At 34.7% G+C, this 72089-nt stretch overlaps 4 protein-coding genes, 1 non-coding gene and 1 pseudogene across 5 annotated transcripts in view; 5 read left to right on the top strand and 1 right to left on the bottom strand.

Moving 5' to 3' along the window:
- LOC110662341 (uncharacterized) overlaps nucleotides 1-2861 on the top strand; it is a 5161-nt gene extending 2300 nt beyond the window's left edge. Inside the window, exons 2-5 of the mRNA XM_021821289.2 lie at nucleotides 1606-1902; nucleotides 1986-2204; nucleotides 2300-2428; nucleotides 2512-2861. Coding sequence (XP_021676981.2) covers nucleotides 1606-1902; nucleotides 1986-2204; nucleotides 2300-2428; nucleotides 2512-2718 — 852 coding nt within the window. The 3' untranslated portion in view covers nucleotides 2719-2861. The remainder of the gene's footprint in view (nucleotides 1-1605; nucleotides 1903-1985; nucleotides 2205-2299; nucleotides 2429-2511) is intronic.
- Nucleotides 2862-6125: 3264 nt separating this feature from the next.
- Nucleotides 6126-6603, top strand: LOC110638976 (auxin-induced protein 15A-like; annotated as a pseudogene).
- Nucleotides 6604-25521: 18918 nt separating this feature from the next.
- Nucleotides 25522-26577, top strand: LOC110638969 (auxin-induced protein 15A-like). Its single transcript, XM_021789716.2, has one exon. The coding sequence runs from the start codon at nucleotides 26115-26117 to the stop codon at nucleotides 26397-26399; it is 285 nt and encodes a 94-aa protein (XP_021645408.2). The 5' UTR covers nucleotides 25522-26114; the 3' UTR covers nucleotides 26400-26577.
- Nucleotides 26578-27903: 1326 nt separating this feature from the next.
- Nucleotides 27904-28788, top strand: LOC110638995 (auxin-induced protein 15A-like). Its single transcript, XM_021789742.2, has one exon. The coding sequence runs from the start codon at nucleotides 28141-28143 to the stop codon at nucleotides 28438-28440; it is 300 nt and encodes a 99-aa protein (XP_021645434.2). The 5' UTR covers nucleotides 27904-28140; the 3' UTR covers nucleotides 28441-28788.
- A 1011-nt stretch (nucleotides 28789-29799) lies between these two features.
- On the top strand, nucleotides 29800-34516 carry LOC110638994 (auxin-responsive protein SAUR21-like). The gene is made up of 2 exons (XM_058146804.1): nucleotides 29800-30359; nucleotides 34342-34516. Exons 1-2 carry the CDS (start codon nucleotides 30074-30076, stop codon nucleotides 34434-34436), a joined length of 381 nt encoding a protein of 126 aa, XP_058002787.1. The 5' UTR covers nucleotides 29800-30073; the 3' UTR covers nucleotides 34437-34516.
- Nucleotides 34517-53761: 19245 nt separating this feature from the next.
- Nucleotides 53762-53868, bottom strand: LOC131169701 (small nucleolar RNA R71). Its single transcript, XR_009140599.1, has one exon. It is a non-coding gene; the product is annotated as a small nucleolar RNA R71 (small nucleolar RNA).
- Nucleotides 53869-72089: the final 18221 nt, after the last annotated feature.

Raw genomic sequence — 72089 nt, 5'->3', positions numbered from 1 at the left:
CTAAACGTTAGAAGTGATAACTTTTCATAAACTATTCTTTCAACTTCTAAATACTAATGTAAACAGTATATCACTAAATAATATAAATAAGAGAAATAGCATTTTAACTAATATTAAAATACTAAACACAACATTAAAATCTGTTGTCAAACAGGACCTCTATCTTAATAGCTAAATCAGTAATAATAAATGAAATTAAAATGTTTGAATTCTTTTTTTTAAGCATATTTAACTACATAACATTAATTTATTAAAAATAATTATTTGAAAACGGTCTAAATTCATATATATTTTTTTAATTTTTTGTATAATATAAACCCAATAATTTTTCCCCGATTTCATGAGAATATGACACATAACATTTTATCTAATAAATGAGCTTGCTTTATCAATAATGGTAAGTTAATTTGAGAATTATTAATAGTTGGAAATAAATGGTGATGGGCTCATTTGTGCGGATCCATGTTTTTATTTCTTGAAAAAGCGCTGCTACTTGCTTGATTGATAGTATGATTTGTTATTTTTGTCAATTTAATTTTTTTATTGAAATTTTCAATAAAAAATTTTTAAAAATTGTATTATTTTAAGTACGGCTAAAAAAGTCATTTTAGAAAATATGTTTTATTTTGAATTTTTTATAATTAAAAAATATCAAAATTAATTTTATATTATTACAATATTTAAAAATGTGATTTTTTTTATAATAGCCCTAATAATAATACAAAATAATTATTTTTTTTCTTGCATGATATATTTTTCCTAATTAATTAAAATTCATTGATAAATAGAGATTATTATGAATAGAATGATGTGACATAGTGTGTTTATATATATCTCACATTTAGGCTCTATTTGGAAAATATTTTTTTATATTTTTAGTATTTGAGACATTAAAAAAAATAGATTAATGAAAAATTCGGATAAAATGAGAGTTTAAATTATTTTATAAATTTTGATAATCTTATTAAAATATGAAAATACTCATACGTGTGTGATATAAACACATATAATTAATTTAATATTATAACGAAATAATGAAAAATATATTTATAAAAAATATTTTTTAAAAATATATTTTTCTTATAAAATATTTTTTAGATGCAAATTATTTTCTCCGAGATAAACGAAGCTTTAAGCTCTAAAATAGGGCTAATTATTAGGTGGTGCAGCGGGACGAATGTGGGAGCAGTAAAACCATCTCATACCTAAAACTAAAGGGTATAACATAGAACCAAGGCCTGGCCCTAGGTTCTGCATGTTTCTCTTGCTTTCTAAGCGAACAAAACAGCTAAGTTAGGAATTAATTTCTTGATGTAAGATTCTAAGTTATAGTGAATTGGTCAAACTAATGATATGAGAAGATGCATTGATTATAGGAGATATATCATCATAAACCCAGATTCCAGACGCATGTCCTAGCTCCTTAAAGCATGCTAATGTAAGCTACCATATGGATATTTCAGACGTTTGTTTATATTCTGAAATGAAACATTTAATCAAGTTGTTTCCATCTTTTTTCTGTCTTCTTCTTTACAGTTCCTGTCATATATTGTTATATCTTTGAGATATACAAGGAGCTGAACCCTACAAGCTTATATGTAATAGGTTCTTAATGAATTCCCTCATGGCAAGCAAGAGAAAGTGAGCAAGCCTGAATTTAAAGAGGTTCTGTCAGATATTTTACTAGGCATGGCTGCTGGCTTGAAGCGAGACCCTATAATCATACTCCGCATGGATGGTGAAGACCTCTCAGAGTTCATTAATGGACCAAGTTATGAAGCAGAAATGATCTCCATATTTTCACAGCTAGAATCACCTGATGGATCACTCCATGATTTCATTGTTAAAGCCTTGGAAAAGCTTACAGTTGATCAAGGAATGCCCCCTTCTTCAGATTCCTGGGTACTATTTTTGCTCCTTGGAAAAGCTCAAGTTTTTGCAAAAGAAGAGAGAATTTTTCTTGATGTGGCTTGTTTTTGGTGCAGGTGATGAGCAACATTGTGGAACCAGCCCTGGAATCTTGCACTGGACAAGACCATGATAAGCCCATCTCTCAAGAAACATTCTTGGTGGAATTCAAGAAAATAGCAGAACGTGTAGCTCAGCGTCTAAAAGAACAGCCTGTTATTGTTGCTCACTGTGAAAATACCTTTGATGGGAGTAGCATTAAGAGACTACTAACCAACAAGTTTGAATTAGACAAGGTTAATTATTATTTTTTTCATTCATGCATGTTTGATTGAATTTTACCTTGTATGAACTGCTTGCTTCTTAAAATATTTTCTGCAAAATATTGCAGACTTTGAACACAGCATTAGAAGATGTGCCGAAAGATCGAAACGGGAAAATGGCTAAGGAGTATTTACGGGTGGCACTGGATTCAGTGGCTCCATCAGCTGGTCTACCTCCAATTGGTGTTGTTGATGAGGTACTAAAACGACAATTACAATTTAATTAATTACGTAGACATGCACGTTAATTGCTTAATTTGAGCTTAATTAATTGTTGCAGATAGACAAGGTTGTAGATGAAGGGCTTAAGATGATGGATGCAGAAGATGGGAAGCTGGTTAAAGAAGACGAGTTCAAGATGTTATTGACTGAAATCCTAGGAAGTATTATGTTGCAAATAGAGGGCAACCCCATCTCAGTTTCTTCAAATTCTGTTGTGCACGAGCCTCTTGCTTCCTCTTCTACGCTTCTGCAGCCATATTACTAGCATATATATATATATATATATATAGTGATCATAATATGAAAGAGGAATGATTATTTGTTAGCATATAAAGAAGGTGGAAAGCTACGCATGGTCGTGATTATGTGCAATTAACTTGATTGTGCGAATATAGAATAACTTGGTTATATATGGTGAGTCGAGTTGACCTTTTCTTCGTGCTGTATTTTCTTTTGTCTAGATGTACTAATTGCCCATGCTAATCAGTTAATCATTATTGATCAGATTTTTTAATTTATTTAAGGGTTAATAGTAAAAAAAAAAAACTCTTTGACAACTTTTGAAATTGAATTTTAAAATTTATATAATTATCAATTAAATTCTTATGTTTAATTGATGTCTTAAATTGACTCGATCATAAAAAAAATCATTAGTGTACTTAATGAGAGTTTCAGGTTAATTGTCATATAATCACTGTATAAGCCACATCAGAAACCTCAAATTAGGGTTCATTACAAAAAAATTATGAAATTTATTAATTTTTGTAATTAAACTCTAAAGTTTACATAATTATCAATTAAACTCTCACGTTTGATTGATGTTTCAAATTAATCCGTTAATAAATCATTAGTATACTTCAACAAACAAGAAATTAAAAGTCAAATTTTGTTCAACTTTTTGTCTTTGTCAACGTTTCAATTTTGTTCTTTATCATTTTAATCATACTATTTATTGAGCTGTATTTATTTCTCAGCGATTTTATTGTTAATTTCCTCTAACTCTGTAACTTTCTCCTTGAGAGCATTTTAATTTTTTGCTGAAGTAAATGTGTTAGTAGCTCCTTCTCCAGGTCATTGCGATGTGAATCAAACCACTTGAAGAAAAAATAGTAATTTCCCTGAATCAATTGTCCATTAATATCAACTATCAACAAATTTATAAAATACAACTTCCAACTAAAATAGTTAAAATAAAAGCTATTATAATTACCTTCTAAGTATCACATACTAACGGTTTATTAACAGCCTGATCAATTTGAGACATCAATTAAACGTAAGAGTTTAATTGACAATTATGTAAATTTTATATTTAATTGTAAAAATTGATAAATTTCATGATTTTGTTGGTAATTAATTCTAATTTGGGATTTCTGATGTAGTTTCTTTAGTGATGATATGGCAGTTGACATGGAATTCTCGTTAAGTATATTAACAGTTTATTTACGATCAAGTCAATTTGAAATATCAATCAAATGTAAAGGTTTAATTGACAATTATACAAATTACAGAATTTAATTACAAAAATTATTGAATTTCAGGATTTTTTTATAATTAACCCTTTATTTAAATGTTGGGATACCGATAACAATACTGCCATTTCAAGCCTATTTAATTCCAAAGAATTTTTTTTAAGTATTACATTTTTTTAGAAAATAAAAAATAGAACTTTCACATTCAAAATTTCATACAATTATAATTTTGCATAAGAAAATTTAAGATTTATCATTTATATAAAATATACTAACAATTATCTTAATTTGAAGAATCTAATCATATTGACAGAGCATTTAGTTAGCTATTCGACGGAAAGCACGCTCCTTTTGGTACTAATCTATCATTTTTTTACTCCACAGTTATTTTACAAGTCTCATCTAAAAATTATCAAAATTTGATATCTTTATAAAGAAAAATTCTATACTTACTATTATTGTATTCCTACACATGTAACAAAATAAAATGCCTAATAACTCCATAATAAAAAAGAGAAAAAAAAACAGATTTTCGCAAAATATGAAATAGCAAATTCTTGCAATATAGGAAATTTCAAATCCTCACAATATAGCAAAATCCTCCCAAAGAATAGACAAAATTTAGATGAATTGAAGATAAATATATATATCTATTTTAAAATGATACAAACTTGAGATTATTGAAAAAATATAAATTAAATACAAAAAATAAAAAGAAAGGGATAAGTACTGATAAAAATACTCACCGGTAATTATCTAAAAAGCTCACAAAATAAAGAAGAGAGGAGAGAGAGAATTCAAAGCGGCAGCTTTTTTCAAAATATTTCATTTAAGTACAAATAAATTACAAATTACATCTCACACTTTCAAATATTTTTTTTCAAATAAATTCTTGGGGAAAAAAAAATTCATAAATCGCGAAAAATATTAAAATTATGAAAATTCATATAAAAATCTGAATTTTTTAAAATACCAAAAAATATAAAATAAAAAAATTAAGGTTTTGCACATATTTATTCCCTTAAAAAACTGCCCTCTAATTTAAAATATAAAGAGGAAATGGAAATAAAAATACGAAAAAAAAGAGTTACATCACATGTGAAACAAGTAGGGTTAAGTATTCCACAAACATTAGATTTCAACTTCTCTTTTAGAAGGGCTATCTATATTTTCTCTTTGTAATGGAATCACTAAGTATAATAGAATTGCAACGTTCCACGTTTGCTTGCGGTATATCAGAACTTACAAAACCATAGTATTACAAGAACAAAACCAACAAAATTCACATACCTATCTAACAAATCCATCCAATAAATCACAAATAGCGGATAGATTAAAGTTGATCATAAAAAAAGTCAAGAAATTCAATTGAAATTGAATTCTCTGCAATCAAAAGCCAAAATTCAATTTGAAAAACAAGAAAAAAACTAAGAAAGTCAGTAGAATTGAACCCGTGCTCTGTTTTCTTCCTTTAATCGTATTAGGTTGTGTTCCTCTGATTTGCTTTAAATAACAATGAAGACGAGTTGGCTAAGTAATATATTAGTGACAGTGTGGAGCTCACAGCCAAACTGGTGCAAGGACATAAGGTGTTAAATTTTGGAAAAGGTCAGATATCAAATATGTCTTTGTATTAGTCTTTCTAGCTGTGTGACACAAGTAGCTACTACTTTGATATCAGAAAAATTGGCATCCCTTTGAACAGATTGAGACACTAATAGTACCTGATGACTCATACGGTCACTAGCAACTAATATATCATCATATGACTAATGAATTGTTTATCTTTTTTGTGTCTGTTAGTGAAGGGGTTCAACAGACATGCTGTTGGGGCTGAATGCTGAAGGGCAGTGAATTCATTTGGTCATGAACTTCCACTAACATGTATCATGGTGATGTTTGCTGAATTTGATCCACATATTATTTCTTTATTATTTGATCTTTAATTTGAATGGACTGCCAGGCATATGTCTTGATACAATGCTTTCAATTGGTAAGTGGTAGGCCAAGATGAATTGCAGCTTATAAAAAAAAAAGGTATTGAATCTATCTTAATCTTCAAATTAGTTGGGAAGCAAACCATGTGATTGCTTATGAAATGTGTTTTTCTGGGGACCACATTGCAATTTCCACCCAGCTCAATTGAATGTATGGTGAAAGTTTTAGACTTGTATATATATGTGACTGTACGTGACTAGCAAGAATAGCAATCCAGTGCCAAATTTTTTTTTGATTTCCAAATTTCCAAATTCAAATAATCTAATCTTGATCAAGAGTTCCATAATGGGTATTCGATTGCCAAGGATTGTGAATGCTAAGAAAATTGTAAGGCGGATTCTCCTTTCACAGCAGTAAAGCTCTGCTGATGTTCCTAAAGGTCACTTTGCTGTCTATGTTGGAGAAACTCAAAAGAAGAGATTCACTGTTCCAATATCGTACTTGAAAAATCCTTCCTTTCAGAACTTGCTGAGTCAAGCTGAAGAAGAGTTTGGATTCAATCATCCTATGGGTGGTCTCACAATCCCATGCAGCGAACAAGTCTTCATTGATCTCATTTTCAGTTTGTAGACATCTTCAGAGATGATGAATTCTATAGGGCTAGTTTCCTCTAACTTACTGACCTATGTACCAATTTTGGATTGAGAAATGAAAGTAAATATATTCCGTTCTTTTATTGCTAACATCATGTCTATATCATAGTTATGCAAAGTCAATTTGAAGCCAAAATATCTTCAGCTTGTTTCAATTTCTCACCTCATTTGTCTTGAGTTCTGCTTCCATGTTGGTCTTGTACATGTTATCGCCAGGATGTTCTGTAGATAATCTACAGATGGAAAAAATATATATATCGCAGTTACTTAAATCTGTTACTGAATTTGCTCATCTGTTACTGCTAAAGCTCAAAATGTTTTATCTTCTGTTATTCCACTCAGCTCAGCAAAACCCAAATGTTCCATTACTTGTTTAATTTGCGTTAAAGTTGAAACATTCAAAAAAGAATCCCTTCATGGAAAATCCCTTCATGGAATAATCTAATCTCTTGATGTCTGACATATATGCTACGTAGAACACTTCCAAGTCATGGCACCCAAAAAAAAATGGTTAATCATGATTCAAATTACAATTCTTCAAGAAGTCGTAGCATTTCAAATGATCCCGGCGATGCTGGCAGTTCTAACAGGCTAGGCTGGTGATGGGCACCAGTAGTTGGCAACCTTCATTACTCATGATTCTTGTTTTTCTTACTTGACATATCTAAATGACGATACAATGGAAATATTGCTGTCACATATATTTTTTCTCTTTCTAACTATAAGAGGTTGTAATGTCTGTTTTCTATCAAAAGGTCGAAGAAAAAGAAAACAACAACAAAGATAGGCTGTAATATTTGCTTTTGCATTTAGTTTTATCAATAATTTTATGTGCAATGATTGAATTCATAAAAGATATCTATAGCATATCCAGGGGATATATCTCTTGTACTATACGGAAATGCAGGATGTGATTTGTTTTGATCAATCATACAAAATATTATTTTGTAGTCCCTCTTTCAAATAAAAGTAACATGGTTTGGCAAAATTGGTTGGTTGATGATGATGGGGACCTGAAGGTAGGGAAAGGCTTATGTGAACTTCAGGGTGTCTTGTCAGAAAAAATGATGCATAAAGTTAAAAAAGATGGGATTTCTGACTCATTCATGAGTGCAATTTCATTGAATATCTATAGGTTTGCTTTTGAAGAAGATTTTTAGAACCTTATCATAAAAAATATTTGAATTGCTTCAGAAAAGGAAGATCTTACGATACATCCCACCATTTTGTAGCTTTTTAGTTCATCAAGTGGCTAAACAAGCTGCAGTGAAGTTCACATGAGGAATTCCCTACCTTCCTCAGAGTCCCATCACAACTGGATGCTTAGTGCATGTCCCTCCAGTAAAGGAAAAAGATAGAAAAAGACAGAACTTTGCTTAAATAATTAGTATGAAGCTGTCAAACTCTTTTCAATTTCAAATGGATCTTTTAGTCCTCCTTGGAAGTGGTAGGTCATGATGTTTCTGAGAAATAAAAACTTGTGAATCAATCCTTTATTATTGATGGTCAGTTTGAAGACAAAACCATGTGATCCTTCATGAGCATCACCAGACCTGGTCCAAACCATTCACTAGCTTACATGAGAGGATTTCCACTATGCCTTTCAATGTTTGTGTATATATACTATTGTGCACCGAGGAAATGTGTAAACTGCAAAGAAATAAATCAAACACACAAAATACCAATATTTACGTGGTTCACCCTCTCAACATAGGGCTACATCTACGGGCATGCCATTTTCCACTATCAACAATAATAATTATCATTTAAAACTCAAAGTTATACTATCTATAAACCCAATTACACCCAAGAAAACCCATACAACATTAAACTACTCATAGTAAATATATTAGTTAGTCTCTCTCAGTTTCCTCTAGACATAACCCAATATATTTACTATTTTAATTACTACACCACAAAGGGTGTCTTCAACTATATGGGCAAGAGCTCTCTCATCAATGGACAAGAATCCATTCTTTTTGAATTCTATGTCCTTACTTTACCTTAGTACGAAGTATCTCTCTATTGCAATGGGCAAGTGCCCCACATCAATGGGCAGAGCCAAATCCTTAGTAATTGGTAAGACCCTCTCTACAATGGGTAACAGCCTCACTGCATGAGCAGAAAGCCAAATAACCTTTTTCACTATTCTTCTATTTATAGTGTTAATTTCTTTAATCATAATCTGATTAGGAGTCCCACTCAATTTAGAAATAACACTAAAATAAGAGTTCTACTTTATATAAGAAATATTCCTCTATCCAACCTTTTCTTAATTTGAGTGGGATATATATTCCTTAATAGGATTTTGGGTCATAAATCTAACAATCTCCACCTTGACTCAAAATTCATCAACCATTGCATACTTCAAATTCTTGGGTGTCATCAAATCATCAAATCTCCATGTTTGAGCTTAAATTCTTTAAATCTCTATTATTTAATTTTCATCTTTGGTGTAACTTGCTTTTCTTTTCAAAAATTTTTTACGTCATCATCCATCTTGATTTTGCATCAAGAGCTTCACCTTAAATTCAACTCTCCACCTTCACCATTGTTGCATGTGCGATTTTCTGCATGTCGCAGCAGCTCCACCTTCAAACAAACTCATCAAGATCATCCCTATGCTCTGATACCAATTTGTTGTGCATCACGGAAGCGTGTAAACTATAAAGAAATAAAACAAATACACAAGACACCAATATTTACGTGGTTCACCCTCTCAACATAGGGCTACATCCACAGGCATGCCATCTTCCACTATCAACAATAATAATTATCATTACAATCTTAAAGTTATACTACCCAAAAACCCAATTATACCCAAGAGAACCCATACAATATCAAACTGCTCATAGTAAATATATTAGCTAGTCCCTCTCATTTTCCTCTAGACATAACCCAATATATTTACTATTTTAACTACTACAGCACAAAGGGTGTCTTCAACTATATAGGCAAGAGCCCTCTTACCAATGGACAAGAATCTCTTCCTCTTAAATTCTATGTCCTTACTCCACTTTAGGTGAAAGCATCTCTCCACTGCAATGGGCAAGTGCCCTTCATCAATGGACAGAGCCAAATCCTCAGCAATTGGTAAGGTCGCTTTCTACAGTGGGCAACAGCCTCACTCCATGAGCTGAAAGCCAAATAACTTTTTTCACCATTCTCCTATTTATAGTATTAATTCCTTCAATCATAATCTGATTAGGAGTCCCACTAAATTTAGAAATAACACTAAAATAAGAATTCTACTTTATATAAGAAATATTCCTCTATCCTATTAAAGAATATTTCTCCCACTCAAATTTGGAAAAGGTCTTCCAAATCAACTAGTATTTTGAGTTATAAATCTAACATATACACATAAACATTTAAATTGAAAAGCAACACAAGTCCTTGCATTCTCAAGCATCAAGAGCTCCTTTCTTTTGAAAGTCCATATTGATCTTTCTCTTCTTCATCCATACCAAAATATGGGTTTCCGTCTACCTGCTATTCTACCTGCTAAGCAAATTCTTCAGAGGTCTCCTTCTGCAAACCAAACAGCTTCAGTAGCCATGGATGTGCCAAAGGGCTACCTTGCTGTCTATGTTGGAGAAAAGCAAATGAAGCGATTTGTGATTCTGATATCATACTTGAGCAAACCTTCATTTCAAGCGTAACACCCCTATGTTCGGTAGTGCGTTCTGCTGTACCGGTGACCAGTGCTGTCCGGACAGCTAGGATGCCTAGAACCACAGTTTAATATGAGTGAGGAGACATAAAATAATGAAATACAAGAAAAGAAAATACAAGAAAAATAAAGGAAAAAATCATAGCAAAGAAATGTAACCAAGTTAAGCGAGCTGGAAACCCTAGCGATGGGTGACCGCACCGGGAAGTCACGGCGTGGACTGTTGACTAGCCCTGGAATGCGGGGAACCCTGGAAAATATTTTTAGGACTTAAATAGACCCTTATTGAAGTATAAATATCATTAGAAAAATCAAAGAAAAATTAAATAATTAGTACAAAGAAAAGTGAGAAATCAAAAAACGGACAAAACCCGGTATTACCGAAAAATCGGGAATGCAACCCAAACAGGGGCATTATGGTCATTTGACATCCCGAAGTGTCTTTTGACCTAAATGTCCATTAAAAATAAATAATATTACACTTAGAAAATAAAATGAAAAATTAATTTAGTGGTACCTAAAGTAAATAGTGAGAATTAAGGGTTTAATGTGGGATTAAGTGAAAGTTAACATATTATATGATTAAGTGAGTAAGTGGATCACTAAGGGAATAAAATAAACACATAATGGGGCAGGTGTAAGTCCATAATGCAGCTGAAATGTTCATCTTCCTCACTTGGTCCTCCCATGTCGAATTGAAGAAGAAAAATCCTCCATGGCCATTTTTCAATCAAGCTCTCTTAACTCCTCCATTTCAACTCCAATCTCTTAGGTTCCTTCATGAAAGTTTGTCTACACATCATAAGGAAGAGTTTGATACCAATTTTAAGAAGTTTAATCAAGGTTTGACAAGTTTCAACCATAAGGTAAGTTAGTATTTTTGAAGATAGCTTTGTTAAGTTTTGTGTGCATGTTATGGGTGTTGGATTTGTGAAGAAAATTTTTGAGTTTGAAGAGTTATTGTTGTGTTCATTTTGGACAGCCATGGAGTCATGTATTTGATGAAATAATTGTGCATATATTTGATGAGAAATGATGTTGATCATGATGATTTAATAACCTAGTGAATTACTTCACATGTATAAGGTGATTTTTGCACTTGGAATGGGATTTAATGAATTGTAGGACACTTGGTGTTGAAGGACAATTTTCGGCAGCTTGGGGACACTTGAATAAATGTATGTATTCATGGAAGTGTTGGCAGAATATTGACATAGAAGGATTGATGGATATGTATATGAACTTGTTGTGTAAAGAGTATGTAAAAACTAGTAATGTTATGTGTATGTGTAATTGTGTTTGGACTTTGGGAATTAGAGTTATATTTGGTGTATTGAAGATAATTGTAATCTGCCCAAAGAGATGTTAATGTGAAGTGGGATGTGGTTTTGGTAATGAACCAAAACAGAAATGGTAGGAAAGTAAACATATTGCAAGGTAAATGTGTCATGGATGTGTGTTTAAGCAAGGTAACCAAGGGCAGTGTACATTTTAGCCAATAAGTTTAAATGTGTAACCTCAATTGGTATGAGACCAATTGGAGGTGAAACTAGGCACAAAATGTGCCAACTTTCATTGAGAAAACATACCAAAATTCTGCTTGCAAGGTGACCTAAGAAAATGACCAATTCGGATTAGGTGCAATTAGGACCTGAAAAATGACCAATTGGGCAGCAGTGAGTGTTTAGGCCATAACTCACTCAAAACAGGTCCAATTGACCTGAAATTTTAACCATGAATAGATAAGACCCATACCTACAAGTCTTATGAAGACACCAAAGCCCAGAAATGACCATAAGCAAGTCAAAAAGCTTGCACAAGTTCGGGTCCAAAAACTGGCCGAACCAAAGTTGACCAAATTGACCTAAAAATGACCTAATTTGATGCCATTTGACCAGCAATACTATAATGACCATAACTTGGTCTACTTAACTTGGAACGACCTAAAATTTTTCACCGCGGTCCATAAGACATAGATCTACAAGTTTGTAGTTTTGACCGAAACCCGAAAACCGAGGGAACTAGGCCGTCCGGCTAGGTCAAACTAGTATTCCGGAATCCAGCAAGTTGCATTAAAATGCACTAAACAAGGAAACGAGTTTGGTAAAACGTACCAACCCTAAAATACTATCGAATATGACATATTGATAACGTTAAGACCTAATTTACCTAGAACACATTGAGGGTCGATATATGGGTTGATTAAGAAAACAAAGGTATTCAGTGAATTGTTTATCGAACATTATTGTTAGAGGCAAATTAAATTAGCACTGAGACACTTCAAATTGTGTTTCTCAGTTACTAAAGACTCAGGGAAAGGGAAGGAAACAGAGTCGGACTGTGAAGACGATCATCGAGAGGTTTGTACACAACAACTATTTCTCTTGAATTTTTCAATTGAAATAAATATTGAATATTTGTATATTATTATTTTAAATTGTGGAAATGTGTTTGATGGACACTTATTGATTGAAAAACATTGTGAATGGTTTGAAACTGTGAAAAATTGTTTGAATGATATTGATGGATACTTATTGATTGAAAAGCACTGTAAATGGTTTTTGTGGAAATTGAAGTGAATTACGAATTGTGTTGCCATTTTGTGAATGAAATTATAACTTTGGAAATTTATTGGATTCTTACGGATCATTCGAATAAAATGTTTGGAATTGTTTTGACTCACAATTGGCATGACACTGATACTATGTTCCTCCTCCATTAATGGGGTGAGTGTGATTATTCCTCCCTCTTTGACTTATCAGTCTGGGGTGAGTATGATTATGTTCCTCCCTCTTTGACTTATCAGTCTGAGGTGAGTGTGGATGAGTACTCATTATTCAGCTAGCTTCCTCCCTCATTGATTTCGATTATTGGGGTGAGTATGTCTTGTCGTGGTGTACAACACGGCATGTACGAAAAAAATTGTGTCATGGCTTAAATTGTGATATTGATTGGCAACCTTTGTATTCTGCGATTATTTGATCGAATTGTGATATTGATTGGCAACACGGTATTCTTCAGTTATTTGATCGAATTGTGTTATTGATTTGCAAAACGATATTATTCAGTTATTTGATCGAATTGTGTTATTGATTTGCAAAACGATATTATTCAGTTATTTGATCGAATTGTGTTATTGATTTGCAAAACAATATTATTCAGTTATTTGATCAAATTGTGATATTGATTGGCAACACTGTGTTACTCAGTAATTTGATCAAATTGTGTATGAATTGGCAATACGGTATTCTTAAACTATTTGACTAAATTGTGTTATTATGAATTTTGATAATTTGTGAATTGGAGTTTAAATTCCTTATGACATTCATTGTCTTGAATTTAACTATGGTTTTACGTATCCACTATTTATATGGTTTATGAATTGTGATTTAAAGTTGTATTTGGTTAATGTTGTGCACCACTGAGATATTGTCTCAGCGATAGCTTTTATTCTTTGTCGCAGTAGGCAGAACAGAACTAAATTTGCAATGAGAGATTTTTGGGTATAGTGAGTATATCACAGTTGGCATTTTGTACTGTAATGTATATTCACTGTATGCATATTTTGTTTTTGGTTTTGGGCAGTTGTAAATTCAAATTGTACCTTGAAGGTGTAAATTAATTATGAGTTATTTGACTTGTAAAAATTGTATTATATTTCCTTATCTTAGGCTTTGAAAAATTTCTATGGAATTGAGTTGATAAATTGTTGTGTTGAGAAATGTATTAGAATTGAGATTTGGAAAATTATTGAAGTGCTTTCTGAGGTTTTCAAGAAGCTTTTGTCCAAAATATAGATGGCACTCTGCCAAAATTTTTATAGAAATTCCAAATAAACCAAATGAGTTAGTTGTTTCACTTCAGTTCACCAAAGTCTTTAACACCTGTAAATAGTGCTCACCACTGTAAAAGAAGTAAGAAAAGTTTTAAAATCCCTTGTAGTGTATTTAATGGGTTATCGATGAAGCGGAGTTGGTAATTCATTAGGTATACTACGGGATCATGTTATGCCTTCTGGAGGGTAGGGTGTGACATGTTTTAGTGGTATCGAGCAAAGTTTTTAAATTCTGTTTTCACTGTTAATTGAATATTCTTTCTTCACGATTACAATGCTCCAATATCATTGTTTGATACGCATCGTACATTACATTATAAATATGCACTAACGGGAGGAAATCTCCTTGTATTATTGTTCGGAGATCTAAAATCCTCGCATTGACTATGGAAGAGGGTGATCGTTGATCGATCAATCTATTGAGGTGAGGTGCAAGGGGATGCCCTGGCCTACATAATGTTAGTGGTTGTGAGAACCAGCCCATGATACCACGATTCTACGCTCGATTCGCTCGTGAGACGCAATGTTCCAACAAATGGTGGTAATGTGCCTACTCAAGTCCGTCTGAGACACGTGGTATAACCACGATCTTACGCTAGATAATATGACAAATTGATGAAATATGGGGCTCTGAGTTCAAGGGGACGATAGATCCTCTAGAGGCGTAACGATGGTTAGAAAGGATGGATAGGGTATTCAAGAAACCGCCTTTGCAGAGGAACTTAGATTTGAATACTCGGTATCTTTGCTACGAGGATGCTTATGACGGTGGAAAATCATTCCCCGATGCAGTAGAACTGCGGTGCTAACATGGAATGACTTCCTCGAGAATTCAGGCAAAAATATGTCCACGATGCTTATGTAGACCGGAAGCTGCAAGAGTTCCTAAGTGCAAAACAGGGAGCGGTCGGTGGTGAATATGAAAGGGAATTTTTCTGCTGAGCCATTATGCGATAAGTCTACTTTCTACCAGGTAGGGAGAGATGTAAGAGGTTTGAAACCGGCTTGAAGCCTAGTATCGATTACAAGTGGTGATTCAAACATAACAACTTCTCGAACTTATTTCTCAAGCACTAGAATTAGAAAGAATTGAATCAAGCGGCTCTTGAGAAAAAGAAATCGGAGAAGACAGAAAAGAGGAAAGTCGTGACAGAGTTCTAGTGGTCCTACTGGAAAGAGGAAAAACTTTGGGGGATACGACAGAGATAGTAAGAAGTCTGGTAGAGATAGATCTTTTGGACAGAAACCACCTCGATCGGATCAGCAAACTTAACAGAAACCCAAGAATGCGCTGTCAGATCGACTTTGTGAAACTTGTGGTAAACCACATAGTGGGGTATGTTATAGAGCCGTAGGAGCATGTTTTAACTGTGGAGAGACTGGCCATTTTGCTAGGGATTGTGTAAATCCAGGTCGTTCTGGATCATTTACTACACCAAAGGGATCAACCCATGTCACGACCCAGGGATGGGGTTGGGACGTGCTTGTTCAACCAGCTACGCACTGGGGTGGAAACTTCGTGTCCCACATCGGAAACGGGAAGAAAAGATTTGGGCCATATATGTGGGAGCCTTCCTCACCTGGTCAGCGCGCTTTTGGGAATGAAACCTCCCAAGGGACAAATCCGTGAGGCCCATGGGCCAAAGCGGACAATACTAACTGGAGAAGGATCGGGTTGTTACCTTTGGTATCAGAGCTGGACTCCCTCTAGTACGTTGTGTGGTGCGAGGACTCACCAGGCGGAAGCTGGTGGGCTTGTCATGACCCAGGGATGGGGTTGGGACGTGCTTGTTCAACCAGCTACGCACTGGGGTGGAAACTTCGTGTCCCACATCGGAAATGGGAAGAAAAGATTTGGGCCATATATGTGGAGCCTTCCTCACCTGGTCAGTGCGCTTTTGGGAATGAAACCTCCCAAGGGACAAATCCGTGAGGCCCATGGGCCAAAGCGGACAATATTAACTGGAGAAGGATCGGGCTGTTACAACTCAAGTTTCTACCCCAAATAGTTCACCATCAGTTAGTAGAGGCAGAGGTAGAGGTAGGGGCAGTATACCTAGAAGTCAAAGTACTGTGAATCAGCCAGAACAAGGTGATGCTTTAGCTGGAATATACGCTATACAGCAGAGAGAAGAGGCTTAGACTTTTGACATTATTGCTGGTACCTTCTCAATTAGCAACTAAGATATATATATGTATTGTTTGACCTGGAGTTTGCATACTTTTATGTTAGTGTTAGAATTACATGTTCTGTTGTTATTCCTTTACAGGGGAATAAATTTTGATGCATTAGTGATTAGTCCTTAAGATAAGGATTGTGATAATAAGTGAAATTAGTTTTGAAAGAGTTTATCGGCGAAAAGTATTTTCTAACACACCATAAATTATAAAGCTAATTAGTGAGCCTACTTAATGTAAGGCAAGAGGACGTAAAAGTAAGATGCAGTAATGGAATTGCTCTTGATAAGGGCAAGGAGGTTACTGTTAGAAATTGCTAATGGATATTGTAATCAGAATAAGATTCGAATATCAGTGAATTCAAAAAGGATAAAAGATAGGAAAATTTGATCTATTGGGATGTATCGTAGTAACTATGCAATGTTCTTGATGTTTATACTGTAAGCTGCAGATTACAGTACTGACTTGAGATTATTGTGTAGAGCTACGTACTACCCGATAGTATACCTAGCTAAGAATAGTTACCAACGGCATCTGTTTTGGTATAGTTATGCCAGGACAGAATTTAATTGTTAGAAATAAGTTTGAAAATCCTACTTAGGGATCTAAAACTTAAAAGTTAGAATATCGAAAGTTATAGTTCAGTACAAAAAAGAAGTAAGTTATAGAATATTGACAAATAAAAAGAGTTATGGAAGTAGAGATTTGAACAGTTGATTCATATATAACAAAGAAATATTACGAATGTGAGGAAGACTATGGACTAGAATGGTCGAGAGGACCAATGGTGATGAATGATTCTAACATGACCTCAAGGGTCATTCAAGAAGGAACGTGAACCGAAATATTAGACAACACAATAGTAAGAGGAGATTAGTATTATACAAACAAATTAAACGTTGTATTAGATTGTTAAAAGTCTTATACAAATTTGACGAAAAGAAGATTATATGATCATATAGAAAGGAGAAAATAAATGTATGACTATTGTAAGATAGCTATTGGGTAAAATTTTGTGGACGAAATTTATTTAAGGGGGGGAGAATTGTAACACCCTTATGTTCGGTAGTGCGTTCTGCTGTCCCGATGACCAGTGCTGTCCGGACAGCTAGGATGCCTAGAACCACACTTTAATATGAGTGAGGAGACATAAAATAATGAAATACAAGAAAAGAAAATACAAGAAAAACAAAGGAAAAAATCATAGCAAAGAAATGTAACCAAGTAAAGCGAGCCGGAAACCCTAGCGATGGGTGACCGCACCGGGAAGTCACGGCGTGGACTGTTGACTAGCCCTGGACTGCGGGGAACCCTGAAAAATATTTTTAGGACTTAAATAGACCCTTATTGAAGTATAAATATCATTAGAAAAATCAAAGAAAAATTAAATAATTAGTACAAAGAAAAGTGAGAAATCGAAAAACGGACAAAACCCGGTATTACCGAAAAATCGGGAATGCAACCCGAATAGGGGCATTATGGTCATTTGACATCCCGAAGTGTCTTTTGACCTAAATGTCCATTAAAAATAAATAATATTACACTTAGAAAATAAAATGAAAAATTAATTTGGTGGTACCTAAAGTAAATAGTGAGAATTAAGGGTTTAATGTGGGATTAAGTGAAAGTTTAACATATTATATGATTAAGTGAGTAAGTGGACCACTAAGGGAATAAAATAAACACATAATGGGGCAGGTGTAAGTCCATAATGCAGTTGAAATTTTCATCTTCCTCACTTGGTCCTCCCATGCCGAATTGAAGAAGAAAAATCCTCCATGGCCATTTTTCAATCAAGCTCTCTTAACTCCTCCATTTCAACTCCAATCTCTTAGGTTCCTTCATGAAAGTTTGTCTACACATCATAAGGAAGAGTTTGATACCAATTTTAAGAAGTTTAATCAAGGTTTGGCAAGTTTCAACCATAAGGTAAGTTAGTATTTTTGAAGATAGCTTTGTTAAGTTTTGTGTGCATGTTATGGGTGTTGGATTTGTGAATAAAATTTTTGAGTTTGAAGAGTTATTGTTGTGTTCATTTTGGACAGCCATGGAGTCATGTATTTGATGAAATAATTGTGCATATATTTGATGAGAAATGATGTTGATCATGATGATTTAATAACCTAGTGAATTACTTCACATGTATAAGGTGATTTTTGCACTTGGAATGGGATTTAATGAATTGTAGGACACTTGGTGTTGAAGGACAATTTTCAGCAGCTTGGGGACACTTAAATAAATGTATGTATTCATGGAAGTGTTGGCAGAATATTGACATAGAAGGATTGATGGATATGTATATGAACTTGTTGTGTAAAGAGTATGTAAAAACTAGTAATGTTATGTGTATGTGTAATTGTGTTTGGACTTTGGGAATTAGAGTTATATTTGGTGTATTGAAGATAATTGTAATCTGCCCAAAGAGATGTTAATGTGAAGTGGGATGTGGTTTTGGTAATGAACCAAAACAGAAATGGTAGGAAAGTAAACATATTGCAAGGTAAATGTGTCATGGATGTGTGTTTAAGCAAGGTAACCAAGGGCAATGTACATTTTAGCCAATAAGTTTAAATGTGTAACCTCAATTGGTATGAGACCAATTGGAGGTGAAACTAGGCACAAAATGTGCCAACTTTCATTGAGAAAACATACCAAAATTCTGCTTGCAAGGTGACCTAAGAAAATGACCAATTCGGATTAAGTGCAATTAGGACCTGAAAAAATGACCAATTGGGCAGCAGTGAGTGTTTAGGCCATAACTCACTCAAAACAGGTCCAATTGACCTGAAATTTTAACCATGAATAGATAAGACCCATACCTACAAGTCTTATGAAGACACCAAAGCCCAAAAATGACCATAAGCAAGTCAAAAAGCTTGCACAAGTTCGGGTCCAAAAACTGGCCGAACCAAAGTTGACCAAATTGACCTAAAAATGACCTAATTTGATGCCATTTGACCAGCAATACTATAATGACCATAACTTTGTCTACTTAACTCAGAACGACCTAAAATTTTGCACCGCGGTCCATAAGACATAGATCTACAAGTTTGTAGTTTTGACGGTAACTCGAAAACCGAGGGAACTAGGCCGTCCGGCTAGGTCAAACTAGTATTCCGGAATCCAGCAAGTTGCATTAAAATGCACTAAACAAGGAAACGAGTTTGGTAAAACGTACCAACCCTAAAATACTATCGAATATGACATATTGATAACGTTAAGACCTAATTTACCTAGAACACATTGAGGGTCGATATATGGGTTGATTAAGCAAACAAAGGTATTCAGTGAATTGTTTATCGAACATTATTATTAGAGGCAAATTAAATTAGCACTGAGACACTTCAAATTGTGTTTCTCAGTTACTAAAGACTCAGGGAAAGGGAAGGAAACACTGAGTCCAGACCAGGAAGACAGTCATCAGAGGTTTGTGTACAATAACTATTTCTCTTGAATTTTTCAATTGAAATAAATATTGACTATTTGTATATTATTGTTTTAAATTGTGGAAATGTTTTTGATGGACACTTATTGATTGAAAAACATTGTGAATGGTTTGAAACTGTGAAAAATTGTTTGAATGATATTGATGGATACTTATTGATTGAAAAGCACTGTAAATGGTTTTTGTGGAAATTGAAGTGAATTACGAATTGTGTTGCCATTTTGTGAATGAAATTATAACTTTGGAAATTTATTGGATTCTTACGGATCATTCGAATAAAATGTTTGGAATTGTTTTGACTCACAATTGGCATGACACTGATACTATGTTCCTCCTCCATTAATGGGGTGAGTGTGATTATTCCTCCCTCTTTGACTTATCAATCTGGGGTGAGTATGATTATGTTCCTCCCTCTTTGACTTATCAGTCTGAGGTGAGTGTGGATGAGTACTCATTATTCAGCTAGCTTCCTCCCTCATTGATTTCGATTATTGGGGTGAGTATGTCTTGTCGTGGTGTACAACACGGCATGTACAAAAAAAATTGTGTCATGGCTTAAATTGTGATATTGATTGGCAACTTGTATTCTGATTATTTGATCGAATTGTGATATTGATTGGCAACACGGTATTCTTCAGTTATTTGATCGAATTGTGTTATTGATTTGCAAAATGATATTATTCAGTTATTTGATCGAATTGTGTTATTGATTTGCAAAACGATATTATTCAGTTATTTGATCGAATTGTGTTATTGATTTGCAAAACGATATTATTCAGTTATTTGATCGAATTGTGTTATTGATTTGCAAAACAATATTATTCAGTTATTTGATCAAATTGTGATATTGATCGGCAACACTGTGTTACTCAGTAATTTGATCAAATTGTGTATGAATTGTATCTGATATTCTTAAACTATTTGACTAAATTGTGTTATTATGAATTTTGATAATTTGTGAATTAGAGTTTAAATTCCTTATGATATTCGTTATCTTGAATTTAACTATGGTTTTACGTATCCACTATTTATATGGTTTATGAATTGTGATTTAAAGTTGTATTTGGTTAATGTTGTGCACCACTGAGACATTGTCTCAGCGATAGCTTTATTCTTTGTCATGAGATAGACAGAACTAGGCTGCTAAATCGCCTTGTGAGAGATTTTTTGGTATAGTGAGTATATCACAGTTGGCATTTTGTACTGTAATGTATATTCACTGTATGTATATTTTGTTTTTGGTTTTAAGCAGTTGTAAATTCAAATTGTACCTTGAAGTTGTAAATTAATTATGAGTTATTTGACTTGTAAAAATTGTATTATATTTCCTTATCTCAGGCTTTGAAAAATTTCTATGGAATTGAGTTGATAAATTGTTGTGTTGAGAAATGTATTGGAATTGAGATTTGGAAAATTATTAAAGTGCTTTTTACAGGTTTTTTGAAGAACTGTTTTGTCCAAAATATAGATGGCACTCTACCAAAATTTTTACAGAAATTCCAAATAAACCAAATGAGTTAGTTGTTTCACTTCAGTTCACCAAAGTCTTTAACACCTGTAAATAGTGCTCACCACTGTAAAAGAAGTAAGAAAAGTTTTAAAATCCCTTGTAGTATATTTAATGGGTTATCAGTAGACGGAGTTGGTAATTCATTAGGTATACTACGGGATCATGTTATGCCTTACAGAGGGGTAGGGTGTGACATCAAGACTTATTAATCCAAGCTGAAGAAGAATCTGGATATGATCATCCAATGGATTGTCACACCTTACCCCTCTGTAAGACATAACATGATCCCGTAGAATACCTAATGAATTATCGAACTATGCCTACTGATAACTCATTAAATATAGTACAAGGGATTTTGAAACAAATTCATTTCTTATTTAAGTAAAAATAAGGATGAAAAAGTTATTAAAATGCCTTTAGATTAGGTACATACCATACAATTTATTTAGAATTTTATTTAGCAGTTTTAAAATTTTTATAAAATTTCGGCAGAGTGAAGGCTAAAAATTAAGAAAAAAGTTCTTCAAAACCTGTGAAAAACAATTTATAACAATTTATAATTCACAATTCAACTCAATCCAACATTGAGTCATCTCCTTCTAGTCTCAATAATTTCATCATAAAATATAATTCATCATTTGCAATTCCAAAGAGAAATTTAAATGTTTACATACATTGAGATATCAAAGTTGATATTACAAAATTTACATTAATTGAAGTGACCAAAATTACATTATAAAGATTTTTATACAACTGCTCAAGTCTTATACATGAATAGATACAGATACATATATATCAAAATAAATATACAAGGGTATACCTAAAATGTATATCCGAAATTATGTCCTATCCTGATCAATGCTGCTCACTCTGCAGCTCCTTCCTCTTTCTTACCTGTGACAGTATGAAACAACTATCGCTGAGTGGTGAACTCAATGGCGCACAACTTAAAATTTAAAACTTAATACAAAATACAATTTATCAAAAGAGGTAAACAAGAGTTTACAACATTCACATTTCGATAAATCATGAAACTAACATCCACATTTTCAATAACATTTTATCAAAATAAGTTCAAACACTAGCGTTGCCACAATTCTCTCAACTTAAGTCATGATACAAAATTTTCAATTGATGCCGTGTTGTACACCACGACAAGGAAATCTACAATCTCACTAACTAAAATTAATGAGGGAGGTGGCTAGCTAGCTAAATGAGTACTTATCCAAGCTCAACCTCAACTGGCAAGCCAGAGAGAGAGGAAATATAATCAAATTCGACTCCATAGATGGAGGAGGAACACACAATAAAAATTGTCATGCCAAGTATGGTTTCAAAAACCAATCCAAACAATTTCATTCAAATAATTTCATTGCAAATCAATAGTCATATTTCATTCATAAATTTCCCATATAGGGTAGGCAACACACTATTTCTCAATTAATTTTTCAGTACCATAACAATCATAAATCATTCATACAAACTTATTCAAATCAATTTCCAAATGAAAAACAAAGAATTTAGATTAGTTGTGCATAAACCTTTATTGTATTCTTTCTTTCCCTAGCTCACTTCTCCTTGTCCTTTGAGGTTTCTTTCTCCACTGAAAATACACAATGGAGATGTCTCAATACTTAATTCAACTACCACTAATAGCTAATTAATTAAATGCTTAATGAATGACCAAGTTACTTAAGTAATTTCAAGAAATTCTGGTTCTAGGCATTACTAGATTCTAAGGTTTGAATCCAAATTCAATCTAGTTCCTGTCCAAATTTGGTGAAGTGATCTTAATGAAAGTTGTTCCTCTATGTCTTAGTTTTAATTTCCAATTTGAATCACTCCATTTGGAGTTTTGTATCTTTAGATATAGTCAATTTATCAAGACTGATTCATTGACCCGTTGCTGTTCCAGAACCTGGCAGATTCTGGAACCTCACTTTGTCTAGCCAATTGAACTCTCACGTTTGATTGACATCTCAAATTGATCTGACCGTCAATGAGTCATTAGTATACTTCGATAAACAAGAAATTACAAGTTAAAATTTGTTCTATTTTTTATCTTTATCAACATTTCAACTCTGTTCTGCAAATTATTAATTAATGTATTATTTTAATTGTATTATACACTGAGCTGCATTCATTTCTCAGCTATTTTATTGTTAATTTTCTGCAACTCTGTAACTTTCTCCTTAAGAGCATTTTAATTTTTTGTTGAAGTAAATGTGTTAGTAGCTTCTTCTCTAGGTCATTACAATGTGGATCAAACCACTTGAAGAAAAAATAGTAATTCCCCTGAATCAATTGTCCATTAATATCAGCTATCAACAAACTTATAAAGTGCAGCTCCCAACTAAAATAGTCAAAATAAAAAACTATTATAATTACCTCCGAAGTACCACATACTAATGGTTTATTAACAGCTCGGTTAATTTGAGACATCAATTAAACGTGAGAGTTTAATTGACAACTATGTAAACTTTATACTTAATTGTAAAAATTGATAAATTTCATGTTTTTGTTGGTAATTAATCCTAATTTGGGATTTCTGATGTAGCTTCTTTGGTGATGATATGACAGTTGACATGAAATTCTCATTAAGTATATTAAAGATTTATTGACGATCATGTCAATTTGACATATCAATCAAATGTAAAGGTTTAATGGGCAATTATACAAATTTTAAGATTTAATTACAAAAATAGTCAAATTTCAGGAATTTTTTTTATAATTAACCCTTTGTTTAAACGTTGGGATACCAATAACAGTACTGCCATTTCAAGCATATTTAATTCCAAAGAAATTTTTTAAATATTACATTTTTTTAGAAAATAAAAAATAAAACTTCACATTCAAAATTTCATATTATTATAATTTTGCATAAGAAAATTATCTTGATATGAAGAATCTAATCATGTTGATGGAGCATTTAGTTAGCCATTCGACCGAAAGCATGCTCCTTTGGTACTAATCTATCATTTTTTGACTTCAAGATTATTTTGCGAGTCCCATCTAAAAACCATCAAACTTTGATATCCTTATAAAGAAAAAAAATTCTATACTTACTATTATTGTATTCCTACACATGTAACAAAGTAAAATGCCTAACAGCTCCATAATGAAAAAGGAAAAAAACATATTCTTGCAATAAATGAAACAGCAAATTCTTGCAATAGAGGAAATCTTAAATCCTCACAAAAGATGATATAACAAAATCCTCCCAAAGAATAGACAAAATTTAGATGAACCGAGGATAAATACATATCTGTTTTAAAATGATATAAATCTTGATATTATTGAAAAAATACAAATTAAATACAAATAAAATAAAAAGAAATGGACAACCACTGATAAAAATACTCACCGGTAACTATCCAAAAAGCTCACAAAAATAACGAAGAAGAGAAGAGAAAGAGAATTCAGAGCAGCGGCTTTTTTCTAAATATTTCAGTTAAGCTCAAATAAATTACAAATTACATCTCACACCTTTAAATATTTTTTTCTCAAATAATCAACGTTTATTAACTTAAATACTCTCTTGAAAGTGCAAATGAATTTCAAATAAATTCTTTAGAAAAAAAATTCATAAATCATGAAAATATTAAAATTATGAAAATTCATATAAAAATCTGAATTTTTTAAAATACCAAAAAATAAAAAATAAAAAAAATTTAAGGTATTACACATATTTATTCCCTTAAAAAACTGCCCTCTAATTTAAAATATAAAGAGGAAATGGCAAATAAAAATACGAAAGAAAAGAGTTACATCACATGTGAAACAAGTAGAATTAAGTATTCCACAAACATTAGATTTCAACTGCTCTTTTAGGACTATCTGCATTTTCTCCTAGAAAGGGAGTCACCACGTATAACAGAATTGTAACGTTCCACATTTGCTTGCGGTATATCAGAACTTACAAAGCCATAGTATTACAAGAACTAAACCAACAAAATTCACACACCCATCTAACAAATCCATCCAATAAATCACAAATAGCGGATAGATTAAAGTTGATCATAAAAAAAGTCAAGAAATTCAATTGAAATTGAATTCTCTGCAATCAAAAGCCAAAATTCAATTTGAAAAACAAGATAAAACTAAGAAATTCAGTAGAAATTGAACCCCTGCTCTGTTTTCTTCTTTTAATCGTATTAGGTTGTGTTCCTCTGATTTGCTTGAAATAACAATGAAGACGAGTTGGCTAAGTAATATATCAGTGTCGGTGTGGAGCTCGCAGCCAAACTAGTGCAAGGACATAAGGTGTTAATCAAATTTTGGAAAAGGTCAGATATCAAACATGTCTTTGTATTAGTCTTTCTAGCTGTGTGACACGAGTAGCTACTACTTTGCGAACCGAAAAATTTGCATCCCTTTGAACAGATTGAGACACTAATAGTACCTGATGACTCATAAGGTCACTAGCACCTAATATATCATCATATGACTAATGACTTGTTTATCTTTTTTGTGCATGTTAGTGAAGGCGTTCAACAGACATGGTGTTGGTGCTGAATGCTGAAGGTCAGTGAATTCATTTGGTCATGAACTTCCACTAACATGTATCATGGTGATGTTTGCTGAATTTGATCCACATATTAGTTCTTTATTATTTGATCTTTAATTTGAATGGACTGCCAGGCATATGTCTTGATACAATGCTTTCAATTGTTAAGTGGTAGGGCCAGATGAATTGCAGCATAGAAAAAAAAATGTCTTGAATCTATCTTAATCTTCAAATTAGTTGGGAGGCAAACCATGTGATTGTTTATGAAATGTGTCTTTCTGGGGACCACATTGCAATTTCCACCCAGCTCAATTGAGTGTATGGTGAAAGTTTTAGACTTGTATATATATGTGACTGTTTGTAACTAGCAAGGATAGCAATCCAGTGCCATTTTTTTTTTTTATTTCCAAATTTCCAAATTCAAACAATCTAATCTTGATCAAGAGTTTGATAATGGGTATTCGATTGCCAAGGATTGTGAATGCTAAGCAAATTGTAAGGCGGATTCTCCTCTCACAGCAGGAAAGCTCTGCTGATGTTCCTAAAGGTCACTTTGCTGTCTATGTTGGAGAAACTCAAAAGAAGAGATTCACTGTTCCAATATCGTACTTGAAAAATCCTTCCTTTCAGAACTTGCTGAGTCAAGCTGAAGAAGAGTTTGGATTCAATCATCCTATAGGTGGTCTCACAATCCCATGCAGTGAACAAGTCTTCATTGATCTCATTTTCAGTTTGTAGACATCTTCAGAGATGATCAATTCTGCAGGGCTAGTTTCCTCTAATTTACTAACCTATGTTCCAATTTTGGATTGAGAAATGAAAGTAAATATATTCCGTTCTTTTATTGCTAACATCATGTCTATATCATAGTTTTGCAAAGTCAATTTGAAGCCAAAATATCTTCAGCTTGTTTCTATTTCTCTCCTCATTTGTCTCGAGTTCTGCTTCTATGGTGGTCTTGTACATGTTATCGCCAGGATGTTCTGTAGATAATCTACAGATGGAAAAATATATATATCGCAGTTACTTAAATCTGTTACTGAATTTGCCCTTCTGTTACTGCTAAAGCTCAAAATGTTTTATCTTCTGTTATTCCATTCAGCTCAGCAAAACCCAAATGTTCCATTTCTTGTTTAAGTTGCGTTAAAGTTGAAACATTCAAAAAGAATTCCTTCAGGGAATAATCTAATCTCTTGATGTCTGACATATATGCTACATAGAACACTTCCAAGTCATGGCACCCAAAAAATATGGTTAATCATGATTTAAATTACAATTCTTCAAGAAGTCATAGCATTTCAAATGATCCCGGCAATGCTGGTAGCTCTAACAGGCTAGGCTGGTGATGGGCGCCAGTAGTTGGCAACCTTCATTAATCATGAGTCTTGTTTTTCTCACTTGACATATCTAAATGATGATACAATGGAAATATTGCTGTCACATATATTGTTTCTCTTTCTAACTATAAGAGGTTGTAATGTCTGTTTTCTATCAAAAGGTCGAAGAAAAAGAAAACAACAACAAAGATTGGCTGTAATATTTGTTTTTGCATTTAGTTTTGTCAATAATTTTATGTGCAATGATTGAATTCATAGAAGATATCTATAGCATAACCATGGGATATATCTCTAGTACTATACGGAAATGCAGGATGTGACTTGTTTGATCAATCATACAAAATATTATTTCGTAGTCCCTATTTCAAATAAAAGTAATATGGGTTGGCAAATTTGGTTGGTTGATGATGATGGGGACCTGATGATAGGGAAAGGCTTATGTGAACTTCAGGGTGTCTTGTCAGAAAAAATGATGCATAAAGTTAAAAAAGATGGGATTTCTGACTCATTCATGAGTGCAATTTCATTGATTATCTATAGGTTTGGTTTTGAAGAAGATTTTTAGAACCTCATCATCAAATATATTTGAATTGCTTCAGAGAAGGAAGATCTTACGATACATCCCACCATTTTTGTGGCTTTTTAGTTCATCAAGTAGCTAAACAAGCTGCTGTGAAGTTCACATGAGGGATTCCCTACCTTCCTCAGAGTCCCATCACAACTGGATGCTGAGTGTATGTCCCTCCAGTAAAGGAAAAAGATAGAAAAAGACAGAACTTTGCTTAAATAATTAGTATGAAGCTGTCAAACTCTTTTCAATTTCAAGTGGATCTTTTAGTCCTTCCTGGAAGTGGTAGGTCATCATGTTTCGGAGAAATAAAAATTTGTGAGTCAATCCTTTATTATTGATGGTCAGGTTGAAGACAAGACCATGTGATCCTTCATGAGCATCACTAGACCTGGTCCAAACCATTCACTAGCTTACATTAGAGGACTTCCACTATACCCTTCAATGTTTGTGTATATATACACATAAACATTTAGATTGAAAAGCAACACAAGTCCTTGCATTCTCAAGCATCAAGAGCTCCTTTCTTTTGAAAGTCCATATTGATCTTTCTCTTGTTCATCCATACCAAAATATGGGTTTCCGTCTGCCTGCTATTCTACGTGCTAAGCAAATTCTTCAGAGGTCTCCTTCTGCAAACCAAACAGCTTCAGCAGCCATGGATGTGCCAAAAGGCTACCTTGCCGTCTATGCTGGAGAAAAGCAAAAGAAGCGATTTGTGATTCCGATATCATACTTGAGCAAACCTTCATTTCAAGACTTATTAATCCAAGCTGAAGAAGAATTTGGATATGATCATCCGATGGGTGGTCTTACAATTCCTTGCAGTGAAATCATCTTCATTGATGTCATTTCTTGCTTAAATTGTTCATGAGACTGAACATTGAACGCAATTTTGTAAAGAATTAGAGTTACAAGTACAATGTATACAAAAGCATAAGCATTAATCAATTATTTTTATTTCTTTAACAGACTATCGGAGATTATGTTCTACAATTTTCTTCAGCATGATTTTCCCCGTAGTACAAAAACATTTTATGATTCCATTCCCTATTGTGCTTTAACCAGTCCTATTTCAAACACGCCTTGGGCCAATGCAGCTAGCTTTGTCTTGTGATGAGTTTGACAATTCAATTCAATTTTAGCTTTTTGGAAAACTTTGTACATAATTTTTTTTTCTTTATTTCACATAATATTTTCAAGATTGATTTTTTTTTTTAAATTGCAATATAGAATGTTACTTTTTTTTTTTGAAAAATATATAATGTTACTTAAATGTGTATAAGTTAAATTATGAAAATAATCTATTTTATAGTTAAGAAAATTATTAATAAAAATTGTTTGAATTAAAATATTTAATGAAGAAAATGTAAATTAAATGCTATAATGAAATTATATAATGTCCTTATATTTGTAATGGTATTTTTTTTTTTATCTTTGTAAATGTTATTTATATAATTTAAATACTCTGTTTTGATGAATTTAATAAATAATTAAAAATTCTATTTTTATCAATTTATCTCTTCTTCCATCAAAAGAAAAAAAAAAATAAATCTACTTGATTTACAAAATTGTCTTTGTTCTTTTTTTTTCTAATGCTTCTTACAATCTAGTAAAGTGAGAAATTAATTGAATGAAGATGTCTTCATTGCATGGAAATGCGAGTCCACCCATTGGATGGTTGAAGCCGAATTCCCCCTCTACCTTGCTCGGCAATTCTTGAAAGGAAGGCTGGTTCAAGAATGATACTAGAATTAAATGTCTCTTCATTTATTTTTCTTCTACAAAAACAGCAAAATAGCCTTTAGGAATTACATGATAGTGGAATTTGATCGACGAAGAATGGGAGTTGCTTGCTTAATGCCAGGCAAACAAATAGCCATGGTTAATTGGTTATATGTGATTATGGAGGTGATGAAGATAGAAAATGTGAAATGATCACAAGGGAAGTTTTTCTTTTCTTAGCTGGGACTTCATTTGGTCCATTTGTGAAAATATACCTATGAAAATCTGGATGAATAAAGAAGAGGCATTTTGTGTGGTGCGTGATCACTGATCAGAGACAGAGGCATTTGAAGTGCACATGGCTTTGTCTGGCTAATTTCACATGTTCTATTCACCGGGGTTTGTCTTCCAAGTTCATGCCCAAAAGCCATAAATGACTTCCTGCCTAGAATTTTACAAAAAATATTTGAGGAAATAACAAGATTTTCCTGTCAACTTCTCCTTAATTTTCCTGACAAGCAATTGCTAGACAGGACCATGTGATCCAATGGTTACCTATGTCTCCTAGCAAACTCCACCAAGAGGCCTCTTCACCACTCATCTATACTTATAACTGATCTTCTCACATACCCTTTTATCTATATATACACATGCATCACCCCACACCCAACTTAAGTCCTCGAGTCATCACATTACCTACTTGCAGCCCAAGCTTTCCCTTCTTCTCCTTCATCATTTCTGCTATTTTTCAGCATCCAGATAGTTAACATAAACAAATAGCAATGGCTATTCGCTTTCCTGCTATTGCACATGCTAAGCAGATACTTCGCCGATCAAACTTGCTACCAAATCAATCTGCTTCTAATTTTACAGATGTTCCTAAAGGCTATTTAGCTGTATATGTTGGTGAAGACCAAAAGAAGAGATTCATAGTTCCAGTATCATTGTTGAATAAGCCTTCATTTCAAGAATTGCTAAGGAAGGCTGAGGAAGAATTTGGGTTCAATCATCCAATGGGCGGTATCACAATTCCCTGCAGAGAAGACATCTTTATTGATCTTACTTCAGGTTTGAACGGATCGTGATATGAAAATCATCAAACACAATTTTGTACATTGTACACATTTTTTTTCCAATGAGATATGCAGATAATTATAGTCCTTTTACTCAATAGTGCCTGCTACTCTATGATCATTTCCAGAGCCAGGGTAGTTTTCTCTGATTGATTTTCCAGTAATTTCTACATATCAACTTAATGACTAAAACCCATAAATGCGGAACTAACAAATTTAACTAAACTTGTAGCACATCTCCATAGCACTCTTCTTGCTAAGCAAATCCCTGTGACAATGTCTCTCTAAAACAATAAAAAAAAAATTAAAAAAAAAAAAAAAGAAAAAGAGATTCGTGTTACAAGTATCATATCTGAATCAACCTGAAACTAAAGCTCTACTGAAAAAAGAAGAAGAAGAGTAGCTTGGCTTTGACCATCCAAGGAGTAGTTTGCAATACCTCGCAGAGAAGGCAATTCCATTGCTGTTCTCAGCCGAATAGATCATGAAAATAGAACTGAAAAATTAAAAACTTTTTATAGCTGATATTGCCAAAGAAGAGACATGGATTTATCTGACAACAGTGTCAATACTTGTCCTTACAGTTAGAAAAATAGTGCTGTTTCCCAATGTTTTGAGTTTCCTTTTTGATAATGGTGGATTATTTAGAAATTTCCAGTATAGTTTTTGAGACTATTATTTAAGGTTATGTAAGTATTTCATTGCTTCCCTTCTCATTCTGTTCTCTCTCATGGCCAATTAATCAGTACGCAATATGAGTTTTATTACTAAGAAAGTTCTCTGAGCAACCGAAAACTAGAAATTCTATGAGAGAGGAGATGTCAATTTGAAGATACTAATAGAGATTAGATACATGGAATTGTCTTCTGGATCATAATTGTTATTCAATTCCAAGTGCCATATTTCAAAATGGCCATCATTTTACTGGCCTTCCTAGTAAGGCTAAGAAAATGGCTACCTTAATCACTACTTGATGCTTCATCTTAGAATTCAGTAAAACTCAGGTCCCAGTGCTTCCACCTTCTGGATTTGGAAAAATGATATATTGTTAATGCATTACATGCATTACATAAATCATGATTCCCTCTTTTTGGCTATATTCAAGATTCACCTTACATCCTACTTTTCTATGTTCCCATTATTTACTGTCGAATACTAAATCATGTCGCAAGCATGTCCCTAATCTAAACATTACTTAGTCAAGCATAGTCCTAATCTAGGGGGTCACTTAGTTATCCTTCTATATCAATATTAGGCAACCTTCCATGTCCAATGCTTAATAGCTGGTCCCCCATTGGTTTATTCCAATAGTTTTAGACAATATGATATGAATCCTCTAGCCTCTAATTGAGTAGTTGGAAGACAAAACCATGTGATGCCTTCATGAGCTAAGACCATTAGTAGGCACATGCAAATAATTCTCAGCTAGAGACTCATTCTGTAGGATAGCCCACAGGAATCAATTCTTCTATATATATACCTATTAACTTATCTCGAGCAACTCAAGTATTCACATTCTCGGGTGATAGTTTTTCCATTAGCAACAAAATTCTTCTAAGCTATTTTTTCTGATTCTCTTCTTAACAGAGATACATCAAGAAACATACAATGGGAATCAATTTGCCTGGTGTTATTGCCAACCAAATCTTCTTGATAGTTGCTTAAGATGTGATATCTTTATCATTGCATACATAGTCTTTTGAGTTTGTTTCTTATTTAATTAGCTTCTTAATGCTTATTTTTATGTTAGTAGGTGTTTACAAGAGCTTATGAAGCATAAAGAGGTGAATTAAGCACAAAAAGAAGCAAAACACATATCAAGCATTTTAAGGCAAAAGGAGCTACGATTTTGATGAGAACTTAGCCAATGACAAAATGGGCTTAGAAGTATTTTATTCATGGCATTTGGAGGCTAATGATGAAAAACAAACAGATTTAAATATCAATCCATGTTAAACTTCTTTGGATAGCCTTAATGGAGCTTGTATGTGATCCACTATTTAAAGTGTGAATCTGACCTTATGGGCTTATATGGACCTTGTGAATCTGACCTCATGGGCTCATATGAACCTTAGTTAATATATTTTAAGGTGATATATGAAAAATGATAGTAATTGAGCTAGATTACATGGAGGGTTACATGTTAAGTGTGTTTGGGCTCTTTGTGGTTAGTTATGTGAGACCAGAAGTTAAGGCCTTAATTGGTGGATTTAATTATTTTATTTAAGGCCTAAAATAAATAAAATAGAAGTGTGTAGGTCCCCAAGGTGATGCAAGTGGTAGATCTGCACAAGGAAAGTTGTTTTTAACTTGTTTTCCTACTTTAACTAGGATTCTTGATAGAGTTTTAAGTCAGAATGCAACTAGGACTTCCAAATGAGATATGGAGTCTTAGTTAATCTATTTTTCAATATAAAAAGGGTCCAAAATGCAGATCTGGAGCAATTCAATTCTCTTCTACTCATAGTGGCCAAATTCTCTCTTTGTGCATTCAAAGATATCAACTACTTGATCTAGTTGCTAGTGTGATTTTTTCTTCTTCTTTTGGCTTGTGGAGTGCTTCTACATCCTTTGGAGTGTCTAGCATCATCATTAACATCATATCCAAGTTGTTCAAATTACTTCTAAAAGGGGCAGCATGCTTTTCTCTCTTCTTTTATTAATTTATTTATGTTTAATATTTTTAGTTATGTGTGAGGAGTTTTGTAATTCAGTGGGGAGATAGTTGAAGCCATGAAGCATGTTACCATGAGAATTTAATTTGAGTTTAATAAAATCTAGATTTGTTCTATATTGAGTATTACTTTTCTTTTGGTTTATGTTATGAATGTTGAATGTATAGCTAGTTAGGGTGGCCAACTAATTAATTATGTATGAAAACATATTGCCAGGTTAAGATAATTTGAGTACGTAATAGCTTGAATAATCTTACTACAAGTAGCACATAATGATTTATTTCATTGAAAAGATGAGTGTCTAGGTTGAATGAATCATGCTGAATGAGTTTGTTACCTTAAATTGGGATATCTTTCTAATGATTAATGCTACCATTAAACTTAATTATAAGCTGCTCTAGTCTTGCATTAAGTGTGATGGTAAGGGATTAATTGTAGAGCACTTCCTAGTTAATCTAATCTGTAAGAAAAAATAAGAAAGTTATTAACTTTTATAACTAATTTACTCAATTGAATAAATTTGCATATTTAGTTAATAATTGATACATGTTACATGGTGGATACACTCTCTTTACTGAATTTGTTGCAATCTGATTGTGTTGAGTATTCATAAGTATCATTAGCCTTAGTTTATATTCTAGCATTATTAGTTTAGCTTCAGTATTTTAGCAAATACAAATCAAAATCCCTTTTATTTTACTTTGCATATTAAGTTTGATAGATTAGGTGTTTATTTTGTCAGTTTATTTATGTCTCTAAGATTTGTTTAGTTATTTGCATTTACTCATTTCTTGTGGGATTGACCTCTGCTTACCATAGATATAAGTAGTTTAGGTAGAGTATCTTTAATGGGTGCATTCAGCATGCATTAAATTTTAGCACCGTTACCAGGGAGTGATTGTTATTTATTTAACTTTGAATTTAAATATGTTTATATTTAGTTTTTACATTTCTTCTTAGGTTGCATGTCTGAAGAAGAACTTGATACAAGGCTTAAACATATCAGGGAATTCGTCAAGCATCAAGCTGAATTATCCACTCCATTTAGAGCTAAAACTTTTGTTGGAAATGAACCACAAGTGATTCTTTCTCATCTTTTTTAGCAAGAACCTTCATATTCATCAAGTGATTTAAAATTAGAAATCATGGCTGCTAATGCTAATGAAAATCGCACCATCAGGGAGTTTGCAACTCTTGACATGAACCAAAAACCATTATGCATTCAATATCCTGCACTTACGGTACCTTTTAAATTGAAATCTGGCTTAATTCACTTATTGCCTACTTTTTGTGATCTTGCAGGTGAGGATCCTCATAAATATCTCAAGGAGTTCCATGTTGTGTTGTCACGACCCAATCTATGGATCAGACCGGCACTAAGACCTGAGCCAGCCTAAAGCCTCCGAAGCCCGTAGTAAGCTTAACTATTCCTCAACCCAACTCTAAGGCCCATTTGGGCCCAATTTCAAGAATTCAACCGGACAAAGTCCGACCATAAAATGGACCATTTAACGGGAAGTTTTTAACTCGCCCGACTTGTAAACACAATATATAATAAATTGGGGAGCTCAGCTCACCCTCCACATAATCAAAATGTCATAACTCAAATAGGACCTTGACTCCCTCAGCTAATCTCATCATGCATACAATTAATAATTTTACAGGTCCAACATAACTTTTATAATACAGGTCCAAGATAAAAATAAGTACTTCGAACACATGCAGAGTCTAAAATTTAACTCAATTATACAAAATACATTAAATACTATTAATGGACCTGCGAAGAAGAAGAGCAGGTTAGCCACAAAAAATAATCCTCCTGTAGCCTAGAAAAATAGATGAACAGGAGTGAGCGTTCAACTCAAAGAGTAAAATGCCAATTTTAATTATAATCTTTATAACTATCTAAAGCTAATGCACCCTGTGGAGTAAAATGCAACATCATCATAATTTTCATATCATAACAGCAAAAAGGCAATTTGGAGCACTCACACACCCAACATTGTCAAGCAATACATATATGGGAGCTGATCCCCTGTACAACCCTCTTAATCCAACCTCTGCCAGCGAGTGTCTTTCAAGCCAGACTTTCGCTTAATAAACCAAATGCGGGGTCCCAGCAAGTGTCTCTCAAGTCGTGTCTACCCCGAAGGACTGGGTCCCAATGAGTGTCTCTTAAGCCGTGTCTACCCATCCTGTCCATATTCAATTCCATACCACATGCACACCACACACACACACTGCTCCAAATTACCACAAACAACATCCATGGCACTTCAACAATTATGAATGCAATATAAAATGTGCCTAGTGTTTAACTACATAGATACATATTTATAAGTGATGCATGGACATGCTTGAACATATAATAATATCAAAATTACAATTAAAATTAGTATTTTACTCACAAACTTGAACCGAGGTCACTGCGGTGGCTGGGCGGAGGAGGAAGGCTTTCCCGGCTCACCTGACAATTTCATTGTAATTATTTAATATATTTGACTCAATACAAAATTAGAAAAGACCAAAGACACCCTAAGTTGTGCTGAAAATCCGGCAGAGTCTCCCCTATACCTATGACCTACCCAACTTGCAAAATGGTTCAAATAACACTTCTAAACTCAACCCATATCTCATCATCATTATATGGCCCCTCTTGGGCCCTCCAAACTAAGCAATAATCACAACATCAGATAACTCAATTATAAGACTTCAAAACTAATATTTTTCAAAAACTATCCAAACTAACTTTAACAATATTATAAGGCTATTGCAATAGGAATCGTAATTTTCTTATCATCCACGAATATTTTATAAATTTTATTCTAACCCAGTACAAGGCAAAAATTGAGTAATGTAGAGTTCGAGTGTACGTATGGCAAATCTTGTAACACCCCTATGTTCGGTAGTGCGTTCTGCTGTCCCGGTGACCAGTACTGTCCGGACAGCTAGGATGCCTAGAACCACACTTTAATATGAGTGAGGAGACATAAAATAATGAAATACAAGAAAAGAAAATACAAGAAAAACAAAGAAAAAGCCATAGCAAAGAAATGTAACCAAGTTAAGCGAGCCGGAAACCCTAGCGATGGGTGACCGCACCGGGAAGTCACGGCGTGGACCGTTGACTAATACTGGGAACCACGGAAAATATTTTTAGGACTTAAATAGACCCTTATTGAAGTATAAATATCATTAGAAAAATCAAAGAAAAATTAAATAATTAGTACAAAGAAAAGTGAGAAATCGAAAAACGAACAAAACCCGGTATTACCGAAAAATCGGGAATGCAACCCGAACAGGGGCATTATGGTCATTTGACATCCCGAAGTGTCTTTTGACCTAAATGTCCATTAAAAATAAATAATATTACACTTAGAAAATAAAATCAAAAATTAATTTGGTGGTACCTAAAGTAAATAGTGAGAATTAAGGGTTTAATGTGGGATTAAGTGAAAGTTTAACATATTATATGATTAAGTGAGTAAGTGGACCACTAAGGGAATAAAATAAACACATAATGGGGCAGGTGTAAGTCCATAATGCAGCTGAAATTTTCATCTTCCTCACTTGGTCCTCCCATGCCGAATTGAAGAAGAAAAATCCTCCATGGCCATTTTTCAATCAAGCTCTGTTAACTCCTCCATTTCAACTCCAATCTCTTAGGTTCCTTCATGAAAGTTTGTCTACACATCATAAGGAAGAGTTTGATACCAATTTTAAGAAGTTTAATCAAGGTTTGTCAAGTTTCAACCATAAGGTAAGTTAGTATTTTTGAAGATAGCTTTGTTAAGTTTTGTGTGCATGTTATGGGTGTTGGATTTGTGAAGAAAATTTTTGAGTTTGAAGAGTTATTGTTGTGTTCATTTTGGACAGCCATGGAGTCATGTATTTGATGAAATAATTGTGCATATATTTGATGAGAAATGATGTTGATCATGATGATTTAATAACCTAGTGAATTACTTCACATGTATAAGGTGATTTTTGCACTTGGAATGGGATTTAATGAATTGTAGGACACTTGGTGTTGAAGGACAATTTTCGGCAGCTTGGGGACACTTGAATAAATGTATGTATTTGTGGAAGTGTTGGCATAATATTGACATAGAAGGATTGATGGATATGTATATGAACTTGTTGTGTAAAGAGTATGTAAAAACTAGTAATGTTATGTGTAAGTGTAATTGTGTTTGGACTTTGGGAATTAGAGTTATATTTGGTGTAATGAAGATAATTGTAATCTGCCCAAAGAGATGTTAATGTGAAGTGGGATGTGGTTTTGGTAATGAACCAAAACAGAAATGGTAGGAAAGTAAACATATTGCAAGGTAAATGTGTCATGGATGTGTGTTTAAGCAAGGTAACCAAGGGCAGTGTACATTTTAGCCAATAAGTTTAAATGTGTAACCTCAATTGGTATGAGACCAATTGGAGGTGAAACTAGGCACAAAATGTGCCAACTTTCATTGAGAAAACATACCAAAATTCTTCTTGCAAGGTGACCTAAGAAAATGACCAATTCGGATTAGGTGCAATTAGGACCTGAAAAATGACCAATTGCGCAGCAGTGAGTGTTTAGGCCATAACTCACTCAAAACAGGTCTAATTGACCTGAAATTTTAACCATGAATAGTTAAGACCCATACCTACAAGTCTTATGAAGACACCAAAGCCCAGAAATGACCATAAGCAAGTCAAAAAGCTTGCACAAGTTCGGGTCCAAAAACTGGCCGAACCAAAGTTGACCAAATTGACCTAAAAATGACCTAATTTGATGCCATTTGACCAGCAATACTATAATGACCATAACTTGGTCTACTTAACTTGGAACGACCTAAAATTATGCACCGCGGTCCATAAGACATAGATCTACAAGTTTGTAGTTTTGACCGAAACCCGAAAACCGAGGGAACTAGGTCGTCCGGCTAGGTCAAACTAGTATTCCGGAATCCAGCAAGTTGCATTAAAATGCACTAAACAAGGAAACGAGTTTGGTAAAACGTACCAACCCTAAAATACTATCGAATATGACATATTGATAACGTTAAGACCTAATTTACCTAGAACACATTGAGGGTCGATATATGGGTTGATTAAGCAAACAAAGGTATTTAGTGAATTGTTTATCGAACATTATTGTTAGAGGCAAATTAAATTAGCACTGAGACACTTCAAATTGTGTTTCTCAGTTACTAAAGACTCAGGGAAAGGGAAGGAAACACTGAGTCTAGACCAGGGAGACAGTCATCATAGGTTTGTGCACAACATCTATTTATCTTGAATTTTTGAATTGAAATAAATATTGACTATTTGTATATTATTGTTTTAAATTGTGGAAATGTGTTTGATGGACACTTATTGATTGAAAAACATTGTGAATGGGTTGAAACTGTGAAAAATTGTTTGAATGATATTGATGGATACTTATTGATTGAAAAGCACTGTAAATGGTTTTTGTGGAAATTGAAGTGAATTACGAATTGTGTTGCCATTTTGTGAATGAAATTATAACTTTGGAAATTTATTGGATTCTTACGGATCATTTGAATAAAATGTTTGGAATTGTTTTGACTCACAATTGGCATGACACTGATACTATGTTCCTCCTCCATTAATGGGGTGAGTGTGATTATTCCTCCCTCTTTGACTTATCAGTCTGGGGTGAGTATGATTATGTTTCTCCCTCTTTGACTTGTCAGTCTGAGGTGAGTGTGGATGAGTTCTCATTATTCAGCTAGCTTCCTCCCTCATTGATTTCGATTATTGGGGTGAGTATGTCTTGTCGTGGTGTACAACACGGCATGTACGAAAAAAATTGTGTCATGGCTTAAATTGTGATATTGATTGGCAACACTGTATTCTGCAGTTATTTGATCGAATTGTGATATTGATTGGCAAAATGATATTATTTAGTTATTTGATCGAATTGTGTTATTGATTTGCAAAATGATATTATTCAGTTATTTGATCGAATTGTGTTATTGATTTGCAAAACGATATTATTCAGTTATTTGATCGAATTGTGATATTGATCGGCAACACTGTGTTATTCAGTAATTTGATCAAATTGTGTATGAATTGGCAATACGGTATTCTTAAACTATTTGACTAAATTGTGTTATTATGAATTTTGATAATTTGTGAATTGGAGTTTAAATTCCTTATGACATTCATTGTCTTGAATTTAACTATGGTTTTACGTATCCACTATTTATATGGTTTATGAATTGTGATTTAAAGTTGTATTTGGTTAATGTTGTGCACCACTGAGACATTGTCTCAGCGATAGCTTTTTATTGCTGTCGCAGGTAGACAGACTAGGTCGCTAAATTTGCCAATGAGAGATTTTTGGGTATAGTGAGTATATCACAGTTGGCATTTTGTACTGTAATGTATATTCACTGTATGTATATTTTGTTTTGGTTTTGAGTAGTTGTAAATTCAAATTGTACCTTGAAGTTGTAAATTAATTATGAGTTATTTGACTTGTAAAAATTGTATTATATTTCCTTATCTCAGACTTTGAAAAATTTCTATGGAATTGAGTTGATAAATTGTTGTGTTGAGAAATGTATTGGAGTTGAGATTTGGAAAATTATTGAAGTGCTTTTACAGTTTTCAAGAACTGTTTTGTCCAAAATACAGATGGCACTTTGCCAAAATTTTACAAGAATTCCAAATAAACCAAATGAGTTAGTTGTTTCACTTCAGTTCACCAAAGTTTTTAATACCTGTAAATAGTGCACACCACTGTAAAAGAAGTAAGAAAAGTTTTTAAAATCCCTTGTAGTGTATTTAATGGGTTATCGATGAAGCGGAGTTGGTAATTCATTAGGTATACTACGGGATCATGTTATGCCTTCTGAGAGGGTAGGGTGTGACATGTTTTAGTGGTATCGAGCAAAGTTTTTAAATTCTGTTTTCACATGTTATTTGAATATTCTTTCTTCACAGTACAACTGCTCAATATCATTGTTTGATACATACAGTACATTACATTATAAATATGCACTAACGAGAGGAAATCTCCTTGTATTATTGTTCAGGAGATCTAAAATCCTCGCATTGACTATGGAAGAGAGTGATCGTTCAGTCGATCAATTTATTGAGGCTGAGGTGCAAGGGGATGCCCCAGCCGTACATAATGTTAGTGGTTCAAAGACCCTCTGATCATGATTTCTGCTCAATTCGCTCAGCAGATGGTCGCAAAGTTCCAACAAATGGTCGGTAATGTGCCTACTCAAGTCCCAATACTGACACGATGGTACAACCACGATCTTACGCTAGACAATATGACAAATTGATGAAATATGGGGCTACAGAGTTCAAGGTGACAGTAGATCCTCTAGAGGCAGAACAATGGTTAGAAAGGATGGATAGGGTATTCAAGAAAGCGCATTGTCTGAAGAGCTCGGTTGAGTACTCGGTATCTTTGTTATTCTGGGGATGCTTATGATGGTGGAAAACCATTCCCCACGATCTGGTAGAACTGCAGTGCTAACATGGAATGACTTCCTCAGGAATTCAGTGAAATATGTCACGATGCTTATGTAGACCGGAAGCTGCAAGAGTTCCTAAGTGCAAACAGGGAGCGGTCGGTGGCTGAATATGAAAGGGAATTTTTACTTTGAGCCATTATGCAGTAAGTCTACTTTCTACCAGTAGGGAGAGATGTAAGAGGTTTGAAACCGGCTTGAAGCCTAGTATCAGATTACAAGTGGTCGGATTCAAACATAACAACTTCTCTGAATTTATTTCTCAAGCACTAGAATTAGAAAGAATTGAATCTGAAGCGGCTCTTGAGAAAAAGAAATCAGAGAAGACGGAAAAAGAGGGAAAGTCAGCAAACAGAGTTCTAGTGGTCCTACTGGAAAGAGGAAAAACTTTGGGGGATACGACAGAGATAGTAAAAAGTACGGTAGAGATAGATCTTTTGGACAGAAACCACCTCGATCGGATCAGCAAACTCAACAGAAACCCAGGAATGCGCTGTCAGATCGACTTTGTGAAACTTGTGGTAAACCACATAGTGGGGTATGTTATAGAGCCGTAGGAGCATGTTTTAACTGTGGAGAGACTGGCCATTTTGCTAGGGATTGTGTAAATCCAGGTCGTTCTGGATCATTTACTACACCAAAGGGATCAACCCAAGTTTCTACCCCAAATAGTTCACCATCAGTTAGTAGAGGCAGAGGTAGAGGTAGGGGCAGTACACCTAGAAGCCAAAGTACTGTGAATCAGCCAGAACAAGGTGATGCTTCAGCTGGAATATACGCTATACAGCAGAGAGAAGAGGCTTAGAATTTTGACATTATTGCTGGTACCTTCTCAATTAGCAACTAAGATATATATATGTATTGTTTGACCTGGAGTTTGCATACTTTTATGTTAGGGTTAGAACTACATGTTCTGTTGTTATTCCTTTACAGGGGAATAAATTTTGATGCATTAGTGATTAGTCCTTAAGATAAGGATTATGATAATAAGTGAAATTAGTTTTAAAAGAGTTTATCGGCGAAAAGTATTTTCTAACACACCATAAATTATAAAGCTAATTAGTGAGCCTACTTAATGTAAGGCAAGAGGACGTAAAAGTAAGATGCAGTAATGGAATTGCTCTTGATAAGGGTAAGGAGGTTACTGTTAGAAATTGCTAATGGATATTGTAATCAGAATAAGATTCGAATATCAGTGAATTCAAAAAGGATAAAAGATAGGAAAATTTGATCTATTGGGATGTATCGTAGTAACTATGCAATGTTCTTGATGTTTGTACTGTAAGCTGCAGATTACAGTACTGACTTGAGATTATTGTGTAGAGCTACGTACTACCCGATAGTATACCTAGCTAAGAATAGTTACCAATGGCATCTGTTTTGGTATAGTTATGCCAGGACAGAATTTAATTGTTAGAAATAAGTTTGAAAATCCTACTTAGGGATCTAAAACTTAAAAGTTAGAATATCAAAAGGTTATAGTTCAGTACAAAAAAGAAGTAAGTTATAGAATATTGACAGATAAAAAGAGTTATGGAAGTAGAGATTTGAACAGTTGATTCATATATAACAAAGAAATATTACGAATGTGAGGAAGACTATGGACTAGAATGGTCAGAGGACCAATGACTGATGAATGATTCTAACATGACCTCAAGGGTCATTCAAGAAGGAACGTGAACCGAAATATTAGACAACACAATAGTAAGAGGAGATTAGTATTATACAAACAAATTAAACGTTGTATTAGATTGTTAAAAGTCTTATACAAATTTGAGAAAAAGAAGATTATACGATCATATAGAAAGGAGAAAATAAATGTATGACTATTGTAAGATAGCTATTGAGTAAAATTTCGTGGACGAAATTTATTTAAGGGGGGGAGAATTGTAACACCCCTATGTTCGGTAGTGCGTTCTGCTGTCCCGGTGACCAGTGCTGTCCGGACAGCTAGGATGCCTAGAACCACACTTTAATATGAGTGAGGAGACATAAAATAATGAAATACAAGAAAAGAAAATAAAAGAAAAACAAAGAAAAAATCATAGCAAAGAAATGTAACCAAGTTAAGCGAGCCGGAAACCCTAGCGATGGGTGACTGCACCGGGAAGTCACGGCATGGACCGTTGACTAGCCCTGGATTGCGGGGAACCCTGGAAAATATTTTTAGGACTTAAATAGACCCTTATTGAAGTATAAATATCATTAGAAAAATCAAAGAAAAATTAAATAATTAGTACAAAGAAAAGTGAGAAATCGAAAAATGGACAAAACCCGGTATTACCGAAAAATCGGGAATGCAACCCGAACAGGGGCATTATGGTCATTTGACATCCCGAAGTGTCTTTTGACCTAAATGTCCATTAAAAATAAATAATATTACACTTAGAAAATAAAATCAAAAATTAATTTGGTGGTACCTAAAGTAAATAGTGAGAATTAAGGGTTTAATGTGGGATTAAGCGAAAGTTTAACATATTATATGATTAAGTGAGTAAGTGGACCACTAAGGGAATAAAATAAACACATAATGGGGCAGGTGTAAGTCCATAATGAAGCTGAAATGCTCATCTTCCTCACTTGGTCCTCCCATGCCGAATTGACGAAGAAAAATCCTCCATGGCCATTTTTCAATCAAGCTCTCTTAACTCCTCCATTTCAACTCCAATCTCTTAGGTTCCTTCATGAAAGTTTGTCTACACATCATAAGGAAGAGTTTGATACTAATTTTAAGAAGTTTAATCAAGGTTTGGCAAGTTTCAACCATAAGGTAAGTTAGTATTTTTGAAGATAGCTTTGTTAAGTTTTGTGTGCATGTTATGGGTGTTGGATTTGTGAAGAAAATTTTTGAGTTTGAAGAGTTATTGTTGTGTTCATTTTGGACAGCCATGGAGTCATGTATTTGATGAAATAATTGTGCATATATTTGATGAGAAATGATGTTGATCATGATGATTTAATAACCTAGTGAATTACTTCACATGTATAAGGTGATTTTTGCACTTGGAATGGGATTTAATGAATTGTAGGACACTTGGTGTTGAAGGACAATTTTCGGCAGCTTGGGGACACTTGAATAAATGTATGTATTCATGGAAGTGTTGGCAGAATATTGACATAGAAGGATTGATGGATATGTATATGAACTTGTTGTGTAAAGAGTATGTAAAAACTAGTAATGTTATGTGTATGTGTAATTGTGTTTGGACTTTGGGAATTAGAGTTATAATTGGTGTATTGAAGATAATTGTAATCTGCCCAAAGAGATTTTAATGTGAAGTGGGATGTGGTTTTGGTAATGAACCAAAACAGAAATGGTAGGAAAGTAAACATATTGCAAGGTAAATGTGTCATGGATGTGTGTTTAAGCAAGGTAACCAAGGACAGTGTACATTTTAGCCAATAAGTTTAAATGTGTAACCTCAATTGGTATGAGACCAATTGGAGGTGAAACTAGGCACAAAATGTGCCAACTTTCATTGAGAAAACATACCAAAATTCTGCTTGCAAGGTGACCTAAGAAAATGACCAATTCGGATTAGGTGCAATTAGGACCTGAAAAATGACCAATTGGGCAGCAGTGAGTGTTTAGGCCATAACTCACTCAAAACAGATCCAATTGACCTGAAATTTTAACCATGAATAGTTAAGACCCATACCTACAAGTCTTATGAAGACACCAAAGCCCAGAAATGACCATAAGCAAGTCAAAAAGCTTGCACAAGTTCGGGTCCAAAAACTGGCCGAACCAAAGTTGACCAAATTGACCTAAAAATGACCTAATTTGATGCCATTTGACCAGCAATACTATAATGACCATAACTTGGTCTACTTAACTTGGAACGACCTAAAATTTTGCACCGCGGTCCATAAGACATAGATCTACAAGTTTGTAGTTTTGACCGAAACCCGAAAACCGAGGGAACTAGGTCGTCCGGCTAGGTCAAACTAGTATTCCGGAATCCAGCAAGTTGCATTAAAATGCACTAAACAAGGAAACGAGTTTGGTAAAACGTACCAACCCTAAAATACTATCGAATATGACATATTGATAACGTTAAGACCTAATTTACCTAGAACACATTGAGGGTCGATATATGGGTTGATTAAGCAAACAAAGGTATTCAGTGAATTGTTTATCGAACATTATTGTTAGAGGCAAATTAAATTAGCACTGAGACACTTCAAATTGTGTTTCTCAGTTACTAAAGACTCAGGGAAAGGGAAGGAAACACTGAGTCCAGACCAGGAAGACAGTCATCAGAGGTTTGTGCACAACAACTATTTCTCTTGAATTTTTCAATTGAAATAAATATTGACTATTTGTATATTATTGTTTTAAATTGTGGAAATGTGTTTGATGGACACTTATTGATTGAAAAACATTGTGAATGGGTTGAAACTGTGAAACATTGTTTGAATGATATTGATGGATACTTATTGATTGAAAAGCACTGTAAATGGTTTTTGTGGAAATTGAAGTGAATTACGAATTGTGTTGCCATTTTGTGAATGAAATTATAACTTTAGAAATTTATTGGATTCTTATGGATCATTTGAATAAAATGTTTGGAATTGTTTTGACTCACAATTGGCATGACACTGATACTATGTTCCTCCTCCATTAATGGGGTGAGTGTGATTATTCCTCCCTCTTTGACTTATCAGTCTGGGGTGAGTATGATTATGTTTCTCCCTCTTTGACTTGTTAGTCTGAGGTGAGTGTGGATGAGTTCTCATTATTCAGCTAGCTTCCTCCCTCATTGATTTCGATTATTGGGGTGAGTATGTCTTGTCGTGGTGTACAACAAGGCATGTACGAAAAAAATTGTGTCATGGCTTAAATTGTGATATTGATTGGCAACACTGTATTCTGCAGTTATTTGATCGAATTGTGATATTGATTGGCAACACGGTATTCTTCAGTTATTTGATCGAATTGTGTTATTGATTTGCAAAACGATATTATTCAGTTATTTGATCGAATTGTGTTATTGATTTGCAAAACGATATTATTCAGTTATTTGATCGAATTGTGTTATTGATTTGCAAAACGATATTATTCAGTTATTTGATCGAATTGTGTTATTGATTTGCAAAACAATATTATTCAGTTATTTGATCAAATTGTGATATTGATCGGCAACAACATGTTATTCAGGAATGTGATCAAATTGTGTATGAATTGGCAATACGGTATTCTTAAACTATTTGACTAAATTGTGTTATTATGAATTTTGATAATTTGTGAATTGGAGTTTAAATTCCTTATGACATTCATTGTCTTGAATTTAACTATGGTTTTAAATATCCACTATTTATATGGTTTATGAATTGTGATTTAAAGTTGTATTTGGTTAATGTTGTGCATCACTGAGACATTGTCTCAGCAATAGCTTTTTATTGCTATCGCAGGTAGACAGACAGACTAGGCTGCTAGTACCGCCAGCGAGAGATTTTTGGGTATAGTGAGTATATCACAGTTGGCATTTTGTACTGTAATGTATATTCACTGTATGTATATTTTGTTTTGGTTTTGAGCAGTTGTAAATTCAAATTGTACCTTGAAGTTGTAAATTAATTATGAGTTATTTGACTTGTAAAAATTGTATTATATTTCCTTATCTCAGACTTTGAAAAATTTCTATGGAATTGAGTTGATAAATTGTTGTGTTGAGAAATGTATTGGAGTTGAGATTTGGAAAATTTTTGAAGTGCTTTTTACAGGTTTTCTGAAGAATTGTTTTGTCCAAAATACAGATGGCACTTTGCCAAAATTTTACAGAAATTCCAAATAAACCAAATGAGTTAGTTGTTTCACTTCAGTTCACCAAAGTTTTTAATACCTGTAAATAGTGCACACCACTGTAAAAGAAGTAAGAAAAGTTTTTAAAATCCCTTGTAGTGTATTTAATGGGTTATCAGTAGACGGAGTTGGTAATTCATTAGGTATACTACGGGATCATGTTATGCCTTACAGAGGGGTAGAGTGTGACAAATCTGACAACTGGAACCCGTCCAGAACGTCTGAAAAAAATGGGGTAGCCTATAATCTTGACCCGGTTCTGAAATGGTCCTAGCAGCTTATCTGCTCGGCCCGAAATTGCAGATCCGGGCGACAATCGAATTTCCAAGAAATGAAAGTACATATGCAAAGTCCACAATACCAGGGGTAGAATAATATATATAATAATTATTTGAAAATTAGGGATGTTACATTCTTCTCCCCTTATAGAAAATTCGTCCTCGAATTTTACACAAGGCAGAACAATGACACATAGTTGCATATCAAACTTATAAGTACTTGCTGCACATATCCTGCTCTAACTTCCAAGTGCATTCCTCCATAGGTTAAGTCCTCCACAGGACTAACCATAGGGATTTGCCTTGACCAAAGCTGTCTCATCTGATAGTCTAATATGGCTTCTAGTTGCTCCTTAAAGATCAAATTCTCATTTAACTCCACTGTGTTTGGTCGCAGCACATAAGAAGGATCGGGAGCATACTTTCTAAGCATGAAAATGTGGAATACTAGGTGGACATGAGAAAGGTTTGGTGACAACTCTAACTGATAAGCAACTGCTCCCACTCTGTCCATGATCTTAAAAGGTCCTATATAACGGAGTGCCAATTTGCCTTTTCTTTCCAAATCTCATAACCCTTTTCATAGGAGAAACTTTCAAGAACACGGTCACCCATTGCAAACATTACATCTTTCTGCCTTGGATCTGCATGGATGGTTAAAAATTTTTATATCTATCTGCCCTTGTCGTAGTATGCCAGCTACCATCCTCCTTCTAAGTCTAAACCGTCACATCTGACTACTCGTTTACCCCTCTTTTTTTTTTTTTCATCTCTAGTACACATTATAACTCCACTACTCTCGACTTGATATCTGATAACTTTAATCAACTTTGGCGCTTACCTCACTTTTATTACGCCCTAACATGTCTTTTGGTGACTTCAGTCCTCATTCCTTTGTTTCAATAATCTCTGTTTCTCAAAAACATGACTTATGTTCCTTACCCTATAGTATCCTATGAAATGCTTTCCTGTAGCACTTATCATATACATCTCATTCAAAACCTTTACTTGTCCCATGACCTCAATTGTCAATACCTATAAATCTTCTCACTCTCATGATACTTTAAATTTTCAATCTCTTTTGTGTCATTACTAAGGTCCTTAGACCAGCTCTTGTCCATCTTATGTAACTAGTTATGTAGAGCTCCATCCAAGTGTCAAGCGTACCCTACACCACTTATCAATATTGGAAAGTGAACTTGGTCTCTTCTCTTATAAAACAAATGTATTTGTATTCCCTGATAACCCAATTAATGCAACTTTATCGTTTCCCACTCCTTCTCTGGGATGGAAATATCTAGACTTCTTCTTAAAGCTTCTTAGTATGTGGCCTACTTCTGACACATTGGCACTTAGATTGAGGCTCTACTACTCCTTTAATCTATCATCTCATAATAACTTGTTTCAAACATCTCTTAGTGTGTTCCTAGCATACCTATTACTTCTTATCCCCATCATTATAACTAGCTATACCAAGCTTTCTTCCTATCCTTTGGATCTTATCCACTTTCTTTTCCTATTTCTGCTATTGTTGATATCTTTTCAACATGCTGTACTTATTTCTTAATCTTAGTCCTATCTCACCCTTACACATTTTCCTTTAAGGATGTCCATCCCATCATCAACTTTAACTTTCTTTTTTTTTTTATTAGTCTTATCTTGATTACTAGTTCCATTACTTCGAGAATTCTAACTTTATGATTGACTCCTACCAGCACATTCTTCACATTACATAACACTTGTAATTAACCATAGAAAATTCTTTTTGTGTCCCCTTTCCTAACTTACATATCAGAACATTATCATTCCCTACCAGCCTTAGTAGGAAATTGCTCATTCTGGATGGATAGAAGCCCCATAAATTATAAGTTTCATATGAACTAACACGGTTGTGGGAAATATGTGCCATGCCTTAATTCTGAACAAGATACTTCACGTGTTCATTCTCGTTAATATAATCACATATACTGCCCATAGCTTTCCAAACTTCAACCTCAACCTTTCCCATTAGCAACAATTTCATTCGCTGTAACTCCTTAGCAAATAGCACTTCCTCCAGCTTATAGTTCAAAAGGGTTGTAAGCCCTAGTAACTAGCTCGATTTAACTCATGTTACCTCTCTGATCATTCTTTCATACTTAACAAGAGGTACACCATTATCATCATTTTCACCTCAAAATATTGGATATGAACTAACACCCATCAAATTTTCAATTAATTGGGTTACTTTGACACGACCTCTCTTCTTAACATAATCTCCTAGAATCAAAACACGAGCCAATTTGAAAAGAAGGAGAAATGTTCTTCCACCATTTATGGTATACCATTGTTTGATAAACAAGATTTAGCTCATACCCCTTAGTCTCCTTTTTTAGTTTCATTATTTCTTTGTAATTATTGTGCGTTATTACAAGATATCAGTTGTATCTACCATTTGTTATATTGTTGTCCTGCCTGATATATCATCTTAGAATTTACTATTTCCTTTTTACTCTCCATTTATCTTCCATACTTATAATTATTTATCCAATGCTCCTTATACTTAGATATATTCTAGAAGATAAAATCACTCACAGATTCTTTCAGATTTACTCCAATCTTACCAACAATCACTCCTCTAATCCATGTACTTCTCAATATCTTATAATTACACCTATACCTATCTTGTCCTATTCTGACGGTTATTAGCGTTCTGCTACATATTATCATACTATTATTTATTTATTTATTATTACTCTCTTTTTTTTTTACATAATTATTCTATATCGATCACACTGAAAATATATGTCTAACTCTAATTTTTGACTCTAGGTCTCACCACTCTAAATTTTAATATCAAGCTTCTGTGACATTATCCCTCATCTTGCATTTTTATATCCCTTAAGTTGACTTTTATCCAACTTACTCCTACTGATCTTGCTTCTTTATCTGACAATACAATTCAAGTTATCACAGCACGCTCAACAGTTACTACCTACTTTGGTCACACACTCACCTAATTTCCATTATACTATCAACAACTAAAAGGGTTCTTATGTCATTGCCCCATTATCCTACCTTAGAGGTAGAAAACAAATAAGGTCTAATCTAGATCCTGTAACTTTAAGCTCTAGGCTCAGGCTCCTAAACTACATAAATTATGACCTGCTCTAAGTCTTGTACTTCTGGGTTCCATAACTTAACAATGTTCTTCCTAATGCCATCCTTTTCTACGCTCTCTATCCTTATTATTATTATTATTATTTGTTTATCTCGTTTACCCTTCCTAGAACCACATTCACCTCCTCGATGTTTTGGCTTTATTCTTCCTAATCTTATCTTAATATGTTTTTTCAGTTTATTCTTTAGCCAATTCTTTTTATCTCGCCCAAATCCAAACTTTCACCCTTCCATCCTTTAGCTCTATTTTCTTTTTGAACCTGATTGTCATATTAGAAACTTATACCTTTCCACTATCCCTACCACGTCATCTATACCTCAATGTTACTCAGAATTGATCCTCTAACTACCCTACCTAGACTTCCACTGGCATTCAGGCTATCTTCCCACTGCATTTGAATTGCACTCCATCTCTCTCTCTCTCTCTCTCTCTCTCTCTCTCTCTCTCTCTCTCTCTCTCTCTCTCTCTATATATATATATATATATATATATATATATACATATTCTATGATTTATCGATGCTAACTTTTTTCCTTTTTCTTTTACTTTATTTGGAGTATAATTTAGTCTTAAGCATTAAGAAGCTAAGGATAAACTTAGGGAATAACGATCATACTTCTCCTGCGTGATCTCTATTTTTACCCTTTTGGACTACATACTACCCCCTACTACCTTAGGAAGGGGATCTGTAGCAACTCTAATTTTTCATATCCATTTAATTAACTGAAACTTAAAATACTAGGTATCCAAACCTGTCATTCAATTTAAAGGCTTACATACATCTTGATCTTACATCTTATAATTCCTATATGGAACTTGTACCCTCTCCATAACACCTGAGCTAACAACTCTCTATCTCACGCTACAATCCCATCTGGGACACTACTCCGTAAGTCATCATTATTAGTAATAACCTTCGATCCATTCTGAAAAGATAGGACTATACCCTAACTTACTGCAACAAAGGTACTACATTTACCACCTTTCCAAAACCATGTCAAATTAATGACTCTCTTATCATATCATAGCTCTGTAAATCATCAATTCATAGTTCCGACCTTCCCTAGGTAGTAGGGTTGTACTTTACACCTTGCTGATACACACAAGATATACTATTCTCACTAAGCTCTAAGCAAAATGTCTGTCGTACTGCAAAAACCATCCAAAATTCCATACCGAAGACCAGATGGTCTCACTCTATAGATGTCACCTTTACTTTGCAACTAATCCACAACCTCTGGTCTGATGGCAACTCTTGATGTAATTCGAGCTCATGTTAGGGTAACCGAGTTACTGACTCTAGTTACCACCCAACTGTGACCTTTCGATATTCTAGCTCTAGATCCCTAACCAGGAGTTCCCAACTTCTCTACAAATATAGAACTCTGTTCTAGCATAATTGTACCAAAAAAGAGGCCATCCGCAAACACCATCATTATGGAGCACCACGGGGATGCACACAGCTCTACACAATAATCTCATATCGGTATTGTAATCTACAGCTTACGGAGCAGACATCAAGAACATTGTACAATTACTACGATACGTCCTGACAGACTAGGTCTCCTAATCTCTTATCTCTCTTGAATCTACTATTATCATAAACTTACTTTGACAGGGTCATCCACTGATGACTACCAGTAGTGGTATCCTCACCCTTATCTAGTGCAATTATACTATCAAAACTCACCTTTTTGTATTCGTTCCTAGCACCAGATAGGCACAACACTTAGACCCATACTAATAGAAATATAGTGTTTCTTGGAGAACATATTTCCATGGCAGACCTCAACATGTCTGCTAACTTTATTTCACACTTCTATGTACTTCACAAAACTGAGGTGCTAAACTAAAGCACTCTTATATTAACCGAGGAATAACATAGAATCTAGAAACGAAGAATTACAGAAAAAAGATGAAACAGAATCCTATACTCCACATGTGACAACTCTAGGTGCACACTTTCCCATGAATCTAAAGCCTAAACTCTGATACCATATTTGTGACGAACCAACCTATGGGCCGAACTGGCACTAAGACCTGAGCCAGCCTAAAGCCCCCGAGGCCCGTAGTAAGCCTAATTATATTCCTCAACCCAACTCTAAGGCCCATTTGGGCCCAATTTCAAGAATTCAACCGGATAGAGTCCGGTCATAAAATGGACCATTTAACGGGGAGTTTTTTACTCGCCCGACCTATAAACACAAAATATAATAAATTGGGGAGCTCAGCTCACCCTCCACATAATCAAAATGTCATAACTCAAATAGGACCTCAGCTCCCTCATCCAATCCCATCATGCATACAGTTAATAATTTTACAGGTCCAACATAACTTTTATAATACAAGCCCAAAATAAAAATAAGTGCTTCTAACACATGTGGAATCTAAAATTTAACTCAATTGTATAAAATATATTAAATACTATTAATGGACCTATGAAGAAGAAGAGCAGATTAGCCACAACAAATAATCCTTTGTAGCCTGGAAAAATAGATGAACAAGAGTGAGCATTCAACTCAAAGAGTAAAATACCAATTTTAATCATAATCTCTATAACTATCTAAAGCTAATGCACCCTGTAGAGTGAAATGTAACATCGTCATAATTTTCATATCATAACAGCGAAAAGGCAATTTGGAGTACTCACACACCCAACATTGTTAAGCAATACATATGTGGGAGCTGATCACCCATACAGCCCTCTTAATCCAACCTCTGCCAGAGAGTGTCTCTCAAGCTGGACTTTCGCTTAATAAACCAAATGTGGAGTCCTAGCGAGTGTCTCTCAAGCTGTGTCTACCCCGAAGGACTAGGTCCCAGCGAGTGTCTCTTAAGCCATGTCTACCCGTCCTGTCCATATCCAATACCATACCACACGCACGCCACGCACATACACTACTCCAAATTACCACAAACAATATCCATGGCACTTCAACAATTATGAATGCAATATAAAATGTGTCTACTGTTTAACTACATAGATACATATTTATAAGTGATGCATGGGTATGCTTGAACATATAATAATATCGAAATTACAATTAAAATTAATATTTTACTCACAAACTTGAACCGAGGTCACTGCGGCAGCTGGACGGAGGAGGAAGGCTATCCCAGCTCACCTGACAATTTTATTGTAATTATTTAATATATTTGACTCAAAAAAAGTTTAGAAAAGATCAAAGACACTCTAAGTTGTGCTGAAAATCTGGCAGTCTCCCCTATACCTATGATCTATCCAACTTGCAAAATGGTTCAAATAACACTTCTAAACTCAACCCATATCCCATCATCATTATATGGCCTCTCTTAGGCCCTCCAAACCAAGCAATAATCACAATATTAGACAACTCAATTATAAGACTTCAAAACTAATATTTTTCAAAAACTATCCAAACTAACTTTAAAAATTCTATAAACCTGCCTCGCGGTCTTTAACAATATTATAAGGCTATTGCAATAGGAATCGTAATTTTCTTATCATCCACGAATATTTTATAAATTTTATTCTAACCCAGTACAAGGCAAAAATTGAGTGATGTAGAGTTTGAGTTTACCTATGCCAAATCTGATAACTGGAATGCGTCCAGAATGTCTGAAAAAGGTGGGGTAGCCTATAATCTTGACCCGGTTCTGAAATGGTTCCAATAGCTTATCTGCTCGGCCCGAAATTGCAGATTCGGGCGACGATCGAATTTCCACAAAATGAAAGTACATACTCGAAGTTCACAATACCAGGGTTAGAATAATATATATATATATAATAATTATTTGAAAATTAGGGATGTTACATGTGTGTTCAAGCATGAAACCTACTGGTATTACAGAGGAGAAAATTAAGTTGAGAGCATTCTCATTCTCATTAGGGGATGCAGCTAAAAATTGGCTCTACTACCTACCTTATGGTTCTATAAACACATGGAATGACATAAAGCAACTATTCTTAGAGATGTACTTTCCAACTTCAAGGGTAGCCAACATCAAAAAAGATATTTATGGTGTTAGGCAGCATATTGGGGAGTCATTGCATGAGTATTGGGAGAGATTTAAGAGATTGTGTGCAAGTTGCCCACATCATCAAATAAGTGACCAACTACTCATTCAATATTTTTATAAAGGTCTTCTTCCTACTGATAAAGGCATGATAGATGCAGCTAGTGAAGGTGCTTTGGTAGATAAGATACCTAAAGTAGCAAAGAACTTGATATCAAACACAACTACAAATTCACAGCAGTTTGGAGTAAGGAATGATCCACCAACAAGAAGAGTCAATGAGGTAAGTACATCTTCCTTAGAAAATCAAATAGCTAAATTGACTTCTCTTGTTAGCCAGTTAGTTGTGGGGAATATGCAACAATTGAAGACATGTGGTATATGTTTGGCACAAGTGAAGGAGCGAAAGCATGAATAACACAAGTTTAGATCATTGAAATTCAAAATTTTTCATCTTGGGTCACATGCATCATGCAAGATTCATTTTTATCTATTTGATTTCAATGATAAACAGAATATTAAAACTCTTTTAATATATTTTTGGATCTACATTTGCCATTTAAGATCTTAGAATTAATCAGATTAATTATTAGAACCCTAGATTAGAACAAGAACAAGTGCACTAACCTCTTGATGCACTGCAGTGTGTTTGGCACCTTTGGGATGCATCTTTAGGACACCAGATGTTGTCCCTCTAGCTTGTCCACACTAAGATCACCTACAGTAGCCCTTGAACAACTTCTAAAGCTTTTTCCTATGAATTAGAAAATTAAGTTTTGCCTTTTAAGAGATTACAGATATAAACAGGATACTAGAAATAATTTCTAGTATTTTTAATTCAAGTGATTGTTTGTTAATCTCTTTGAATTGATGAGAGATAAAGAAGAAGAGGGGAGAGGGCAGCCAAGGGTGGCGGCACAAAGAAAGAATGACAGCTTGTTATTTATTGATACATGCATTTTGCATAGTCATTTAGGTTTAATTTCATGGCCATTTTATTTGATTGTTAGTCACTTTTAGCCAATTTTATTAGTTATTTAGATAGTTTTTCATGATTGTCAATTTTTGGATTAATTTGTAATTTTACTTTATTTTGTAGGAAAAATGGTGTTTTTGAGGGACTAGAAAAAAAATTTTGCCATTGAGGAGTGATTTCTACAACTAAAGATGTCAAAAACAAGTTTCAAAGTTGAAGTATGCGCTGGCCAAATTGCGCATAACTTGCAGTATAAGTTGTGCAGTTCTACACAGGGAGAAGAAACAATTTTCCAAACCTGCCGAAATCTGCATAAGTGTAACATCCCTCACCCGACTACAGTGTAGCCAAGCAAGGCGTGCTACAATCGGTGCCGGAGCACCCTAACTTATCTTACTTTATTTCTTTAATAATTTTGAATTCATTTAATTTAATATCAATTATTTTTCCTTTTTTTTTTCTTTTTTTTTTTTTATGGAGAAACTAGTAGAGCTTCCCCTATTTTATTATCGTTTGGCGTATTTCAATGTTCACCTGTTTGAAATTCAATAATATTTTCAAAATAAAGTCTTATCCTTGCTAATCATAATGATCTCATCAATCATTCTCATAATTTTCTCATATTTCAAATCTCATCCATACATTTCAATTCACACTCAATTCGTATGTAGACATTCTCAAATTACATAAGCAAAATTTTCAAATTTCCTTAACTTACATAATTTACAAAATAATTACAAAATTTCATAATTTACATGATATATAAATTAATTACATATGAAAAAGCTAATTAATTAATTTATATCACATTGCTATTAATTACTTATTCATAATATACATTACAATACAATTTCTAAGCATTTTATACAAAATATAAAATATGATCTATATGGGCCCTATCTACATGCATTGCTGAGGAGGTGACAACCTTGAATACTTCAGACACTTCTGCAGATCTGGACTCCAAAAATCTTAGTCAAAGTACCTGCGCGAGGAAACAAATCCATCGCGCTAAGCATTCTGCTTAGTGGTGCAATAATATAACAAGGAAATAAAATATACAAATAAAGAAAGAAAGAAGCATAATTTGAATATTTCAGAATCAATTTAATTTAATACAATGTGTCTAATATTACTTATCTTTTGTTCTCTTTTGTTTCGCTTTGGAAGCGTTTAATTCCGAAATTCACAGTGATAATGTACAATATACAGAATTAATAAAAATACTCAATTTATATTCGTATGGCAATAGAAGGCACATTTAAAGTATTTAGTTAAGTTATACCTATTTTTGCAACTCTTTTATCATTTTACTTAACAATTTTTATGTGGTTTAGATTATTTCATAATTGTAACTAATTCTTTTGAAGTCTTATTAACTCATTTATTTAATTTCTAATATTTTTAATTACTAATAGTCTTAATTTATTTCAATAAATTACACTGCCCAAGTAACCTACGATAGGCTGACTAAACTGGATAACGGGTCATTGGCACTGGACACCGCGGTGCCTCGGGCCGTCATACCATGGGACGCAGAACGTCAACCACGTATGCAGTCAGTATGGCTAAAAAGCCATGATATCACATAATGGGGCATAAAAGCCATGAATGTTGGCATAAAGCCATGGATGCAGGCATGAAGCCATGAATATAGGTATAAAGCCATGAATACAGGCATAAAGCCTTTCGCAGTACTACTAAAACAATACCCTATTGGCATGCCAAACTATCCAATCTGACACACATGTCTAGGCAATACAAGGGCACATAATATCATTAAATATTAATATATTATGTTTTATGAGATTATTATTTCATGATAAATTTCAATTATAATTCATACATTCATTTGATCATTTATATGATCATAATTCACATCAATTATCCTTTTATACCATTGTACTCAAAATACTTCTCCTCTCTACAATAATGAGAACTAATGTCTCATTCATAAATTAATATGGTTCATTTATTCATTCATTATGTTATTCATATTGATCACAATTCTAAACAATGGTTCACATGTACCATTGTATTCAAAACATTCCTCCTTTCTCTTATAACTAGAACTAATGTTTCATTTATATTTTCATGTGATTCATTTATTCATTACAATATTTATATGAATTCATAACTCATACAAGGTGTTATTATCTTATTTGTAATGGAAACATAAACCTTAATCTAAACCTCATCCTATTTATACTCAACAATCCATTTAGTTAAATTTCATTTCATACATTCCTTTCTCATTTATACATTCAAAAATCTACTTATGTAATTACAAAATTTATATTTCAAGTTGAGTTACTAATATTTTATGAATTCCATTTGTAATGGACATATAAGCCCTAACTATCTATTTACATCAATTAGGTAATTTATTTTTCATGTTTCAAGTAATCCATGAAAATTTCATGGATTTCAAATTTATGCTCTTAATTTCCTTTTAACAATTTTGACTAAGATGCATAGTCCACATTTGTCATACCATTCTAAGCATTTAAGCTTAGAATTGGTTCTAGGTCTTCATCTTAATTTGCTAATTATTTTGATTACTATTCACCTTACTAGTCAACCAAAATGTTGACTTTTTCATACATAATAAATTTATTGAACCTACGTTCTCAAAGATTGTCACACCTTGCCCCTTTGTAAGGCATAACATGATCCCGTAGAATACCTAATGAACTACAGCACTTCGCCTACCGATAACTCATTAAGTACCCTACAAGGGATTTTAAAACAATTTTCTTATTTTTGATAAGTGGTGAGCATTTTCTAATAAGTATTTAAAACATTTAGTTAATATTAAAACTAGTAAATATTTTTGGTCCATTTTAGTTATCCGCAAATTTTATAAAAATTTTGACAGAGTTTCCTTTGTATTTTGAGAAAACCGTTCTTCGAATACCTATAAAAAGCACTTCTAAAAAAAAAATTTTCTCAACAGCTGCTTCAATTTAATACTCAATCTCAATCAATTTCTCAAATTCACAAGTTCAATAATTCCTTCAAAATACTGTCCATCAATATCATTTATTCATATTCCATTCAAGATAAACAATTTATATATTCATCATACTAAAATTTACATTCAGAAAGTCCAAACTAAAATTTATTACAACTTTTATACAAACTTTGTACAAGCTGCTCAAGACCCATGTACATGTCCATACATTTATGTGCAATATATACATCAAAAGAAATATTTACTGATTAGGGTATAAATTATACAGAAGACTTTAGGTGGTAGCTTCTCACACCTCATTTCGGTCTGCTGCTCCTCTAGTCTCTGTATCTGCGGCAATGATAAAGCTATCGCTGAGTACTAGGACTCAGTGGTGCACAATATACTAAAATAATCTTTATGCAAAACTTAAAGCACATTCATTAAAAAATTTGGCTAAACATGAAAATTAAATACAATCATGCATTGTGAGATTTTACATGTAAACCAAGTTCATTTCAAAGTATCAAAACACATTTCACAAAACCCACAGTTAGATCATGCCATTCGAAACAAATAGAATCTCAATAGCCAGAGGCTAAAGAGAAATCATATCACAAGGCTAGCTAGCTCAAATATATGGATATCCATTCACATCCTCTTCTACTGGCACACCTCAACACTTCTCCAGAGAAGGAATCAAAATTCGAAACTAATTACCCCCACTAGTCGTGCTAGAGGGGTGTTCAAATATATGGTCATGACACTGTGGTTTCAAAACTTATCTTAACAATTTGCTAAACATTGTCATTTCAAATGTACACAATAACTTTCACAATTTAAATCAAACATCATAAGAATGCCATAATCCAATATTTCACATTATTCAAAACAATATGCAAAAGATGATTATAAAAGTATACGTTGTGCACAAACCTTAAACGAGTCGCCTGTTGGCCTTGACTCGACTCCTCGGGTTCTGTCCCGGTATTCTTTTCCACTTAAACATGAAATTTTCCAATGTTTTAGTACTAAAACTTAAAATAAATCCAAAATAAACTTAACTTCACATTTACCTAGCTCTAACGTGTTAAATTCGACGTTCTCGAAATTTTGTGTTTCGGGTTACTATTCACTACACTATTCAAGTCAAATTATTGACTTTCTAAGGCTTAATAGGTATGGGAACTCCAACTTCACCCACATACCACATTTTGGTCACCAAACTTGTTGGTTTTGGTCATTTGTTTAAAGCTTAGGTCATTTTGGCAAAATTGCCAATTTTCGGTTTTGGTTCTCTGAAGTTGTACTATTCCATTGGTCGATCTACTGTTGGAATTTAACAAAACTTCCTTCATAGAAAATGTTCCTTATTGTCTTAAGTGTATTCTCATTTTTGGATCACCTCAATCGGAGTTTTGTAGCTCAAGTTATGACCAAAATAAGTTTACTGTTCACGTGCACTGTTCATACTGCAATTTAGGTGCTAGCAGATTTTTGATCCAACTTTGGTCAGTAATTTGATCAAGTTAAGTTCATAATTTGGCCTAACTTTCTTCATATAAAATGTCCTACTATGTCTTAGGTTTCCATCGGTTCAAGAATCGCCTAAATCCGAGTTTTCTAGTGAGAGTTATAACCATCCAAACCTTACTGCTCAACTGAAAATCTGCAGAGTTGCAGGTTTGGTAAATCAACTTTGCTCAATAATTTGAATGAGTTAATGGCATAATTTGGGGTGATGTTCTTCATGAAAGTTTTAGATCTATATCTCCTCTAACCCCTGGCCAAATTTCAGGTCAATTTGACCTGTCTAACTCGAGTTATGAATTACTGTTCATTTGGTCAGTTTAGTGCAGTGGCAGCCTGCTATCATTTCACTTTGGTCAATTGTTTCACCAAGTTTTGGTCAGTTTTTGGCCATGGTTCCTTAATGAAAATTGTGCTCTTTTATGTCTATTTTCATCTCCAATTGGTGGCATATCCATTAGGCTTGTAAAATTTGAGTTTTGGTCCTTCAAAGTGGGTTTGGTCATACTGCCAGCAGCATGACCATTGACCTACGAATTTGGTTTAATTTCCTACCATTCCCACACAACTTATTTGGTCATAATTGACCATTATTTCATTTCACAATAGGTTAAACATGCCATTTATGCATTTCTCCAAATTTTGGTTCATAAACCCTAGCATTGAAACCCTAATCTCACTAACTCTTGCATTTAACTACTTCTAATGATTTTAATGTTAATCATTTAACTAAGTAAGGTTTCTAAACTCATTCAATTGCATCATATTCATGCAAACCATACTCCTCTCAAGCTGCCCGAAATTTCAGTTTGGTCCTTCTCCCATGTTTGTTTCATTTAATCAAGTTCTAAGCTCACTTTCAACCACTAATTATGCATTTAAAATGGAAAGTAAGGAGTTTAATATACTAACCTTGCTTGGAGGATTTTTAGGCTCCCCTTTCTTCAAGTCTTTCTTCTTTTTTTTACTCTCTAATGCTCTCTCAACATGTAAGGAGAAATTTTTGTGTGGAGACTTTGTGAATTTATAGGTTAAGGTAGGGAAATTCAAGCTTTTATTCCCTTAACAATGGTGGAATATGGTGAAGGAGTGGGAAGAGAGGAATGGGACGGCAAAAGGGAAGAAAGAAGACCAAAATTGATTTTTTTTCATTTCTTTTCTTTATTTATTTTAGTGTATGGAAGACCACAAAAAGTCCAATTAAATAATTCAACTAATTAATTTGTTTATGACATCATTCATGATGTCATCAACTTTGACTTTTCCATCTTCTTTCTCTTTTTTTTTCTATTTATTTTTTTCATTAGTTCTTTAATTTAATTCTCGATTCTGAAATTTTCTTTTTTCCGATTTTATTTGACAGTTAGGTCAAGAGTCAGCTCTCGGGGTCAATTGACCAAATTGCCCCTCGCCGGTTCATCCCGGTTTGCAAATAATCCAATATTTCTTTCGGCTCCCTGACCTAATTATTTGACTGACTTAACAGTTCTTTTTCGTGATTTTCTCTTTTCCACTGTGTTCATAAGGGTCCTAAGGACCGCAGCGTCACTTTTTACGGTTCGAAATTTGAGTTTAAAACGACTTCGCAGTCGTTCCCGAGAAGGTCACCCATCGCTGTGACTCTGGGCTTGTTTAACTTCTTGTGTTCTGTTTTTCTTATTTATACTTAACTACTTGAACATTACTGATTATTTGTGTTTATGGTTTATCTAATTGTCTTAAGCATGGTTCTAATCCCCTTAATTGTCCGGACCAACACCGGTCACCAGAACAGTGAAATATACCAGGCTATACAAATAGGGGTGTTACAATTCTCCCCCCCTTAAATAAATTTCGTCTCGAAATTTTACCTGATATCAATCTCTGAACAGCTGTGGGTGTTGTCTCTTCATGTCCTCTTCTCGTTCCCAAGTAGCCTCCTGGCCCGAATGATGGTTCCACAGCACTTTTACCAACGGTATCTGCTTATTCCGTAGCTGCTTCACCTCATAAGCCAGAATCTTTATGGGTTCTTCTTCATATGTGAGGTCTGGATTCACTTCAATTTCCTCTACTGGTAGTACATGAGATGGGTCTGATCGATACCTCCTCAACATAGACACATGGAAGACATTATGTATCTTTTCCAACTCTGGAGGTAGTGCCAACCGATATGCCAACGGACCCACTCTTTCCAGAACCTCATATGGCCCAATGAAACGAGGACTCAGTTTCCCCTTTCTGCCGAATCTCATAATTCTCTTCCAAGGAGAAACTTTGAGGAAAACTTTCTCACCCACTGCATACTCAATATCTCTTCTCTTCAAATCAATATAGGACTTGACGGCGGTCGATGCGGTCTTAAGTCGATCTCGGATCACCCGATTTTCTCTTGATTTCTTTGAACAATTTGGTCCAATCATCTTTCTTTCACCCACGTCATCCCAACACAACGGGGTTCTACATTTTCGCCATACAAAGCTTCATATGGAGGCATCCCAATGCTTGATTGGTACCGTTGTTGTAAGCAAACTCAATCAAAGGCAAGTGTGTATCCCAACGCCCTCAAACTCAATTACACAAGCCGTAGCATGTCCTCCAATATCCGAATTACCCTCTCGGTGGCCATGCATGCGTGGGTGGAATGCGATCTTGAAGTTCAATCTAGTTCCTAGGGCTCTCTGAAGACTACCCCAGAATCTAGAAGTGAACCTAGGATCTCTGTCTGACACAATGGATACTGGCACTCTATGCAGTCTCACAATCTCATCGATGTATAACTTGGCCAATCTTTCTAAACTGTAGTTCATCCGAACTGGCAGAAAATGAGCAGATTTAGTCAGTCTGTCAACAATGACCCAAACTGCATCATGACTCTTCTGTGTCCTCGGAAGTCCCATCACAAAATCCATCGTTATTCTCTCCCATTTCCATTCCGGCACTGGTAGTGGATGTAACAACCCAGTGGGTACTTGATGCTCTGCCTTTACTTGCTGACAAGTTAGGCATTTAGATACAAACTCTGCCACATCCCTTTTCATACCCATCCACCAGTAATGCTCCTTTAGCCCTCTATACATTTTTGTACCACCAGGGTGCATGGCAAAAGGAGACTCATGTGCTTCCTTCAAAATAATCTGCCTCAAATCAACATCATTAGGAACACCCATTCTGCCCTGGTGTAGCAATAGACCATCATCTCTAATTGAGAATTCTGGTTTCTTCTCCTGTCGGACTTCTTCCATCAACTTCTGATACTTCTGATCATTCTGAGCAGCCATTCTAGTCTGATCAATCAACACTGGCTGTACATGCCATGCAACTGCTGTCTGCCCATCATCACTAATCTCTAAGCTGGCATGTAATGATCTCAACTCATGTACCAAAGACAAAGGAGTAACCCGTAGACTTGCCATAGTCTTGCGACTTAAGGCGTCAGCCACAACATTAGCTTTCACGGTGATAGTCTATCAGACAATAAAAGTCTTTTATCAACACTAACCATCTCCTTTGTCTCAAAATCAGCTCTTTCTGGGTGCCCAAATACTTTAAACTCTTATGATCTGTGTAAATGTAAAACATTTCCCCATAAAAATAATGTATCGGATCTTAAGAGCAAACACAATGGCTGCAAGCTCCAAATCATGTGTCGGATAATTCCTCTCATGCGGTTTTAGCTGGCGTGATGCATAGGCAATGACATTTCGATCTTGCATCAACACACAACCTAACCCATTGTGAGAAGCATCGCTGTAAACTGTATATTCTTTATCTGGTGTGGGTAAAGTTAGGACTGGAGCTTCAGTCAAACATCTCTTCAATTCATCAAAACTCTGCTGGCATTTATCCGTCCACTGAAATTTTACATCTTTTCTAAGTAGCTTGGTCAATGGAAATGCCAACATGGAGAATCCCTTCACAAATCTACGGTAGTATCCAGCTAAACCCAGAAAACTACGAATTTCTGTGATATTTCTGGGTGGCCTCCAATTAAGGACAGCTTCAGTCTTACTTGGATCTACCTTAATGCCCTCTTTTGATACTACATGCCCTAAAAAGGATATTTCCTTCAGCTAAAATTCACACTTCGACAATTTGGCATATAGCTGTTTCTCTCTCAAAGTCTGCAGTACAATTCGCAGATGTCTATCATGCTCTTCTGCATTCCTCGAATAGACCAATATATCATCTATGAATACCACAACAAACTGGTCGAGGTATGGTCTGAAGATAGTGTTCATCATATCCATAAAAGCAGTCGGAGCATTAGTTAACCCGAATGGCATGACCAAGAACTCATAATGGCCATAGCGGGTTCTGAAGGCAGTTTTAGAAATACTCTGCTCTTGTACTTTCAGCTGATAATAACCTGATCTCAGGTCAATTTTGGAGAACACAGCTGCACCCCTCAACTGATCAAACAAGTCATCAATGCGGGGCAATGGATATCTATTCTTTATTGTCACCTTATTCAACTGCCTATAGTCAATGCATAACCGGAGAGTGCCATCTTTCTTCTTTACAAACAACACTGGCGCTCCCCAAGGTGACACACTAGGGAGGATAAAGCCCTTGTCAAGCAATTCTTGTAACTGCACTTTCAATTCTTTCAATTCTACAGGTGCCATTCTATATGGCGTTATGGAGATTGGGTCCACACCAGGCATAACATTAATCTCAAATTGCACTTCTCTTTCTGGAGGTAATCACGGCGGTTCATCAGAAATACATCAGGAAAGTCACATACCGTAGGATGTCCCTTAGTCTTTGGACTCCCCACTTGGGTGTCTATCACATGTGCCAAGTATGCTTCACACCCTTTCGATCATTCTTACGGCTAGTGCGGCCGAAATGATGTTTGATGGCGATAAATGCCTCTCCCGTGTATTACCACATCACCGTACAAAGGAGACCAACGGTGACTATCTTGATCCCTGATCAATCATGGCGTGATGCCTGGCTAACCAATCCATGCCCAAGATGATATCATACTCTCTGAAGGGCATTTCAATCAAGTTTGACAGGAAAACATGTCCTTGGATCACCAAAGGACAGTCTCTATAAATTCTGTTGACCCGGACCTCTTGTCCTAAAGGACTAGTTACTAGCACTTCAAAACCCATTTGCACACATGGAACAGCAAGTGAACTGACTATGCTAGCACTAACATATGAATGGGTTGAACCCGGATCAAACAATACAAATACATCTTGACCAGAGATAGAGAATGTACCAGCTACCACATCAGAAGTCTCAGCCTCTTCTCGCTGTCTCATCGTGTAGACTCTGGCTGACGCACTTCCTTGTGCAGACTGACCAACTGTACCCTGACTGCCTGAAGCAGTGCCTCTACCTCTGCCTCTTCCTCTGCCAAATGACTGTGAACCTCTGGGAGCAGGACTCTGAATAGATCCCTCGGCAGTAGTAGGAGCTGGACCATATCTTGGAGCACTAGTACAGTCTTTAGCTATATGGCCCTTGCCTCCACAGTTAAAGCAGGCTCCAGTGGCCCAATAACATTCCCCCCCATGAATCTTGCCACAAGTCTCACAGGGGCGGGCAGAATGTGAACCCCTGCTCGACTGCTGACCAGACCTAGGGGGTCTCTGTCCAGAGAATCGGCCCCTACCAAATCTTCCACCTCGACCCCTACTGGGTCCACTAAACTTCTTTTTCTTTCCAGAGGTAGCACCAGAACTCTGTTCAACTGATTTTTCCCCCTTGTCTTTTTCTAATTTCTCGGCTTTTTCCTTTACTGGGGTTGCTTCTGCTTCGATTCTCTCCAGTTCAAGTGCTTGAGGCATAAGTTCTGAGAAGTTGCTGTGTCGAAATTCCACAACTTGCATCCTTATGCTGGGCTTCAAACCCGTTTCAAATCTCTTGCACCTTACCTTGCTGGTAGTAAGGAGACTCCCAGCATAATGACTCAGGCGGGAGAACTCCCTCTCATACTCCGCCACTGATCGATTCCCTTGTTTTAAGCTCAAAAATTCTTGCAGTTTCTGATCAACATATGCATCTGGGATGTATTTCTGTCTAAACTCCCTGATGAAATCATCCCAGGTCAGCACTGGTGGTTTAGCCAAGCTGTGGGGGATGGTCTTCCACCAGTCATACGCATCCCCTTGCAATAGAGACACAGAATACTCAAACTTCAATTCATCTTGGCAGTGCAGCTTCTTAAATACTCTGTCCATCCTTTCAAGCCATTGCTCTGCCTCTAAAGGGTCCACCGTACCCTTAAATTCTGCAGCCCCATACTTTAATAACTTGTCATACTGTCTGGCTGGAGGCAGTGGTTGTGCCATAGGTGGTTGGGGTGGAGCTTGAACAAGCATACCCCCAGCCATTTGTTGAAACATCACAGCCATCTATCAGGTAAATCTGCGAGAAATCGCGGCATTTGTGAAATTTGGCGGTGACCCACTAACATTCTCAAAGTGGGGCTTCCTTGTGCCTCGGCTTCAGATCGCTAACTCAAGCGATCCCCTTCTTCCATTTCAGTCTGAAGTTAGGGTATCTCCTAAACAAGTAACACATGGAGATTTCCCTCCGTTAGTTCATATTCATGATGTAATGCACTGTATGTAACAATTATGGACATTGAGCAGTTGTACTTAACAAGAAAGACACAAATTCACAATTTAAAACATACTTCAAAAATTTGCTCTGATATCACTAAAACATGTCACACCTTACCCCTTTGTAAGGCATAACATGATCCCGTAGAATACCTAATGAACTACCGCACTTCGCCTATCGATAACTCATTAAGTACCCTACAAGGGATTTTAAAACAATTTTCTTATTTTTGATAAGTGGTGAGCATTTTCTAATAAGTATTTAAAACATTTAGTTAATATTAAAACTAGTAAATATTTTTAGTCCATTTTAGTTATCCGCAAATTTTATAAAAATTTTGACAGAGTTTCCTCTGTATTTTAAGAAAACCGTTCTTCGAATACCTGTAAAAAGCACTTCTAAAAAAAAATTTTTCTCAACAGCTGCTTCAATTTAATACTCAATCTCAATCAATTTCTCAAATTTACAAGTTCAATAATTCCTTCAAAATACTGTCCATCAATATCATTTATTCATATTCCATTCAAGATAAACAATTTATATATTCATCATACTAAAATTTACATTCAGAAAGTCCAAACTAAAATTTATTACAACTTTTATACAAACTTTGTACAAGCTGCTCAAGACCCATGTACATGTCCATACATTTATGTGCAATATATACATCAAAAGAAATATTTACAGTTAGGGTATAAATTATACCCGAAGACTTTAGGCTGGTAGCTTCTCACACCTCAGCAGCTCAGTCTGCTGCTCCTCTAGTCTCTGTATCTGCGACAGCAATAAAAGCTATCGCTGAGTACTAGGACTCAGTGGTGCACAATATACTAAAATAATCTTTATGCAAAACTTAAAGCACATTCATTAAAAAATTTGGCTAAACATGAAAATTAAATACAATCATGCATTGTGAGATTTTACATGTAAACCAAGTTCATTTCAAAGTATCAAAACACATTTCACAAAACCCACAGTTAGATCATGCCATTCGAAACAAATAGAATCTCAATAGCCAGAGGCTAAAGAGAAATCATATCACAAGGCTAGCTAGCTCAAATATATGGATATCCATTCACATCCTCTTCTACTGGCACACCTCAACACTTCTCCAGAGAAGGAATCAAAATTCGAAACTAATTACCCCCACTAGTCGTGCTAGAGGGGTGTTCAAATATATGGTCATGACACTGTGGTTTCAAAACTTATCTTAACAATTTGCTAAACATTGTCATTTCAAATGTACACAATAACTTTCACAATTTAAATCAAACATCATAAGAATGCCATAATCCAATATTTCACATTATTCAAAACAATATGCAAAAGATGATTATAAAAGTATACGTTGTGCACAAACCTTAAACGAGTCGCCTGTTGGCCTTGACTCGACTCCTCGGGTTCTATCCCGGTATTCTTTTCCACTGAAACACGAAATTTTCCAATGTTTCAGTACTAAAACTTAAAATAAATCCAAAATAAACTTAACTTCACATTTACCTAGCTCTAACGTGTTAAATTCGACGTTCTCGAAATTTTGTGTTTTGGGTTACTATTCACTGCACTATTTAAGTCAAATTATTGACTTTCTAAGGCTTAATAGGTATGGGAACTCCAACTTCACCCACATACCACATTTTGGTCACCAAACTTGTTGGTTTTGGTCATTTGTTTAAAGCTTAGGTCATTTTGGCAAAATTGCCAATTTTCGGTTTTGGTTCTCCGAAGTTGCACTATTCCATTGGTCGATCTACTGTTGGAATTTAACAAAACTTCCTTCATAGAAAATGTTCCTTATTGTCTTAAGTATATTCTCATTTTTGGATCACCTCAATCGGAGTTTTGTAGCTCAAGTTATGGACAAAATAAATTTACTGTTCACGTGCACTGTTCATACTGCAATTTAGGTGTTGGCAGATTTTTTATCCAAATTTGGTCAGTAATTTGATCAAGTTAAGTTCATAATTTGGTCTAACTTTCTTCATATGAAATGTCCTACTATGTCTTAGGTTTTCATCGGTTCAAGAATCGCCTAAATCCGAGTTTTCTAGTGAGAGTTATAACCATCCAAACCCTACTGCTCAACTGAAAATCTGCAGAGTTGCAGGTTTGGTAACTCAACTTTGCTCAATAATTTGAATGAGTTAATGGCATAATTTGGGGTGATGTTCTTCATGAAAGTTTTAGATCTATATCTCCTCTAACCCCTGGCCAAATTTCAGGTCAATTTGACCTGTCTAACTCGAGTTATGACCAAATGAACAGTTACTGTTCATTTGGTCAGTTAATCTTGATGGCAGCCTGCTATCATTTAACTTTGGTCAATTGTTTCACCAAGTTTTGGTCAGTTTTTGGCCATGGTTCCTTAATGAAAATTGTGCTCTTTTATGTCTATTTTCATCTCCAAGTGGTGGCATATCCATTAGGCTTGTAAAATTTGAGTTTTGGTCCTTCAAAGTGGGTTTGGTCATGCTGCCAGCAGCATGACCATTGACCTACGAATTTGGTTTAATTTCCTACCATTCCCACACAACTTATTTGGTCATAATTGACCATTATTTCATTTCACAATAGGTTAAACATGCCATTTATGCATTTCTCCAAATTTTGGTTCATAAACCCTAGCATTGAAACCCTAATCTCACTAACTCTTGCATTTAACTACTTCTAATGATTTTAATGTTAATCATTTAACTAAGTAAGGTTTCTAAACTCATTCAATTGCATCATATTCATGCAAACCATACTCCTCTCAAGCTGCCCGAAATTTCAGTTTGGTCCTTCTCCCATGTTTGTTTCATTTAATCAAGTTCTAAGCTCACTTTCAACCACTAATTATGCATTTAAAATGGAAAGTAAGGAGTTTAATATACTAACCTTGCTTGGAGGATTTTTAGGCTCCCCTTTCTTCAAGTCTTTCTTCTTTTTTTTACTCTCTAATGCTCTCTCAACATGTAAGGAGAAATTTTTGTGTGGAGACTTTGTGAATTTATAGGTTAAGGTAGGGAAATTCAAGCTTTTATTCCCTTAACAATGGTGGAATATGGTGAAGGAGTGGGAAGAGAGGAATGGGACGGCAAAAGGGAAGAAAGAAGACCAAAATTGATTTTTTTCATTTCTTTTCTTTATTTATTTTAGTGTATGGAAGACCACAAAAAGTCCAATTAAATAATTCAACTAATTAATTTGTTTATGACATCATTCATGATGTCATCAACTTTGACTTTTCCATCTTCTTTCTCTTTTTTTTTTCTATTTATTTTTTTCATTAGTTCTTTAATTTAATTCTCGATTCTGAAATTTTCTTTTTTTCGATTTTATTTGACAGTTAGGTCAAGAGTTAGCTCTCGGGGTCAATTGACCAAATTGCCCTTCGTCGGTTCATCCCGGTTTGCAAATAATCCAATATTTCTTCTGGCTCCCTGACCTAATTATTTGACTGACTTAACAGTTCTTTTTCGTGATTTTCTCTTTTCCACTGTGTTCATAAGGGTCCTAAGGACCGCAGCGTCACTTTTTATGGTTCGAAATTTGAGTTTAAAACGACTTCGCAGTCGTTCCCGATAAGGTCACCCATCGCTGTGACTCTCGGCTTGTTTAACTTCTTGTGTTCTGTTTTTCTTATTTATACTTAACTACTTGAACATTACTAATTATTTGTGTTTATGGTTTATTTAATTGTCTTAAGTATGGCTCTAATCCCCTTAATTGTCTGGACCGACACCGGTCACCGGAACAGTGAAATATACCAGGCTATACAAATAGGGGTGTTACAAAGATACCACATTTTGCATTCAAAATTTGTTGGAATTAATCTCCAAATCCATTTCCAAGCTTAGCACTAAGGGGGCAGAAATTTCAAATTTTGTGCCCTAACTTCACTGTTCCATTAGGGACTGTTACATCAAGAATTTGAGGAAATGATAAACATGAAAGTTGTTTCTTATTTTGTTTAGTTGAATTTCTTTTTTTGAAGCACTCCATTTGGAGTTTTGTAGCTCCAGATATGGTCCAAAAACCACAGCTGGCCGGATTAGAGAACTGCAGAATTTACCAAATCTACGATTACCATGAGCGATGTTGCCACTTGCCATTTGGGTTAGGTTCTGGTCATAATTTGGGGTAGGTTTCTTCATGAAAGTTGTTTGTCTATGTCTTAATGCTGTAAAAATTTCAGGTCAATTGACCCATTATACAGTGAGTTATGGCCAAATGAACAGTTACTATTCATTTGGTCATTCTGCAGAAGCTGATTGCAGGGTATCCGGATTGGGGCCAACTTTTGGTCCTCTTGCTTTGGTCTTTTGGGCATGGTTTCTTCAGCAAAATTGTGCCATTCTAAGTCTAGTTTCATGTACAATTGGCCAAACACCAATTGAACCTACACAGCCAAAGATATGACAGTCCAAACAGGCTGGACTCACAGCCTCCCTGCTGCTGTCACTAGGCAGCCTGCCCATTTCACTTTGCCATGCAATAGTTCACTCCTAATTATGGTCAACTTACCTCAAATGGTCACTAATTGACCATTAGAATGTTCTTTAACAATTTCATAAGCAAAGTCAAATTTTCACTCCTAAACCCTAGCTCAAATTCATGGTTTTGTACAAACTACCCTAGTTAACTAACTAAATCAATATCCTTATGTTTATATACTCTAAACATGATTTCTAGTTCATTCCAAGTCAATCAAAAACACTCAATCCTATTCCTTCCTTAGGGAAATCGAAATCCATGGGGTGCATACACTCAACTTTTATTCATTTAATTTACAAATTCTCACTTATTCCAAGTCACTAACATGGATTAAAAGAGGTTTATGTATAAATATGCACTAACCTCTTGGAGGGCAGAATTTTCCTAAGCTAAAACTTCACTTTCCTTCACTTTTCTAGGCTGCCAAACACTTTCCCAAGATGAGTGGACAAGTTTTAATGAAGTGAAGAAGGGATTTTATAGTGGAACAAAGAGAGAAATGGAGCTTGAATGGAGTGTTAATGGTGGTCTAGGGCAAGGGCATGGGTTTGGCTGGTTGGGGAAGAAGAATGGCAGATTGTATTTTTGATTCTTTGGTCTTTGTTTGTCTCTTTTATTGGTTAATTAAAGGGCTATTTAATTATGATTGGTGGAAGCTTTTAAATGACATCATAATGATGTCATATTTGGCTTTTTATTGATTTTTCTTTTCTTTTCTTTTCTTTTCTACTAACTTCAAATTAATTTTTCATCAACATTAATTCATATTTTATGTCATAATAATTATTTACTCAACTGGACAAGTCAGCCAAAAATTGCCTCTAAAGGCGAAATGACCAAAATGCCCTCCGTTTGGCTTAACGGGTCAAAATTATCTGTACCGATTGAAAAATTTTTCTAAATATTTTTTTGGCATTCTAATGCCATAGGAACCTCAATGACCCTTCTCTGGAGTCCCAAAAATTATTTTATGAATTTTTCCCTGGGTCTAGGGCTCCTAGTTGCGAGAACCGCAACTTCCCTCTGGGTTACCCATCGCTTGGGCACCGGCTCATTTGACTTAATTGTATTTTATTTCTAAAATTTTTACTAAATTTTTGTTATTAGTATTTGAGTTAATTATGGTTCCTCACTTTAGTTTAAATATTTTTCCGGACGTTCTAACTGTCCGGACCGACACCGGTCATCGAAACAGTAGAATGTACGGAGTTGCTACCGGGAGGATGTTACAACTCTTCCCCTCTTATTTAAATTTCGTCCTCGAAATTTTCTGGGTGTAGGTATCTAAGATAATTCTTTTACCTTTCTATTGCTCCCTCTGTCTACTTCTTTTATATATATGGTACCATTTAGTCTTTCCAAATATATCATTATACACTTAGGCATATCATAAAGGTAATATTTTACCTCAAATTCACATATGGGGCTTCTTGCTCCTCTCCGGCTTGGGTGACATTTGGAAGTGGTGTTACTATTGTACTTGGTCCTTCCACGACCTCTGTCTGGGTTCGTGGTAAATTCCTCTTAGGACAATCTTTCAGACGATGGTCTATGGCCCCACATCTAAAACAAGCTCCAGTCAATCCCCTACATTCACCTTTATGCCACTTGTTACAATGGCCACATTTTCTTGCTAATCCTGGCGCACTCACTACTAGTGTTTCTGGTTGATCTCTTCTGGGTATAGGTCTGTGTCTGGATCTCCTACTTTGATCAGATGTCTGACTTAACTGTTCTCTCGGCCTCTTATTACTAGATTGTCCAAATTTCCTCTTTTGCCGATCACCACTCCTCTTCCATTCCTCTTTATGAACA

The sequence above is a fragment of the Hevea brasiliensis genome, chromosome 1 (genome assembly GCF_030052815.1).
Source record: "Hevea brasiliensis isolate MT/VB/25A 57/8 chromosome 1, ASM3005281v1, whole genome shotgun sequence".
In the NCBI taxonomy this organism is placed as follows: Eukaryota; Viridiplantae; Streptophyta; class Magnoliopsida; order Malpighiales; family Euphorbiaceae; genus Hevea; species Hevea brasiliensis.
Note: the sequence above shows the minus strand (reverse complement) of the source record. Positions and strands in the feature narration are given on the sequence as shown.

Coding starts and splice junctions, on each gene's coding strand:
- LOC110638969 (XM_021789716.2), top strand. CDS start 26,115: ATGGGTATTCGATTGCCAAGGATTGTGAATGCTAAGCAAATTGTAAGG.
- LOC110638995 (XM_021789742.2), top strand. CDS start 28,141: ATGGGTTTCCGTCTGCCTGCTATTCTACGTGCTAAGCAAATTCTTCAG.
- LOC110638994 (XM_058146804.1), top strand. CDS start 30,074: ATGGCTATTCGCTTTCCTGCTATTGCACATGCTAAGCAGATACTTCGC. Junction 30,360..34,341: donor CTTTATTGATCTTACTTCAG/GTTTGAACGGAT, acceptor GTGATCTTGCAG/GTGAGGATCCTCATAAATAT.